The sequence below is a fragment of the Colletes latitarsis genome, chromosome 3, assembly GCF_051014445.1.
Source record: "Colletes latitarsis isolate SP2378_abdomen chromosome 3, iyColLati1, whole genome shotgun sequence".
NCBI classification, from domain to species: domain Eukaryota; kingdom Metazoa; phylum Arthropoda; class Insecta; order Hymenoptera; family Colletidae; genus Colletes; species Colletes latitarsis.
Genome location: NC_135136.1, coordinates 30,022,631 through 30,083,578, shown reverse-complemented (window position 1 = coordinate 30,083,578; position 60,948 = coordinate 30,022,631). Strand labels below are relative to the sequence as shown.

At 32.8% G+C, this 60,948-nt stretch overlaps 5 protein-coding genes and 1 long non-coding RNA gene across 8 annotated transcripts in view; 2 read left to right on the top strand and 4 right to left on the bottom strand.

Moving 5' to 3' along the window:
- Positions 1–1,375: 1,375 nt before the first annotated feature.
- On the top strand, positions 1,376–7,321 carry LOC143340555 (D-altritol 5-dehydrogenase). The gene is made up of 5 exons (XM_076762667.1): positions 1,376–1,564; positions 3,565–3,822; positions 5,826–6,063; positions 6,769–6,947; positions 7,071–7,321. The coding sequence occupies exons 1-5, from the start codon at positions 1,427–1,429 to the stop codon at positions 7,272–7,274; spliced, it is 1,017 nt and encodes a 338-aa protein (XP_076618782.1). The 5' UTR covers positions 1,376–1,426; the 3' UTR covers positions 7,275–7,321.
- A 125-nt stretch (positions 7,322–7,446) lies between these two features.
- Lac (septate junction protein lachesin) lies at positions 7,447–10,945 on the bottom strand. The gene is made up of 6 exons (XM_076762666.1): positions 10,644–10,945; positions 10,096–10,337; positions 9,754–10,010; positions 9,283–9,686; positions 8,852–8,969; positions 7,447–8,362 (listed from the first exon to the last, which is right to left on the bottom strand). Exons 1-6 carry the CDS (start codon positions 10,687–10,689, stop codon positions 8,341–8,343), a joined length of 1,089 nt encoding a protein of 362 aa, XP_076618781.1. The 5' UTR covers positions 10,690–10,945; the 3' UTR covers positions 7,447–8,340.
- A 3,830-nt stretch (positions 10,946–14,775) lies between these two features.
- On the top strand, positions 14,776–36,578 carry LOC143340183 (anoctamin-4). Its single transcript, XM_076761844.1, has 14 exons — positions 14,776–16,176; positions 18,656–18,977; positions 22,181–22,328; positions 23,006–23,288; positions 24,848–25,002; positions 25,811–26,056; positions 26,596–26,795; positions 26,897–27,034; positions 27,114–27,331; positions 28,977–29,285; positions 30,538–30,847; positions 31,120–31,325; positions 32,230–32,520; positions 33,672–36,578. Exons 1-14 carry the CDS (start codon positions 16,138–16,140, stop codon positions 33,981–33,983), a joined length of 3,177 nt encoding a protein of 1,058 aa, XP_076617959.1. The 5' UTR covers positions 14,776–16,137; the 3' UTR covers positions 33,984–36,578.
- LOC143340199 (uncharacterized) lies at positions 23,465–33,837 on the bottom strand. The gene is made up of 3 exons (XR_013079398.1): positions 33,709–33,837; positions 25,908–26,062; positions 23,465–24,332 (listed from the first exon to the last, which is right to left on the bottom strand). It is a non-coding gene; the product is annotated as an uncharacterized LOC143340199 (long non-coding RNA).
- Positions 36,579–36,693: 115 nt separating the features above from the next.
- Positions 36,694–49,458, bottom strand: Sos (Son of sevenless). 3 transcript variants are annotated; one of them, XM_076784465.1, is made up of 20 exons: positions 48,974–49,458; positions 47,204–47,467; positions 47,033–47,116; positions 46,554–46,634; positions 46,300–46,449; positions 46,018–46,226; positions 45,753–45,936; positions 45,421–45,667; positions 45,120–45,344; positions 44,677–45,040; positions 44,393–44,585; positions 44,072–44,308; positions 43,844–43,999; positions 43,574–43,756; positions 43,381–43,498; positions 43,014–43,303; positions 42,707–42,932; positions 42,090–42,415; positions 38,265–38,517; positions 36,694–38,183 (listed from the first exon to the last, which is right to left on the bottom strand). In XM_076784465.1, the coding sequence occupies exons 1-20, from the start codon at positions 49,079–49,081 to the stop codon at positions 38,092–38,094; spliced, it is 3,990 nt and encodes a 1,329-aa protein (XP_076640580.1). In that variant the 5' UTR covers positions 49,082–49,458; the 3' UTR covers positions 36,694–38,091. The 3 variants fall into 3 exon arrangements, with proteins under 3 accessions (XP_076640580.1, XP_076640581.1, XP_076640582.1); XM_076784466.1 differs by having other exon boundaries at positions 42,090–42,397; XM_076784467.1 differs by lacking the exons at positions 47,204–47,467; positions 48,974–49,458 and having other exon boundaries at positions 46,554–46,630; positions 47,033–47,097.
- A 4,115-nt stretch (positions 49,459–53,573) lies between these two features.
- Positions 53,574–60,948, bottom strand: part of LOC143340194 (putative fatty acyl-CoA reductase CG5065) — a 24,966-nt gene continuing 17,591 nt past the window's right edge. The window contains exons 3-8 of the mRNA XM_076761869.1: positions 60,452–60,768; positions 59,985–60,232; positions 57,211–57,400; positions 56,893–57,078; positions 56,571–56,831; positions 53,574–56,477 (exon numbers count right to left, since the gene is read on the bottom strand). Coding sequence (XP_076617984.1) covers positions 56,399–56,477; positions 56,571–56,831; positions 56,893–57,078; positions 57,211–57,400; positions 59,985–60,232; positions 60,452–60,768 — 1,281 coding nt within the window. The 3' untranslated portion in view covers positions 53,574–56,398. The remainder of the gene's footprint in view (positions 56,478–56,570; positions 56,832–56,892; positions 57,079–57,210; positions 57,401–59,984; positions 60,233–60,451; positions 60,769–60,948) is intronic.

Sequence of the window (60,948 nt, the reverse complement as noted above, 5' to 3'; positions counted from 1 at the left end):
GTAAAAAAACCGCCAGATGTTTAACGAAAAAAATTAGTAAAGCCCCCTTAACTTTTTTAGTACTCAAACCCCGAAATATCGACTTTTCGAACATTAATTTTACCTAATTCAAACCATTTTCTATAAGCTTTAATTTGTAGAAAATGCTGCTTTGTATATGAATCAATACACTTTACGAACAAAGTACACAAACAGTGGAAAGTTACAGTTATTTTTAGAAAAAAATGATTTCAATAAATGTCTTGAAAAGTGTATATTTCCCAAGGTATTTTTAAATGGTGCACAAAAAAGTTGTAAAGTACCATGAGAGTTAAGCGCTTACACAGATAACGTTAACGCTCAGGTTTTGTAGCGCTGTAAATTATCATCTTATTCTTCGCCTCGTACAAGTATGCATGCTTCAATTTGTAGAAAATAAATTTGCTGTTTTTTATATAATACACTTTGCAAACAAAATACAAAAATAGTGAAGATTTATGTTTATTTTTAGAAAAAATATTTTGATTTCAATAAATGTCGTGAAAAATATTATCCAAGTTATTTTTAAATAGTGCACAGATAACATTAACGCTCAGGTTTTGTAGCGCTGTAAATTGCCATTATGTACTTTGGCCCCTACAATTATGCACGCTTAAATTTGTAGAAAATAGATTTGCTGTTTTTTATATAATACACTTTGCAAACAAAATACAAAAATAGTGAAGATTTATGTTTATTCTTAGAAAAAATATTTTGATTTCAATAGATGTAAAAAATATTATTCCAAGTATTTTTAAATTATGCACAAGAATGTTGTAAAGTACCATGAGAGTTAAGTGCTTCCACAGATAACGTTAACTCAGGTTTTGTAGCTCTGTAAATTGCCATCATGTACTCTGGGGCGTCTTAAGATTCAAATTGCATTAATAAAAAAAAAAAAAAATGTACTCTGTCTCCTACAATTATGCACTCTTAAATTAGTAGAAAAGAAATTTGCTGTTTTTTATATAATACACTTTGCAAACAAAATACAAAAATAGTGGAAAATTATGTTTATATAAAAAAAAATATATTGATTTCAGTAAATGTCGTGAAACTTTGCAAACAAAATACAAAAATAGTGAAGATTTATGTTTATTCGTAGAAAAAATATTTTGATTTCAATAAATGTAAAAAATATTATTCCAAGTATTTTTAAGTTATGCACAAGAATGTTGTAAAGTACCATGAGAGTTAAGTGCTTCCACAGATAACGTTAACTCAGGTTTTGCAGAGTTGTAAATTGTCATCTTGTCCTTTGGCTCGAGCAAGTATGCTCGAGCATTTGGCGATTAATATCGGCGCACGACACCAACATATAAACATTAGTGTCGCAAGAGGGATATAAATGTTAGTCGGAAGCCTCGTGCGCTTTAGTGGAGCTGATTGCCGCAGCTCGAGCAGCACGATGGAATTTTTAAGTTTCGATGTGACGAAGAAAACGCTCGCGTTGAAGAAGGCCGCGGTCCCTGAACCGAAACCGGACGAAGTTCGAATTAGGGTAGCATACGCTGGAATCTGTGGAACCGATCTTCACATAATCGACGTACGTCTGCTACCGTAACGGTTTATATACCAAACGATATCACGATACAATTGTACAAATGTGCAAAATACATGTCACGCTCCACGCAATGGGAAACGTTGCTGTTGCATCTCAAACAAATCACCGTGTATATTAATTCTAAATCAGTGCTGCTGAAAACTGTTAAACTCGTGCGATATAATTGAAACTCACGGTGTTTACTTTGTATTTAGATTGTGGATTCCTAGCTAATTATTTTGTTCGCGTGAAATTCTAAAAACAATTAATTAACAGTTACTTATCGCGAAATAAATTCCAGTGTTTTTCAAACTGTGGTCCGTGAAAGCGTCGATGGAGAAGAAAACAAATTACAAAATAAACAAATTTCTATCGTCAGTAATAAAAATACCAAAAAATGGCACTGGAAGCTAAGAAGCTTGAAAATTTGAAGCTGTAATTTTTTGTACAATTTACTTTATCTTACTCTGCTTTTATTAAAAAAAGTAACAGCAAATTTTCGAAAAAAGGACTTTTCAATACTAATTAATAAAAGAAATTAATTGATCATCAAATGGGATTAATAAATCTCAAAAATACTCAGTATGGGCTAATCTTTTGCATATTATCTTTCCGCCACAGTTTTAATAAACAACGTATACAAATCTTAAATTAATAAATACGAAACCGTTGAATCAAATTTTAAAAAAATGTAAATGCATTGAAATATATTTAATGCATAATAAATAAATTCTATTTTGAGCGTTCGACGAAAAATTTCCATCGTCGATGGGGGTCGCGAGTAAGTGAACAAATGATAAATGATAAATTACGTATGTATCTCTGCGAAAGTGTAAAACTTTACGGCCCCTTAGCTGAGTTAAGGTATAAGCTCAGTTTCTCATGAATTTTTAAATCAAAGCCTACGTTCGCCTCGTGAACAGTGTTGACAGTTTTCGTAAGCATAGTTTCAAAATGGCTGAAGGTTAAAAGGTTTAGAAATGTTGTTCGATGTATTCAGTTACAATGTCGATAACGTTTGTGAACATTCTGCTGCAAAATAAAATTTTTTAAACTTTTAAAATGAAAAATTTTTTTCTTTTTACAGCACGGTCTTTTCTGATGTTTACCAACTGAATAATTTTCAAAGTTTTTCACTGCTAAGACGAATTTTTCGACGAGTTGACAATGTTAATTATTAAATTGCAGTTTTCATGTTTCTATTCTCATTCAATTTAACACGTGCTTCGCTTTTATCGTCGAATTTAAATATTCACGATTCTACTAATGGATATCCACGAACGATAAGAATATTTTCTTCTATGAACGTTCTACAAGAATAGTACCTTTTTATTCAATGTTTACGTGACTTTAAGTGTCGTTTATCAATTACATTTCACGATTATATCAGAGGCTATTGCGTAATTTCTCGCCGCGTTAAAGTATTTTAAGAGGCAAAAGTTACGGTTACATGATACATACATATATATATTGTCCATGTGATAAATATTGACCTAACACGATATGAATTGTACGCAATATAACTTATTGATCGCATACTGTTGTGTATATAATTAAAATAAATTGATTGGAATATTCCCACGAACGTAAAAATAATTTCCGTCCTTTGGAACGTTTAATTTTCATTGTTTTCTGTAAAATCATTGGAGTGGAAGACCAGTTTATTATTGAATAAAGCCCAGAATGTCCTCTACAGGTCCATTAATTTTTTCACCATATTTACATGAATGCATTGCTCCGATAATAAGGCACGTAAAATTTAGATTAAAAATATTGTAATTTGAGATTTAATTAAATTCTATTCTATAAAACTTTAGAAACCAAATGGGGGCAATTCAAATAGTAGATCGCGAATAAAACCAACGTACATCAATTTATTTTCAATTATTTGTCATTTTCATTTTTATCTAATTATTTTATTTTGCCTACCTCCGTAAAAAACAGTTGTTTCTTATGGTGCTTTTGTTTGTTGATTTGGTATTAATTGCAAGGAAATTTTTTAGGGATCGTTTCCATGCAAGAAGGAAGGTTTCTTGACTCTTGGCCATGAATTTTCGGGCGTGGTGGATGCCATCGGTTCGGATGTCAAAAGCTTGAAAGTTGGCCAAAATGTCGTTGTCGATCCCAATAGCGGTTGCAACACGTGCAATTACTGCCACAGCGGGAATTACCACTTTTGCAGCGCCGGTGGCATAAACCATACAGTGGGAATCTACAGGGATGGGGGATGGTCCACCCACGCAATTGTTCCTGAAACGCAGGTTCGTGCCTCTTTCAACGATTTTCAAACTCTCAAACCTCGATAGCTTTATTTCTTAACACATTAACGACGGGGCATTTTTATTAAAACTTTACTATAGGATGATTTTAATAACATAGAATTCCTTCAACATGTGTATACTAGACATATGATAAGTGTTTTTGTAATTAATATAGTTTATTAAAATTTTCAGAAGTTATACGTGGATAATAGAATGTTTTTCTTGTGTTATCGGAAGAATTACTAGAAAAACACACATTTGTCGTAAAACGAGAATACTCGTTTCTCGTCAGTAATGTGTTAATAAACCGTTCGAGTCACTACAATCCATTTTAAACTGAATATTCAAGTATGTTTGCAACGTATGTGTATTGATCATTTTCTCACTTTTTTACGTTTCTTGACAATACTAGACTGTGAATCTTTATGCAAATTCATATTTTTATTAATAGAATTAATGAAATGGGAACTTTGTCTAAACCCCTAAATACAAGATACTTAGCCACTTCTAGAAGAAATTTTAATGGGAGATTCTAGAGGCTAAAATAAGACGAAAATGAAGAATACCAATTTGTTGATGGAGGCTCCGTTAAAAAGTTATCAACAATTAAATTCAAAAATTTCAAATCGTTCTGAAAAAATTATTTTCGGTTACGGGGATCAATTACAATCATTTTTGGTCATTAGACATACCCTCGAAATCCTATCCACTTTCGAGAAAAAAATTCGAGTAGATACTGAAATTTTTAGACGAAATTAAAAAATTTCAAATCATACTAAAAAAATTATATTTAGTTGTAGGGGTGAATTACAAGCATTTTTGGTGAATAGACATACTCCCGAAATCCTACGCACTTTCGAGAAAAAAAATTCTTTACCGAAAATCTAATATGAGGCCAGAAATGCTTCCCTGAAACTTCTTGCGAATCTTTAAAATGTCATAACTCCTGAACGGATTGGACGATTTTAATGTTTAAAAAAGCAAACTACGCGTATTTTAGTGGAGAATACATAGAAATTCTAACAATATTGAAAAAGTTGTTCCTTGACCCCGTAAAGTGAGAAAACCCCCATAAAAATGGTCCAATTTTCAAACAACCATAACTCCTATAATAGTGAATATATTTCAATGAAACTTTTTTCTGAGGTAGAGCTCATGGATACCTACAAAAAAGTATTAGTCAACTTTTCTGTAAAGCGTCAAACAAAATTACTAAAAATCGAAAACTAATTGTTAAGAAAATTCGACAAGTAACAAAACTCGGGGTAACTGCCGAAATTTTTCGGCGAAAATAAAAAATTTCAAATTATTTTGAAAAAATTATTTTCTGTTTCGTGGATCAATTACAGTCATTTTTGGTCATTAGACATACACTTGAAATCCTACCCACTTTCGAGGAAAAAATTCAGTACGTGCGGAACTTTGAACGTTAATAACTTTTTAACGGAGCCTCAATCAACAAATTGGTACTCTTAATTTTCGTCTTATTTTGGTCTCTAGAATCTCCCATCAAAATTCTTCCCAGGGTTGGCTGTACACCCTGTATAATAATTCGTATCTTTAAATATTTCTTATATTTTTGCATATTAAATGCATTCTGTAGTTCTCTGTGAATTAAAATTTCCCATAAATACATAAACATTCGTAGTCTAGTCGTTACTAAAAAATTACGTTGTAAACAGTACCAAAATTGTGAACCGCACGACTACTATTTTTTTAAAATTGTATGATAAGACCAACCAACTAATAACAGCGGACGATAGTTAAACGTAAACGTACGTTTAGAAAATCTATTTACGTCCTGCCTCGGATAGTTTTAGTACGCAGTAAACGGCTTCGTAAACTTCACAGAGTTCGTTTTAATCTTGTTAGGTCAAAGGGATAAGGTGCGCCCTTTTATCGCGGGTCATCTAAACCCAGAACAGCAGAGTTCAATTTTCGTCGAAAAGAATGAATATGGGAATACGACGAGTTTATTTATTTTTTATTTTGGTGATTTTTAGGTCCATTTGGTACCCAAGGGCATTCAGATGCACGCTGCTGCTCTCACCGAGCCTTTATCGTGTTTAGCCCACGGATGGGACAAGATTAATCCTGTTCACGTCGGTGATAATGTGCTTGTAATTGGCGCTGGAATAATTGGCCTTCTATGGTCTTGCTTATTGCATTTGCACGGGCTCAGAAAATCCGTGACGATCAGCGAACCTCAAGAAAAACGACAGCAGATGGTATCTAAACTCAGTACGTAACGAGCACAAACACGACAGAGTTTTGTGGATGAGAGAACTATAGCCAAAATTAGGCAATTTATGTCCTTTGGTCATTTACGCATTACTACATGACTGTACTCCTGGTTTCTTTGTTCCTCATTATTTCTTCAGCGTCTGGTTCGTTACGAACAGCAAGAAGAATATTTAAACCGTTGACTCCTTAAACGGTATCAATCATCCGCATTTTCGTATTTATCCACATCTTTAACACTTTGACTGCTAGACCAAACTCCTCAAATTAAAAGGGAAATTAAATTTTGTTTATGGACAACTGAAAACTAGCATATCCATCATTTGTTATTGAATTTATTTTCATAGACTCGTTAAAATTCAAGGGCCCTAATTTTTTTAACTCCTTGGTGAAAAGTCGTGTTACCCATATGTGAGTGACGTGGCAGTCAATGTGTTAATAAGATGTAAAATTTCCTAATCTTAAACTTCATCGTACAAAACAATGAATTTCGCACGTGAAAGAGTAACATGAATCATAACGACTGCCATGGTTTTTTGTACACAGAACAATGAAAATCAAGATTTAACACTCACAGATTAAACGACCAAGATAAAAAGCATTATTTAGCTGTTAATAAATTATCCTCTCGAAACAACGCGTCATCCGCTAGACAAGTTATCAAATTACAATACTAAAATAATATAGTGTAAATCTGTTTTCCAGATCTAGATTACGATGTAAGAAGACCAGATCAACTGAAAGAAGGATTCGACTTGGTCGTCGATTGCAGTGGTTCAGGCCCAGCTATGGAAGCAGCTGTACCTTTGTTAGGTCGCGGCGGTCGTTTATGTGTGTTCGGTGTTGCCAGTCCTACGGCGAAATTGACCATCGAGCCTTTCCAGGTAATTACTGACTCATGATTGCGTCATTTTCCAGACACTCGAGTCATTAATTTCCTAGCATCGGTGAATTATGAAAGCGTTGCAAGATTAAACAGTTTTAATATTTACTTTGTTTCTCGACAGATTTACATGAAGGAGTTAAATATTGTAGGCGTAAATATAAATCCTTTCACATTCCCAAAGGGATTGGCTTTATTGAGTGCGATGGCCGATAGGTATCTCGATTACGATAAGCTAGGTATTAAGATATTCCCTTTGTCTGAATACCGCGAGGCCTTAGCAGCACTGAAACGAGGGGAGATCAGTAAAGCAGTTTTCAAATTATAAAAATGTTAAATAGCAAAACGAAATAAAAAAAATACATCACTTTTTAATTTATTCTTGGATCATTTTATCCTGAAGAGATTATACACGGACCTGGTGCTTTTCTCTGGTTCGATTCGGGTCGGGTTGGGAACTCGGAATTTTATTACAGACGCACACATTAAGAAGGCAAAAGTTTGACGCAAGTTTTGTTTATTAAAATCCGTATTAGTTAAAAAGTAAATATAAAATTGCAAACTCGTAAAAAGGTCATACAAAATCTTACTTATTGAGATTCTATGTTTCTGCCCTTACGATATCGCGCAGTTGTCTGAAAGAGACGAAAGAAGATCCCTAAATTGAGAGTATGCAGATTGTATGCATAGTAACACACGTATAAAATATCCTAGTGACAATTGTATAAATAATTTCGTCTACAATATACAATCATTAACCTAGCTCTAAAACGAATTACATGCTTTGCATCACGATCAAGGTACTAACATGTATATTAATTTCTCTTTTTTTCTCATTTGCCGAAATTTACATAACAAGGCAGCTATAGAGTATTGCTACTTTGAATTTTTCTAATAGAGCATTAACAAGTATCAAGTATTTAAATTGTATTGCTGCACTTTTGAGCTCCTACCAGAGCTATCTGGAAGGTTGTATTGATACATTCGTAACATTATTATCAATCACTTCCTTCGCGTCTATCAGTTGTACTGATATATGAAAGGACTATAGAATATACATATATATATATATCGAACTATTGGTACGCAGTAATATTACTTTTTTTCACTATGCATCACTGTACTTCGTCTGGAATGTTAGTTTGTACCTTGCCAACGTCTTTTATATGGCTGGCCCCTAATAATTTTATATTATATATTTTCTAGTAATAATTCAATTTCGGTTGTAAATAACTACAAAAATAATCATCTAAAAAATGTTAAAAACAAGTCAGGCCTCTAAAGTTATTCGTGATGATCCCTAATATCTATTAAGAATGATGAACCACAGTACTATCAGCAGCCACTTCGATAAGCTGCATTGACTTGCTGTTGCCCACCGAAGTCCAGGGTAATTAATATTTGGTGTAAAAATTTCTGCAAATTATGTTATTTTGTAAACAAAATGAAGCAACTTCGTTTAAAAACGCTTAATAAACAGTATGAAATATGGGCTGTTCTTTCGAATGGCACTCGCGGCCGATCGACATCGAATTTAGAATTAGGTATACCAAATATAAAATTTTAACTGCGGGAATTTAATAGTTTCCGAGGTTAGGTTTCGCTGTTTTCCATCTCGACGACGACACTATCAACGACATATTTAGGTTGGATCAGAATAGTATATTACAAACTAACATTTTCTAACCAACAAAATAACAATTTTTTTACATATATACTTCACATCATTTCTTTATCAATATCTTGGAAACTATTTAATTCCCAAAGCTAAAATTTTATATCTGACATCCATTCCCTCTCCGTTCTCCTTTCTAAATTTCATGTCGATCGACAGTGAGTGCTATTCGGAGGAATATCCGAAATATAACATACAAACGGGAAGAAAACATATTTAAGATAACATACCTCATAACAACTGTAATAAATAAAACTAAGACTACCATAGGTGCTGAAGAGACAGGCACTACTCCAGTCCCATAACGGGCTTGGCCACAAGCCGGTGGACACACAGGGACTGTAGTTTCTGCGCAAAGAAACAAGGAAAAATCTAGAACATGCTAGCTACTAAACTCAATAAATAAATACATCGAAAATAATATTGCGAAAGGAAATTTTCGTTCTTCAATATGCGAAGACAAGATAACAAAATATACTATACATAAAACTGAAGCAAACATGTATAAAAAAATAACAAATACCATTATTACATTATCATGCCAAATTAATAAATACACTTATATTTATCTACTCTACAATTTTATGTATCTAATATTACAATTGAGGAAGTGAATTTTATATATTATGTGTTCGCATTCATTTATGACATATATACGTACCAAACAATTCAACTTTTGTTTCTGCAGTTCCTAATTTATTAGCAGCTCTGCACACATATTCTCCATATTGTCTTTTCTCAATTGTAATCACTCTGATTGTTGTATCTGTATATTCGTCCGCAGTGGCAAAATGTGATATGCTATAATGTTGATTATTGGACAATGGAATATCATCCCTTAACCACATAATAGCCGGTGGAGGATAAGCTTCTACATGACATTCCAAATCCATATCATATTGTAAGGCTTGGCCAAGACGAGGTCTAGGCGCTGTGATCACAGGTGCAAATTCAACTTCGACGTTAATATTACGTCTAGCTCCACGTCCTACTCCATTTTCAGCAACGCAATAATACGTTCCACGATCTTCTTTACGAATTACAGGAATTTTCAATGTATTGCCGCTGTAATGTTTTTATTTTAGAAACAGTTTGTATAAATAGTTTTAATAATGAAAAACTAATTACCTACCGATAAATTGATCCACCAGTTGGCAAAATAGCATTATTTTCTCTGCGCCATGAAATTCTAGGTGAGGGAAATCCACCTGCGTAACATTCAAGTTGCACAGGTTGTCCCTCGCTAACAACTACAGATCTGGTTGAATTATCACTAATAATAGGTGGTCTGCGAACTTGTAGTTCAACGTTTGCAGTTACATAATTATTTACAGATATTAAAACTTTACATTGATAAAATCCAGCATCGGTTTCTTGTATGTCTTTTATCTAAAGTATTCATAACATTAATGCTTTTGTATATTGACATACACAGGTAGACAATAAGATTATCGTATAACATGTACTTAATTACCTGCAATAAAAAGCTAGATGTAGCTTCATCGTACCTAAGAGCAAATCTAGTGTCTCTTATAATTAAAGAGCTACCATGCGAAAGAGGTAGTTGGTCATTTGCGATATCTTTATTAATTTTTGTCCATATAACTGGATAATCTTGCGCATATTGAACAGAACAACTAAACTCTACAGTTCCACCGATATCTTTAATTTGTTCTGGAGTAATGTAAGATATTGTTGGTGTACGTTGACCCTTAACTGGTAAACAAAATAATATACTTTTTATCTACAAATATCACATCGCAATATGAATATAATATTTTCGACATAAAAACTCGGTATTCCAAGCGAATATAAAATGTAAATTATAATGTGGCCGCGTAAGTGTCGCATTACAAATTGAAATGTAAAAATGTTTTATAAACATTATGCGAATTACGCGATATTGGTTGTCGATAGTGCCGCTCTGTCAATGAGCTTCCGATTAAAATGTAAACATATCGAAACATTGGATTTGTATTACGTACAAAACAGTACGTGCAAATAAATCACTTAGCTCTTTACCTATGTGTAAAAAGGCGAACACCAAAATTGAATGAACAGTCTTCATTATGACACACCCAATGCTACTCAACACGCCCGAATAATCTTCACTTTTCTTTGTCTGTGTGGTGCAGTGTTATATACACTTATTTCACTGACGATATGTACTTATTAATCTATTTAACGCTTCGAACGAAATGGTTGTTGCGGAATGCAACAACCCACGTTAACGGTAAATTACCTATCGTCGCTGTTGTTGTCAAACAACGCAAATAGATAGGAATCAAATGGAGGTAATGCTCACAGGTGTCTGTTGACCGAAAATAAATATGGCGAATGACGCTACATCGCTGATCAAATGAAATATTAAAATATACCACATACATTATGAACTAAGAAAATTAATCGACTTACCTTATACCGTTGATTTAATTCCATTTTTCTATAAACTTTTATATCCTCGCGAATTCTAGTTCCGATCGATTGACAAAAGCGGTTGTGAAAATGATTCGTCAGTTCTTTTAAATTTGTAATTTAGTACCTACATGGTATCGCGTGTACAACGGAAAATTTCGTTAAATTATTTTCATGACTTTCCTACAGAAATAAGACTTTGTCTTCAACTGTTTTACATGCAATAATTCACTAAAGTAAGTCCTTCGGATATTATATGGATCATGAGATACGAACTTTCATTCTTTTTACGACAACAAATGATTTAAAATTAATAAGTTAGGGTAGAGATTCTTCGGGAACAGATTACTCGAAAATCAATAATGATGCGAGGGTACGTGACAGGTCATAATAAATGAAGTAAAGGCTTATAAAATTCTTATAAAATTTATGAAACATTGTAAGGCGATATTATAGAAAATCTGCGAATCGTTTATTTGTAATAGCAATTAATAGTGACATTTATGAGCATTATAAACGTACAAAGGTGAATCGTCAATTTATAGCGAAATGTCAAAGCAGTATATAATTGACAAACATTTTCCATCGATTATTTTAACTAACTATTATTGTACGTGACTTTCAGGTAGGCCTCGTTACGAAGGTTACGTTATTTAAGTTATGGATAATGCCAGGAATCTAGTTCTGTACTATTTCAGGAGAAGCGGGTGTTTGCATCTATCCACGTAACTAGTTCAAGATAAGCTCATTCCCATTAGTTTATACGTAATGACATATTGGTAATAGAGATATTGGAACGGTTTAAAAATAGGAATTGACCATTCAGGATATATCGCTACTATTATTTCCATTCAGAGTACCTACGGTATCAAAATAAGCAATGCCTATGTTTCTACAGGATGTTCGATCACCCATGGGAAAAATTTTAATGGGAGATTTTAGAGACCAAAATAAGATGAAAAACAAGAATACTAATTTGTTGATGGAGGCTTCGTTAAAAAGTTATTAACATTTAAACATTTAAAGTTCCCCCCGTTCTGAATTTTTTTTTAAAAAGTAGGTAGGATTTCGGAGGTAGATCTATTCACTAAAAATTATTGTAATTGACCCCCGCAACCGAAAATAATTTTTCCAGAACGATTTGAAACTTTTTAATTTTGCCGAAAAATTTAGGCACCACCCTCTGTCGATTTTTCTTAAAAATTCGTTTTTGATTTTTAGTAATTTCATTTGACGCCCTGCAGGAAAGTTGTCTAATACCTTTTTATAGGTACCCATGTGCTCTACTTCAGAAAAAAGTTTCATTGAAATATATTCACAATTATAGGAGTTATGGCTGTTTGAAAATTGGGCCATTTTTATGAGGTTTTTCTAACTTTACGTAGTCAAGGAACAATTTTTTCAATATTATTAGAATTTCTACATATTCTTGATTAAAATACGCGTCGTTTGCATTTTTGAAAATTAAAATTCTTCAATCCATTCAGAAGTTATGACGTTTTAAAGATACGCAAAAAATTTTCGAGTGACATTTGTCGCCCAAAATTATATTTTCGGCAAATAATTTTTTTCTCGAAACTGAGTAGGATTTCGGGAGTATGTCTATTCACCAAAAATGCTTGTAATTGACCCCTGTAACTAAATATAATTTTTTTAGTATGATTTGAAATTTTTTAATTTCGTCTAAAAATTTCAATACCTACTCAAATTTTTTTCTCGAAAGTGGGTAGGAATTCAGGGGTATGTGTATTCATAAAAAATGATTATAATTGAGCCCTGCAACCAAAAATAATTTTTTCAGAATGATTTGAAATTTTTTAATAACAGTCAAGAAATTAATATTTCTGATTTTCGTCTTATTTTGACCTCTAGAATCTACCATTAAAATTTTTCCCAGGCGTGGCCGAACACCCTGTATATATAGAAATCTATAAAAGTTTATGTATATTTTATTTATTACGATATGTTTATGTCGTACATTTTTTTTATTCGTAATTGTTGTGGACTTCGGTGAAAAAAGAGGACAAATCGATCGGAAAACAAGTGACTTAAATAGGATAAAAATTAAGTTTCGCTAAAAATGAAGAAATACTGATTAAACTAATTTTAATTATCATTGGATATTACTTTCAGCTGAAATGAATATTCTAATATGCTGGATTTTCGGCTACTAAATATCACAAATAGTCACATAATTTTTTAACAATTATAATACTGATATCTTTATCGATTGTCTTATATGCATCTAAATTTCGTAATAATTGCAGATCTTGACAAGCAGTAATTCCAGGTACTAAAGCCTTGAATTTACGTCTGGACATACATATAAATTATGTTCGATTTATCAAAAATGTCTCATCTTTATCTAAAGCAATCGTTTATAAAGCATTTGCTTATACTGTTAAGTTTTAACTGAATTTTATTAAACTCTTAATTATACAAAAAAACAAATTATATTTCTGATTGTACATATTATAATATAACGATAAATTAAACTTAAACATTTTCAACTCTTCTTTTCTGTAACTGCGCGCATTCTTCTTTTTTTAAACGTGTTGTTAGCGTCTCTTCTTCTTTTTTTTACCAGTGTTGCCAACCCACTTTTAATAACTACCAAATTTTAACATATACAATATGAAATAAATCGTCACTAAGTCTACTGAAATTGACTAAAACTAAAATTTTCTACTTAAACGTTAAGTTACTTAAATAAGTCGTACACGCTATTTATATTTGCATATAATTTAATAGAAACTATTTATCACAGTTTCCAGATCTTCGAGTGCAAGTATGCTTTTACGCTCAACGTGGAACAAAGAAATGGACCGAATCTCAAACTACAAACACATTTATTAAAATTTGTTTGTTATTAGAAAACAGAAGTAACAAATATTTAGTGAAAACGGTGATCGAAACATTTTCTATATTTCCATAACTTTATTAGATAAAACTTCAAGCCACTCGTGACATTGGTTTGTCTAATTGAGTTTTGCTTTTGTAAAAATTATTTTTTTACCAAACAGAACAAATCTATGGAGTTGCAGGCATTTGTACGATCAAAAAATAAGGTCCGACCCTACTCAACACGTTACGTTCGTTTCATCGTTGAGCGCACGAACTTATTCACCCCTCTGGTGGTATTTCAAGTTCATGAAAGAGCCTCTCCGTAACATGCTATACGGACACGATACGTAACACATGTTGTGCTCATTCGGTAACCATAGCGATTCGAAAACCTCGTTGCTCCGAGTATTCCACGATTGTGGTGGTCATCCTCACGCACACGCGAACGGAACTCACACGTGTACACGCGGAGAGTCCTGCACGTTAATAGTTGGCGAATATCGTGCATCTGCGTGTGTGTGTGTGAACGCGTGTAAGGTTGCACGAACAGGAAATCATGAATTGTGTATACGAACGAAAAGGTTGTTACTCTTGAGGCTTCGACACAAGCACGGTAACACGATGCATCGGTATTGCAAATGCTCCTGAAAAACATTCGTAATCGTCAGTTACGCGAACGAATGGAATTACGTATGTACGTATAGAAGAACTACGAGTGTAGAAGGATAACACGAGACATGCTTGCAATTACACGTGTGTCGATTCGTTCAACGGCGCGTATACATATAGTTGCTATTCGTAAATAACCACGCACGGCCATACGCGAAACATATAAGTATCGTCCTGCCACGAGGAGGTCAGTATGTGTCACAGTATCGCAGTGGAAGCGACCGGTGTCACCTGACGAGCACGAACACGTCGTTTGGGCGATCGAGGATGCTTCGTGAGACTTCGATAACGGCGATAGATCTTTAGATACTTTAACGGAAGAAATTGTTCGAAAGAAAACTAATCAGAATCTAAAGTATCTCTTCGAAAAGAGTACGAGAAAGGAACGAGCGAAGTCGAGTATTAAACGCTGTCGTCTTTCGGAACAATGCTGAATCGTGTGATCTATGTCTTGTCAATTGATGCGCGGCTTCGTCGTATTTATAGACATATTTCGCAATGCATGCATACGTACTCATAATAATACCAACGCGGATCATTTTCTCCGACGGCATCGTGCTCTTTGAGTCCACGAAGCATCATCGACGATGACGCGTAGGAGGATCCAAAAAAGATGAGATCAGTAAATAATCAGGGAATACAGTTACGCAACAGGAACGAGTAGTTGTTTCTAAATAAGAAGAAAAGTGGTAACGAGGAGTAAAAATATCGGGGAGCTCGTTGACGATAATGTTTCTAAAGGCCGTATCGCGGATGTCGTGATTGACCGTCGAAGACATTTCGTTCCGTACGAGGGATCTATAGATTTGGATCGAACAGGAAAGACTGGGCCGGAATGTCAGCACGTTTTTTCATTGGTCAAGGACACGTCAACCTCCCCAGGTCGTGGAAGGTGGTAACTATAGACCAGTCGGCCAGTATTCCATTCATAATTGAGAAAGAATCCAACCGGCCCGAGGTCGCAACACTCCGCAGCCTGAAACAGTGATCGATCCTCGTTTACTCAGCGACGAGCGATCAGCAGTGATTACCGCGTGTTTTACGTATGCATGCCGATCGAACCAGAATCTAACTTTTCCGAAAGACCCATCGCCGTTCTCCGGTAACGTACTATCGATCGATCGGTAGCCATGATAAAGTCGACAGAGACGACTATCTTCGCACGAGAGCGTGCCGTCACGTGGAATTTTTCAAACGCAAAGTGATCCCGTGATAAACATCGTTTTAAATACGACGATCGCCGAGCATCCTCGCTCGCGCCATTAGAATTGACGCGATTACCGATCGTCGATGTCCACACAGTTCTCACGCAAGAAGTCCTTCGGTTTACGTATAATTCGACGTGAAGCATAATTTAATTAGGATTATTGCGTTAGACGAGTGTATCGTTCGATACACGTTATTATCACGGAAATTGTTGGACTATACTGCGTTCTTCGTTAAAAGGGAGACCACGGTACTTTATTGCCGTATCTGATCTCAGAATGACAGCATCGATCAGGATCGTCGTGGAATTTGAATTTTCTCTGAGCGTCACCGGCGGCAGACCATTGTTCTCGACATTATCTATTAATTCTCGTTGATTACAATGGATAGCAGTGAACTTCGAGTGGAAAATGAGATGCAGGTACTTTCAGCTTTTCATTTTTTAGCTTCAAATTGTCGTAATAAATATTGTGTCATAGTGAAATTTAATGTTTAAATTGTTTCATATTTGTATGCTCACATTTCTCAAAATCAATCTTTTTGATACAAATTTTTTTTCAGAAATATATATGCCAAATTTTATTTGTAAATTTTTGTATTTAAATTCCTTGTTTGTTTCATATTTTTGTTATACTTTGAACGTGTTTTTTTAACTGGTTTCCATGATATCTGAAAATTTATTTAACCGATTGGTACGAAATTTGGTATACACCTTCAGTATGCATGTTACTATAGCTCGTACTAGGCTCAAAATTTATTATCTTGTATCTTTTATATTTGCTTAGTTTGCGAAAATGATAATCAAAATGTCGTTCATTTAATTATTGACTTCTCTTTTATTTTAGCATCTGCTATACTGAAACTCATTCTGATTGAAAACCTGTTTTCATTTTTCATTTCAAATGTGTAGAACATAACATAACATTTTTTTTTACTATGTTCTAGAACGTGCAGATACGTTATAATACTTTATAATAAATATCAATAAATATGTATTGATAACAAAAGGGTTATTTTCTACAAAAAATGATAAAAATGACCCAAAAATACGCGCTTTACAGTAGAATACACCCTTAGGCTATTATGAACTATTACTCGATGAATTTTATAGCGATAAAATTCCGTTTTTTCTATGAAAGTTATCAGATTATTGTAATGCGAAAGGAAGACAACATTACACCACCGCATTCACATTTTACTCGTAGCTCGGAATAAAACATATTTTTCGTGATATTATTTTCATTTGCAGTTTTACTACTTTAGCGTAAAAATATGCCATCGTGTCCAATTATAGCGTATACATAAAAAAACGATGAATATTTTAAAACTTGCATTGACCCTAGTTTAGTTTTATTTAATCGATGGATCTAGTCGGTACAACTATCCAAGTTACAAATCTAAACAGTCCATGGTACATCTAGATTATGTATGTAATTATAAGCTACGGTTCAAAAACGGAACATACGTCGCTGAATTATCCAGCAATTATAAAACATTTACGCGATGACGTCTGAACTAAAAGGTTGTACGGTGTATCGTTGTTTCGATCAATTTCAATAAAATATGTGCACGATAGAAAAGTGTAGACCATTTCTGTTTCTAAACAAATTCGTAAATAAAATTAATTTTCTTTTTACTGTTCGTTAGGATAGTTTATACACGACGTGCAATGTCTTATTGTCTCTTTTCGCAATACAATGAGTTACTATTTCATTTTCCCTTATTTATTCTTATACTAATTCCATTTCTAACTTAATTTATTCCTAATTTATTTCTATGCTAATTTCAACACTTGTTTATTTCAATACTGAATTATTTCTATATTACCTAATGGCTGCACTCATTTTTTCAAGAGCTATGTTATTTTTACACTAACTTAGTTAACCCTAATCTCATTCTCATCCATTTCCACCTCTGTTCCCCGTTACATCCCTAATTCTGTCCAGCCCACTCCCACCTTCGTTACTCGTTTAAATCCTAATTAGGGTGGTTCTTAGTTATAAAGTGTGAAAATTTAGTTTTGTGAATTTTTTATTACTCATCCCCTAGCATGAACTCAATTCACACCATGTGGTTCGATTAAAATATCACAAGAATCTAACGAAGATATCTATATAATTTCTTTTATAATAGTCCAAGGGGCTAATTTTGTACATGCAACGAATTCTTTTGAGGTAACTGTTAGGATAAAAGGGAACTATATTATTTAAATGGAAAGTGGTATTATTCTTTTATTATTTGAATATTTTCTATTAAACTGAACCAAATTTATTCGAATCATTTTTTAAAGTGATGTATAGTTACAGAGGTGAGACTAAAAAGATTCAGAAAACAAATTTCAACCGCCAATATTTTCGGAATATTTTGATATGTATTGAATCTGTCACGAGGTCACGGTGCATACATGGCACTGGTGGATTTCGATTGGTGGAATGACATTGGAAACCTTGCATTGTATCAATTGGAGTCACAAATGCCATTCCACCAAATCGGTGTGTACGTACGAGCAGGTGGCCTCTCGGAAAATAATGATAAAAACTATTGTAATCGAATGTACCCTTCGTCCAAATATCCACTGAAAAATTATTTTCATTAAACGCAAGAAAAACTAATAAAGGTAGACTTTGATACCACTTAGAACAGTGATGGATCCACATTTATGTAATTTTAAATATTAAAATTCTGAGATTCTGACTTTAAATTTAACGAGAAATACTTTTTTGTAATTGAAAACCATGAATAGTACTGATTTAGAGGATTGAGCAAAATAAACGTTTCCAGGACGAAAGATAAAGACCACCCTAGAACTCATATGTACCCATAACTTCTTCTCTATACTGCGCACCAGAACAGTGAATAGCATACTGGGATAAATATAATAAATATCGTTTATTTTACAGAACAGTTACAGTAGACGACAAAGTTTATTTTCTGTTGCTAATGCAAGCATTGGTAAACCTAGTCCAAGAACCTCTCTAACGAACGAAAATGTACCATCGAATGTGCCATCAGTGGCCTCAACGCCGCAAAGGAAGAAGTCCTCAGCAGAATCAAGTTCGTCGGACGTGAACAAAAGCAAACAGTTAATTGGAAATAACAAAGAAATGTTGTATGAAAAGGATAAAAATGGCATTCAACCTGGATCGCCGAAAGGCAATAGGACACTATCTAGGTCCAGCGTTTATCCCTCTGGAACGAATTTGACTGCTCGAGATGCTTTTGGTGGGTTTCAAATGGTGGGATTAACACATTTTAAGAAATATACAGAGTGTTTGACCACCCCTGGGAAAAATTTTAATGGGAGATTCTGGAAGCTCAAATAAGACGAAAATCAAGAATACTAATTTGTTGATGGAAGCTTCGTTAAAAAGTTATCAACGTTTAAAGTTCCGCCCGTACTGAATTTTTTTATAGAAAGTGGGTAGGATTTCAGGGGTAGGTCTATTCAACAAAAATTATTATAATTAACTCCCGCAGGCGAAAATAATTTTTCCAGAATGATTTGAAACTTTTTAATTTTGCCGAAAAATTTAGGCACCTATACCCTCTGTCGATTTTTCTTAAAAACTCGTTTTTGATTTTTAGTAATTTTGTTTGACGTTCTACAGAAAAGTTGTCTAATACTTTTTTGTAGGTACACATGAGCTCTACTTCAGAAAAAAGTTTCATTGAAATATATTTACAATTGTGGGAGTTATGGCTGTTTGAAAATTGGACCATTTTTATGGGGTTTTTCTCATTTTTCGAGGTCAAGGATCAACTTTTAGAATATTTTTGCGATTTCTACATATTCTACACCAAAATACGAGTAGTTTACTTTTTTAAACATTAAAATTGTCCAATCCGTTTAGGAGTTATGACATTTTAAAGATTCGCATGGAATTTCAGGGAAGCATTTCCGGCCTCACATTAGATTTTTTTTTTCTCGAAAGTGGGTAGTATTTCAGGGGTATGTCTATTCACCAAAAATACTTGTAATTGACCTCTGCAATTAAATATAATTTTTTTAGAATGATTTGAAATTTTTCAATTTCGTCTAAAAGTTTCAGTACCTACTCGAATTTTTTTCACAAAAATGGGTAGGAATTAAGGAATATGTGTATTCATCAAAAATGATTATAATTGAGCCCTGCAACCAAAAATAATTTTTTCAGAATGATTTGAAATTGTTTAATAACTTTTTAACGAAGCCTCAGTCAAGAAATTAATATTTCTGATTTTCGTCTTATTTTGACCTTTAGAATCTCACATTAAAATTTTTCCCAGGGGTGGTCGAACACCTTGTATATTAATATACCGACTATTATACCTACATGTAATTTTCAAATGTGTTTAATGGATATTGCTAGTAAATATTTCAGACAGTGATTCTGCAAGCAAATATAAAATAATTAAAATTAACAAAGTTTCGTTTGAAGTTTTGTGGCCGAATTATTAATTGCTTATAATACACGATGAAACTAAGAGTTGTTTCATTTTATTTTTTATAAGGAAAGATCAGTAAATATCCAGCTATTTTGCAATCTTTACAAAAACAAAACCATAAAATAAAATAAATAAAAAGAACCAAATGTCTGTGAATAAGTTTCGACTCTGATTAGAGTCAACTTCAATCTGAAAAAGAAATAAAAATCATATTATGTGGGAACATAATACATGCTCTAAAAACTAATTTACTCTGAGAATATAATTGTAAAAACATTTATGGTAGTAGTACATGTAGAACATGTGCATTTTTCTTAGAATAAATCAAATTCAATATTAGGATTTAATTTGAAAAACAATTTGTTTTTGCAATCTTATACATGTATATAAAATTAAATAAGTCTTGAAAATAGTTTTTCCGTCAAAAAATGGCTTATTTGGATGTCAGAAAGTGAGCAGCCTGCAACGTAATTTTATCGTTCTTAATTTTTGTCTTATTTTGACCTGCAGAAACTCATCTAAAATATTTACAACTAATTAGTAACCACCTTGTATAAGCAATTCCATTATCTTCCCTTACTCCTTTTCTTCTTATCCTTCATATCGCTGACCACTCCAATTCATATGCAAATTAAGTGATGCAAATGAGACATTAACGAAATTAAACGGTATAATGGAGTTTAATGGAAATGGTTTAAATTTGGAGATGGTGTATTCTTTTCACGGAAACTAATTTTTTTTATCATCGTCTGTATAAAAGTAATAAAGATTTAAAATGACCTTATTTTAACACATCACCGTTATTGTACTTTAATTGATTTTACAATAGTTGCAAAAACACTAATACTTACAGTCTGATATACTGTCTAAGTAAAAAGAAAATAGGAAAAATTCGATTTTCCAAATTTTCTATTCATCGTCGCTCTCATTTTCAAGAACTTACTTATTCATTGCTTGGTTATTTATGTTTCCGTGTAATTGTTTATAGTTTAAGAAATATTTTTCGGTACGCGTAAGGAACATAAATTAATTAAATGTTTGAATAATAGATACGTATAAATATATGGTCGCGTATTCATGATAATGTCATTGGTAATGGTAGAAGTAAGTCTAAGTCAATAAACTACGATCAATATGCATATGAATGTCAGTGTGTCACGAACTATACTTATCAACAATGCATGTACAACTTTAGCGTGGTCAGAAATGCTACAGTTTGTCGAACCATTGTCAGACAAATACGTGTCTTCTATTATTACCCCTTTTCTTTCTAACTTACAAAGTTATAACTTTCCTTTCAGCAGTAATGATACCTTTCCTATCGTAATTTTACTTTAAAAACATCAATATGGAATATATTTTTTCGTGCATGCTTTTAAAGAATCGTTTTGAGAAGTGTTACGTATAGTGTTTCTTATCTACGTAATGATTTCAGTTCAAGAATATTGGATTGTAAGAAATTTGTATGCAACAGGTGCGCAACTACGTATTTGCAGATACAGTATTGAATGAAGTGCATTATAATACAAATTATTCCTACGTAAATGTATACGCTCATTTATCTCTTTGATTATTAAAAAGATAGAGAAGCATTTATGCATAAGTTACGTGATATCTGAACGGTGGGCAAGTGAATTAGAATTTGTGTTCCAATTATTAATTGTGCAGATTTCATAGGAAATAAAAGTTAGACATTTTTATGAAATATTGTTATAAACATTGACGGTAAATTTTGCAGTCGTAGATTAGATATTTCTATGGACATTGTTCGATGGATCATCGTATAGTGTTCTACGATACATTAGTTTTCCAATCCACTCTGTTCTGTGAAATGACAAACGAGAATTCTAAATTGGAAGGGGTAGCTAATTTATCATCGATATTTATAATAATATTTCAAAAGGGGTTGGTAAAAAACGTTACCAACTTGTAGAATTCATCTTCGAACGCGCGATAATATTTGTTGGAGAAATAATTCGAAGTAATTAATTGTTTCGCAGGTCCAAAGCTTACGGCGCCGACTACACCAGATGATACTCCGCCATTGTTAGATACTCCAATATTCCCGGACGACATACCGAGGGATTCTTTGTTACAGAAAGATGCATCCACTGAGTCGGAAATAGATCCTGAAACTCTTTATTTTCGGTGCGTGGTAATAAATAAAGAATTCGCGATCATTTTCTACGATTCTTCTTTAACCATATATAAAATTAATCAATTTTTAACTACCAATGAGTTACAAACATCCAAAACATTATAATTTTATTAGTAAACTAAAATAAATTCAGTCTCACCTGTTGCATTCTAATATTTTATGTACGTTTCCTAAAACAGTAGCTGATTTTTAAAAAAATCTAACACCTAGGCTACTACCTTTTCACGTAGTCCTTTATCTAATACACTAACATAAATTATTATTTTCAACTACGACGTGAAATATTAATTCGAAGATTTTTCACAAAATGTAATCTGTAATTGCAGTAAATTAAAAAATCCTTTACCTAAGGAATACACTTGATTCGAACGATTCCACACTTTTTCATTGGTGTTTAAAATAAAAAACAATAAAGCAATTTCAGTATTTGATATTACTGCTACTTTTAAAATTTAAATACTCGTTATTTTAAACGATACAATGAAATAAATTACTCGATATTGTCATTACTTCGAGCAACGAAGTTATTTTAAATAATTATTTCTTATTTTGATTTCAAATAAAATTTACTCGAGCCTGACTGACGATGATGAAATTTATATAATGACTCCCACAATCGACAAAATTAGCGATCGATGTTATAGACGTTATTGTTTTCACTTTGTAGGGATGGTCGTAGACGTATCGACATGGTGTTGGTCTATCAAGAGGACACTAAGGGTGTGATGACTGAAATAGAAGCGCGTCGAAAAGAACAGAGACGCGTGTTCCAGCAGAATCTGCTGAAAGAGGGTTTGCAATTGGAGCTGGAACCGAAGGAGAACTCGTTCGACGGGAATACTTATTTCTTGAAGTTGCACATACCGTGGAAGATCAAGATTCAGTATGCCGAAGTGATGAACTTAAAGCTGCCCACCAAAAGATTCATCACCATTTCTGTCAAGGCATGGGTAGGCCAATTTTAATGCGAATAAAACGAAAAAAAGAGAGTGACTTACGAAATTCATCAAATACTTACTTTATTTCGCTAACTGTAACTTTGGAAACGTACTTGATATACAGTGTGTTCGGCCACACCTGGGAAAAATTTTAATGGGGGATTCTAGAGGCCAAAATAAGACGAAAATCAAGAATACTAATTTGTTGATTGAGGCTTTGTTAAAAAATTATTAACAATTAAATTCAAAACTTTCTAATCGTCCTGGAAAAATTATTTTCGTTTGCAGGGGTCAATTACAATCATTTCTGGTGAATACACATATCCCCGAAATCCTACCCATTTTCGAGAAAAAAATTCGAGTAGATACTGAAATTTTTAGACAAAATTAAAAAATTTCAAATCATACTAAAAAAATTACATTTAGTTACAGGGGTTAATTACAATCATTTTTGATCATTACACATACCCCCGAAATCCTACGCACTTTCTAGAAAAAAATTCGAGGTGTGAAATTTTTCAACGGAAAAAAAAGTTTCAAATCGTTTTGCAAAAATTATTTTCGATTACGGGCGTCAATTGCAATCATTTTTGGTGAATAGACATACCTCCGAAATCTTGCGCATTTTCAAGAAAAAAATTCAATACGGTTGGAACTTTAAACGTTAATAACTTTTTAACGAAGCCACCATCAAAAAATTTGTATTCTTGATTTTCGTCTTATTTTGGCCTCTAAAATCCCCCATTAAAATTTTTCCCAGGGATGGTCGAACACCCTGTATATTTCCAATTGTTACTTTAATATAAAAAATGTCCAAAATAATACATATTAAAAAAATAATGAAACTTATGGAAAGTTGGACTTGAAGAAGAATTTTAATATTTTATACATCCACCCTTTCATCAATGTACTCTTGTATTCTTTTTGGCATACTTTCTAGAAGCTTTTCACAATTGTTCGAGGTTTATTTCGTTGCATTGATTCGGTACATTTTCTTGTAATAAGGATAAATTTGCACTGGTGTTATTAACGCCTTTGGGGATTGTGAAGACCAATCTAAAACAATAAACTCTCAATGTAGTCTTTTGTATAAACCCTTGGTGCTGAAACGTGTTATTACTTAATTGTGTAATTATTGCATAGTGCAAAATTTGATCAATTTTATGAGTACAGATATTTGCATTATAAAAAAATGGTTTGTGGTTTGGTGGCCAATTTTCTTTTAAATTATTGTTCACAAGATTATTTAATTATCAGATAAAATGGTTTGTGGTTGGTGGTCAATTTTCTTTTAAATTGTTCACAAGATTATTTAATTATTAGTAAGTAACACATACACATGTATGTGAATAATTTAAAAGAAAATTGGTCACCAACCACAAACCATTTTTTCGTAATGCAAATATCTGAACTCACAAGATTGATCAAATTTTGCACTATGCAATAATTACACAATTAACTAATAACACGTTTCAGCTTCAAAAGTAGATGTAAACGAACAAACGAGTTTACTTTACGAATAGACAATGATAAGAATTGAAAGTGATTTACCGTGCAATTTGTGTTATTAGCAAGGTAACGAGGACGCGAAAGAGAGACCGAAGCTTTGGGAAAAATGGATAAGGTGGATAAAGTGGGTAAAAAAGATCCATACTTGGGACACCCAAAAATATCCTGAAGAGCCTACTTTCTACGGTAGCATCGATTCTAGCGACCGAGAGGAAAGGTAACATAGTATAAATATTCATATGCAGCGTGTTTCTGAAACAATAAGTTCCTTGAAACTTTCACGATCTACGTTCTTGCAAGTATTTACGAACACAACCGTGACATAAAAATAAAATTGTTACCAAGAATTTGTAACTAATGCAATTCTATTATAGCTTGACATAAATAAGTTCGATTGAAAGTATAAACATGTTCTATCTCTAAGAATTCTCACTAAGAATTCTACTACAATTGATTGAATGTAATTCCGTACTTTGTTAGTAATTAAAAAAAGATATTTAATGCAATCGAACTTATTTATGTTACAACCTAATGAATGATATAAAAATAATATTGTTTTAATAAGGGTCTCAAAATTGAATAACTTATAATAGGAAACAAGCGTAAAGAATTAATTTGAAAAGTTTAGGAAGAAGAAGAGTAAATAAATCACAATATACTTGTGAAGTAAAGTCTTTTTATCATGTTATTGAGAAAGAGAGGCATATTTAATTTGTCACAAATATAGTAAATAATGATTATAACGAAAAAATGTTGTCTTCTGTACTCTGTATAATCGAGTGAGGCTGCAATTAATTTATAAAATATAATAATACACAAAACATCGACATAATTTTTACGAATGAGCAACAGTAGAAGAATTAGGGCAAAGACAAGTTAAAATAATTTTTCTTTACAAAGAAAAATTGTATCAATCTCTTCGATAGTAATTTAAAAAATCAGTGAAGCTAACAAAAGACCTTGTTTAAAGTATACTTTTGGTAATTCTTTCTGTGTTTAATAATCAATTTGCATTTTTTTTGTAGATTCGTAGTGAAAGACAGGGACACAGCTTACACGCCTGCTCAAAGATCATTGATTGTAATGCAAATATTGTTGAGGGCAAGGTACGACGAGACTCACGAAAAAGCTGGAATCCGTAGACTTTTGGCGGATGGTACTTTCCTCGATTGCTTTTCTCTGCACGAGGGGCCTTATAATAAACCGGTGTTCAACGGAGAAATCCTCGATAGACATCTATTATATTTAATATGGGCCAGACCCTCGCAATGGTAATTCTGCACACAATTTCATGTCAATGTCACTTCAAAGGAACTAGAAATTTTTGTTAAATTATTAACGAATCTTCTATATACAATATTCTACTTCTATTTCTTCTCTATTATTATTAGACTGAAGATCTTTATGTAAATTCGTGTTTTTATTGATAGAATTAATGAAACAGGAGCTTTGTAGAGAGTTGTTTCAACCCCTAAATATAACAATTCGTATCTTGCTTTAAATATTTCATATAATTTTGTATATCAAATGTTCATATAGTTTTGTATACCAAGTACATTCTACATATAGTATTTTGAAAATTAAACTTTAATTAATTTCAACCTCTAAATATAACAATTCGTATCTTGCTTCAAATATTTCATATAGTTTTGTATATCGAGTGTATCTATAGTTTTTTGAAAATTAAAATTTTTCATGAATGTATAAACATCCACAGTCTAATTATTATACGAACATATAAGTATTTTGTTGTTCGATTTGTTAGTTCTATGCGAATACGTAAGATGAAAATTTAGTACTGTACTTCTAGGTACAAGAAGCAACCACTTTGGTTAATCAGACGATACTTCGGAGAGAAAGTGGCACTTTATTTCGCATGGCTGGGCTTTTACACGAAATGCTTGTATCCGCCAGCGATTGTCGGGCTTTTATGCTTCATGTATGGCGTTGGAAGCATGGAGGGGGCTGACAACGTACCTAGCAAAGAAATATGCGATCCAAATATAGGGGGTAATTTTGTTTCACAATTTAACTCATCTATTTTATTTAATCTCATATTTATATTTAGATATTATAAATGTGACTTTAATTTCGTCGATTTGTGCTTTTAGGAAATATTACGTTATGCCCCCTCTGTGATAAAGCGTGCAGCTACCAACAACTGGGCGAATCTTGCATTTTTTCCAAGTTAACTTATTTATTCGATAATCCCGCTACCGTCTTCTTCGCCCTTTTCATGTCATTTTGGGGTAAAGTATGCAAAACAGATGACTTATCTTACAAATAGTTACATATATTCTTAATAATACTGGTATTTATTTTATATAGCTACAACGTTCCTTGAACTGTGGAAACGGCGACAGGCTGTATTAATATGGGAATGGGACCTTCAAAATGTTGAAAGCGACGAGGAGCCAAGGCCTGAGTTTGAGACTACGGTGAAAACGTTTCGAATAAACCCTGTGACCAGAGAAAGAGAACCTTATTTACCTGCCTGGTCCAAAGTACTACGTCTCTGCGCTACAGGATCTATAGTATTTTTCATGGTAAGAAAAATATTCACCTACTTCACAGGCCACGAATAACATTATTCGGTCGCAAGTAGCAAACACTACAAATTACGTACATACAGGGTGTTCGGTCACCTCTGGGAAAAATTTTAATAGGGGATTCTAGAGGCCAAAATAAGATAAAAATCAAGAATACCAATATGTTGATGGAGGCTTCGTTAAAAAGTTATTAACGTTTAACGTTCCATCCATACTGAATTTTTTTCTAGAAAGTGGGTAGGATTTCGGGGGTAGGTCTATTCACCAAAAATTATTGTAATTCACTCCTGCAGCCAAAAATATTTTTTTTAGAACGATTTGAAATTTTTTTTTTCGTCGAAAAATTTAGGAACTACCCCCTGTCGATTTTTCTTAACAATTAGTTTTTGATTTTTAGTAATTTTGTTTGACGCTTTACAGAAAAGTTGACTAATACTTTTTTGTAGGTACCCATGAGCTCTACTTCAGAAAAAAGTTTCATTGAAATATATTCACTATTGTAGGAGTATTGACTGTTTGAAAATTGGACCATTTTTATGTGGTTTTTCTCATTTTACGGTATCAAAGAACAACTTTTTCATTGTTGTTAGAATTTCTACATATTCTACACCAAAATACGCGTTGTTTGCTTTTTTAAACATTAAAATCGTCCAATCCGTTCAGGAGTTATGGTGTTTTAAAGATACGCATGAAATTTCGGGGAACGATTTCTGGCCTGAAATTAGATTTTCGGTAAGGAATTTTTTTCTCGAAAATGCGTAGGATTTCGTGGGTATGTGTAATGACCAAAAATTATTGTAATTAACTCTTGCAATCGAAAATAATTTTTTTAGAACGATTTGATAAATTTTTTTTTGCCAAAAAATTTCAGCACCTACCCGAATTTTTTTCTCGAAAGTGGGTAGGAATTCGAGGGTATGTGTATTCAAAAAAGAATGCTTATAATTGACTCCTGCAACCAAAAATAATTTTTCCAGATCAATTTGAAGTTTTTTAATTTAATTTGTTAATAACTTTTTAACGAAACCTCTATCAATAAATTGATATTCTTGATTTTCGTCTTATTTTGGCCTCTAAAATCCCCCATTAAAATTTTCCCCAGGAATGGCGGTACACCCTGTATAATTCAGACGCGTCAAATACGCGGATAGATCGATTAGATTTTCGGTTCGCATGATTCTTTCATAGATAGACTGCGGATGTTTATGCGTTTATGGGAAATTTTAATTCACATAAAACTACAGAATGCATTTAATATATACAAATATAAGAAATACTTCAAGTAAGATACGAATTGTTATATTTAGGGATTGAGACAACCCTTTACAAAGCTCCTATTTCATTAATTTTATTAATAAAAACACGAATTTGCATAAAGATCCGCAGTCTAATAAAAATTGTATATTGCAATATGTAAAAATGTAAAAATATAAGAAATACTTAAAGTGAGATATAAATTATTATATTGAAGGGTGGAGACAAAGCTTCCTCTTCAAAGCTCCCGTTTCATTAATTCTATTAATACAAATGTGAATTTGCATTAAGATCCGCAGTCTATTCATGGACTCTTCAGCAATTAAATTAATAATTAAATAAATTCAAAGGGTCCTGGGACAGGTGAATAAATAACGTTTCTGTTTAGATATGCGTAGTTTTGGGCGCTGTGCTGGGTACCATCATTTATCGTATATCGCTGGTAGCCGTGTTCTATGGCGGTGGTGGACCATTTCTAAAGAAACACGCGAAGATTTTCACCTCCGTGACAGCTGCTCTTGTCAACTTGGTGATCATCATGATACTAACGAGAGTATATCATCGCCTGGCGCGGTGGATGGTCAACATGGAGAATCCAAGAACTCAAACCGAATACGAGTCCAGTTTTACCTTCAAGATATTTCTGTTCGAATTCGTCAACTTTTACTCGTCTCTGATTTATATTGCTTTCTTTAAGGTTCGTGTCAGAGTTCACCGATTAAAGTTAGTTACGATTATTTATTCATACATAGGTCTACCGTTTCTCAATTAGACGCGTAAAAACTCCCGTGATATCTAATAAATTGCTAAGGATACTAATTTGTCGATTGAGGCTTCGTTAAAAAGTTATAGAAACATTTCCGGCCACAAAATATATTTTTGGTAAAGAATTCTTTTCTCGAAAGTACGTAGGATTCCGGGGGTATGTGTATTCACCAAAAATCATTGTAATTGACCCCTGCAATCAAAACTAATTTTTCCAGAACGATTTGAAATTTTTTAATTTCGCCGAGAAATTTATCCCGCTTCCTGAATTTTTTTCTCGAAAGTACGTAAGAATTTGGGGGTATGTATATTCACCACAAATGATTGTAATTGATCCCCGCAAACGAAAATAATTTTTCCAGAACGATTTGAAATTTTTTTTTTTATCGAAAAATTTCAGCATCTACCCCCTGTCGATTTTTATTAAAAATTCGTTTTTCAGTTTTAATAACTTTGTTTGACGCTCTACAAAAAAGTTGTCTAACACTTTTTTGTAGGTACCCATGGGCTCTACTTCCATACTAAATTTCAATAAGATACATTCACTATTATGGGAGTTATGGTCGTCAGAAAATTAGACCATTTTTATAGGGTTTTTCTTATTTTATGGAGTCGAGGAACAAGTTTTCTAATGTTATTAGAATTTCTATATATTCTCCACCAAAATACGCGTTGTTTGCCTTTTGAAACATTAAAATCCTCCAATCCGTTCAGGAGTTATGACATTTTAAAGATTCGGATGAAATTTCAGGGAAGCATTTATGGCCCCACATTAGATTTTTTTTTTCTCGAAAGTGCGTAGGATTTTCGGGGTATGTCTATTCACCAAAAATGGTTGTAATTGACCCGTGTAAGTAAATATAATTTTTTAAGTATCATTTGAAATTTTTTAATTTCGTCTAAAAACAGTACCTACTCGAATTTTTTTCTCGAAAGTGGGTAGGAATTCAAGGATATGTGTATTCATAAAAAAATGATTATAATTGAGCCCTGCAACCAAAAATAATTTTTTCAGAATGATTTGAAATTTTTTAATAACTTTTTAACGAAGCCTCAGTCAAGAAATTAATATTCTTGATTTTCGTCTCATTTTAGTCTCCAGAGTCCCCCATTAAAATTTTTCCCAAGGATGGCCGAACACCCTGTATGTTAAATTGTAATTATTTAAGACGTTGATTTTGTAGGGAAGATTCTTCGTTCATCCGGGGGATGCGGAGGCAAGGTCTTCCGAGTTTGTACGCATAAAAACGGACGTGTGCGATCCAGCCGGTTGTCTGTCGGAAGTTTGCATACAGCTTGCTATTATAATGGTGGGCAAACAGTGCTTCAACAATTTTGTCGAAATACTGTCACCCAAATTGTGGAACTGGTGGCGCAAGAGAAATCACGTTGCCGCCACGAAGGACCACGCCAGACCTTACACTTGCTGGGAAAAAGATTACCAGTTGCAAGATCCTGGTAGACTTGCTCTGTTCGACGAGTACCTGGAAATGAGTACGTGCAATTTATTTCAGTTCTGACTTTTACGCAGAGTGACCCGTTTCGATCCATAAATGAATATTTCTAGTTTAAAAAATATTTATATAAAGATCGCTCAGTCGTATCGAACGTGAACAGGACTGTGTTTTTAATTTTACGAGTTAAGTTCATTTACATGTTGGAATCGGTCGTCCTGCGTACGTCAAGTATATGATGTACATGCAATACCATGAAAATTCGAAAAGTGAACATTAAAATTCAATTAAATCTCCCTTTCTTTTACGCAGTATTGCAATATGGATTTGTGACGTTGTTCGTCGCTGCGTTTCCATTAGCGCCGCTGTTCGCGTTGTTAAATAATATAGCGGAGATACGCTTGGACGCTTATAAAATGGTGAAAGAGGCGAGAAGACCATTAGCGGAGAGGGTGGAAGACATCGGTGCCTGGTACGGCATACTTAGGGGAGTAACTTACGTCGCGGTAGTATCAAATGTACGTAATAATGAAGCTTTAAATGTGCAACGAGATGAGAATGTTACTAAAACATAGGACTAGACTAAATAGATGGATTTTAACTGGTAGTATTAAAATCAATAGGTCACTCCGAATTTTTAAAAAATATTGTAAGAAATTATTTGACGGTTAAAACTTTATCCAAGATCCGCTCTTATCGGTTTTAAAACGATTCTAAAGTATTCTTATTTTAATTATTATTTTTACATTCTCGTACTGCAAAAACAATAATTAAAAATCACTTTTAAAAATATATCAATTTTTTCAAAGTTTTGCATCAGTATTAAATCAGTAGACTTAATATGCAAAAATGTAAGAAATACTTGAAGTAAGATATGAATTATTAGGTATATTTAGGGGTTGACCCTCTAGAAAGCTTCCATTTCATTAATTCTATTAATAAAAATATGAATTTGCATAAAGATCCGCAGTTTACATGTACAATATTTAATTCAGTATCATGCTACCAAATATTGACCACAGTAATGTGGTCATACTGACAGGGGCATTTAAACGAAGATGACGAATGCAATAAAGATAAAAATTTTTAAAAAAAGCGCTACGTCTCCGGATACACTTCGCTTCACTGATTCAAGGAGGATCCCCCTAGTGGGAATAAAAATTTATCATTTACGGAACAGCTTTTGAGGACATTTATCGAGTTTCCACCGCATAGAATACATTCATTTTCTTGATAGTATAATTTTTCATAAACTAGTCTTAAAATTTTGTATGTCTAGTATTTTGTCAACTTTAAAAAATTTTATCAACTTTTTATTAAAAGAGCTTCGCGTAGTCTAGTTCCCTATAGCAAACAAAAAGCGAAGGATTAACACGTGACGAGCTTAATCATGTTGCGGATGATAAATATATTCTGTGACAGGCGTTCGTTATTGCTTATACGTCGGATTTCATTCCTCGAAGCGTCTACGCTATCGTCTACTCTCCAACGAACGATCTGGTCGGTTACATCGACAGTTCCCTGTCGGAATTCAACACATCGGGTTATCAGGATATCATGAAGAGCGATATTGACAAAAAACATCCGGGAACATGTCAATACAGGGGATACAGAAACGGACCCGACCATCCGACCGATCCGTACGGACTCAGCCCGCAATATTGGCACGTCTTCGCGGCTCGTTTAGCATTCGTCGTCGTTTTTGAGCATATCGTGAGTTTTATAATCTTTTAGAGACACCAAAAACTGTCTGTGCCATTTTTAATTTTTGTTTATTATTGTATTTAGTCAAAACAAACGTCTCGATGATCGGAAAGTTAAGAAAAAATTAACTGTCCTCAGAAATTTGTTTGTAATTTTTTACTTTTATATCGTTTATATATTTTTTAACACATTGAATGCTGGTGGTCACCAGTGACCGACTGTGTCATACATACTGTCGTTTTATTATTTAATTTCATTGAGATACTGCAAAATAATAACTACATTAATGAAATATTAACACGTTGTCATGGCGGTCACTGGTGACCGGCGCCTCAAACTCTCAACGTGTTTTTAAAACGCTTATAATAAATAAATCTTAATAATTGTAAATGTTTTGATAATGTCATTGACATTAGAAATATTACAAAATAACAGAAACTTCAGTAAACTGTAGAATATTTCTATTTGTAATGCTATAATTTTTAAAAATATCGAGGATATCCCTAGGCAAGAAAAACTGGTGTAGCAGTCAAGATGTTTTTAGAACGCTTACAATAAATGAATCTTAATACTTGAAAACTGGTGTAGCAGTCAACGTGTTAAAAAAATATCGAGGATATCCCTAGACAAGGAAAACTAGTGTAGCAGTCAACGTGTTAAACATTTCTAATATTGATATAATAATTTGAACACAATTGAGGACAAGAAGAAGTAAATATTTTATAATTTAAATTAAATTATCAAAATAAAATATTCTATTTCATGCTCATAATTGTTAAACTAAAGTATTTTATTTCTAGCACATTTACTTCTTTTTTTATATTAGAAATGTTTAACACGTTGACTGTTACACTAGTTTTCCTTGTCTAGGGATATCCTCGATATTTTTTTAACACGTTGACTGCTACACCAGTTTTTCTTGCCTAGGGATATCCTCGATAATTTTTTAAATATTTTGATAATTTAAATTATCAATACTTTATATAATATAAAGTATTTTATTTTGATAATTTAAACTATAAAATAAAGTATTTTATTTTTATAACCCAAAGCCTGAAATAAAATTAAACTGCAAACTAGAAATCAAGATCGACGAAAAAATGATACTAAGAAAATAAAGATAATGAAACTGTACTATGTATTTTTTTGTTACTAATTAGGTTTTCGCTCTAACTGGAATAATGAGTTACGTGATACCAGCTGTGCCTCATTCACTGTCGACTCAACTGCAACGCGAACGATTGCTTGCTCAGGAGGCCAAATACGAGAAGGGTTTGAAGGGCAGAGAGGACGAAGATGATATCCTGTCGATGCTCAGAGAAGCCGGAAGTATTGGTAGAACCGGATGCGGCGGTAGAGGCAGCTGGGCGAGACGTTTCAGCAAATTAAGCGACGGCTTGGACGCTCACGTCGATGTCGGCTCCAGAGCCAACAGAAACAGCGATGGTTCGACCGTATGGGAAGTTACATAATTTTGAATTTGTCATATTTCCTTTTCTAACGAACGTACTTGATATTTTCAAAATACTGTCATCATTCATGGAACGATTTCTTAAATGTTTCGTACTCTAAGATGAAAGACCCAATTACTGCCATCTGAAGAATTAGCTCTAGTAATATTGCATTTCTTGTATTTATTTATCAAAATTATAAGTTTTTCTACTTATTTGATATTATTCAGTATCTTTAATTGGAGAAGAAAATACTGCTACTCTCGTCAAAACCTCTATTTTGATTTGCAAATTTAATAATTTAGAAAGACCATTTTTGGGACTATTATAGTCACCTCTAAAATGTGTTTGACAGAATTATTAATACCCCAATTACTATTAACTGACCAAACCCTCTCAGGCTGGAAAACCCAATTACTGTTCTCTTAAGAGGGTATATTTTTTGTCACATGTCATCAATTTGAAATTTCTTATCATTTTATAAAAACTTAAATGTTGCCTTTTTTATTATATTAAATGTACTTATAATGGGAGTTTCAGGGTGACAGTAACTGGATCATTTACCCTATAATTTTACAACTTTCAAGTCGATAATTGTTTACAAAACCAACGATCTCTTTCAAGATATGATTTCTATAATCCCTTACTGTTCTGTAAACAAAATCAATCCAATTCAGATAATTATTTTTCTTTCGACGAATAAACAATTCTAAGTTGAAAATAAATTATAATTAATCGTTCGTACTTTCGTTTGAATCTTAAAAGAAAATTTATGCTAAAATTGAAAATTTCTAATAATTATACCTCAAAAATTAATAACGAGCGACAATTATTTTTTACGTCGAAATATTCAAACGGCCCCTCTAATATATTTGAAAGTTGTTGAAATCGATGAGATTGTTGAATTTGTAAACAATTGCCAGTAAGTCTTACGAGTATCGAAATACCAAGTACAAATTTTAAATACGAACAAACGAAACAAATAATTGTGATATTTTAGAAATGTGTGCAACATACTACGTATTCAAGTAAGCCACGATTGAATTAAAGTAATTTATAATGAGGTGATAAATGCCAAACGTATTTCAAAACTATTTAAATAGTTGACACTTTCTCTACTCTATGACCTAGAAAGATATTAATAATTTAAAATATAAAATCAGTAACGTGTGAGTGATTCATGATACAAACAGTAACAGTATTATCTTAGTAGTAAGCTTCTTTTGTGATGTTTAAAGTCTGTAATTTATTTCCTAAAGTAAAAATTTATGTAAATAGTATTTAGATAGAAATGTTAATAATATAGGTGTAAATAGCGTTGATTGACGAAATAGTGATTTTTTGCTGTTCCTAGCTTTTGGATCTCATAGCTTTTAAATGTTAAGTGAAATGTAAACAAATTCAAACTTTGCTTTTTAAACAAAAATTATATGTTCATATAGTATTATAATTAGTATCAAATAATTTTTTAGTATTAAGGATTTTTTATATTAAAGAACATACCATACCAAAAAAGACACTTTCACGCATACGGACAATTAAGTGAATTTGTTTCACTTTATCAACGTGGTTTAAAAATCAAAACTACATTAGTTCCTTAACATCATTATGTTAAATATTTAGACATTGTAAATTCATAAGAATGCCTCAAGAGTGAAGAATGTGATAAATGTATGAAAATTATTAGTCTAATTTTGTATTACACTAAGAAGTGTGAAGTATAATTTTAAAAACATTGTATTGTCATTTCATGTCTTACCAAGTGAGCAAATGATTTCAGATTTATGAACAATTAATAACTTATACTCATACACATGTTAGATATAGACAGTTGTACATATTGTATTAGGAAAGTGAAATGAAAGCGTTACTGATATACTTGAGGCATTAATTGGAAAAAGGATGCATACAAAGTTCAACATACAATACAACACATACAAGGGATCAAAGTTTTCAATAAGACATTATTTAATGAAAAGTAATACAACAATAAAGATCGAATTTTGTATTATTGGTTTATGTGCTTCTTATTCATAAATGAGATAAAACCTATAAAAAGTCATAGTTTTTGTTCACAAAAGTTTACTAATTTATTACAAATTATTCGACCTATTACTTAGAAAATACAATAAAATTAAGTACAAAGATAAACAAAAATTTAATTACCTTAAATAATTTGCCCGTCAATTAATATTTTTCTTCCATGTTCGTTGACATAGTTTTTCCTGTTCGAAGAATATTTTCAATCCATATTCTGCTAACCTGATCTAAATATTGCAATAGACTTTCTACGTTCTTTTGTGATTCAATTCCCCTTAATTGAATATTTTTCGATTGTGTATCTTCATGTAATTTATATCTATATAACTTGTATTTAAGACAACATAGTGAACATTAATGATTTATCAAAGAGAAACACATACACGTATCGTCCTCCCACGAGAAGAAGGCACAGCGTGTTTCCATCCCCACTCTTGCTGCAGTCCGCTGATTGGCTGTCACAGATCTTCGTCACCGTTTTCGACCAATAGCTGTGAGTCAATAGCTGCAACAGGAGTGAGGATGTAAACACACTGTGTCTTCTTCTCGTGGAAGGACGATACATGCCCTTTTTCCATCCAATGCCTCAATTATTAGTTGCTCATTGGAAATATACTTTATGGTTTTTTTTCGGTTTTCTTCATTGATTGCAATATTTTCATACACAGAAAAGGTAATGAATTTTCCGAAATTTACACAATATACTCTTTATTGTACATAATTTCAATATTTCATTTTCCGTCTTACGCTTGACATTATTACAATAATTACTATAGAATATATTTATAATAATATACATGTACATATTTACTTTTTTGCTATTGATTCAATTTATATGTATAATTCTATATGTATATTGGCCTATGATTCATTCCATTCTGCACTTTCTTGCGTCTTCTGCTTCCTTTTAAAATCTAAAAGTGTATCACAGTTGTGTTGAGGGATAGACAGGGATTTTAAAGAAAAGGAGACCGTTCAGACGACCGAAATCGATACATAGTCCATTCAGTCAGATCTTTTCGGACCTCGTAGACGCCAAATTTCATACCTGTAATTCGGCAAATAGCTGCGATGAAATGTATTCTACATTCCTAGTCTGTAAATGATTTTTTATCTTACTAGAAAACAGCTTATATTGTCTTTAAAAATAAACTGTCGTATACATTAAAAAACAAATAATAAAAAATAATAATTTCGATCGTGTGCGACTTAAAAAATGAGGAAGAACTTCGCATACGTTCCTTTCGTCTTCTCTAATTTGTCTGCTAGTAATCTGCAACAGTCAATCCTGTTATAACACATACTCTCGTATGTAAGATTCTTGCTTTTGCATTAAAGTCGTGTAGATCATATTAAGGAATCTTCCTTAGTGAAATCACCTTTTCCATTTAATTCGTAAACATAGTAAAACTGTTGTGCATCATGCAGCAATATAGGAGATTCAAATACGTAAAATTGTGAAACAGATCTTGTTTATTGTACTAATTTATAAAAATATTTCACGGATTTGAACAACAGCTGTTAACACGCTGCTCTTTATGCGTTCTATACAAATTTCTTTCTTTAGATATCTTTCAGGATAAATAGTTCCAAGTTGTTCAATTGCATAGAATATAAGGCCTTATATCTATTATATATTCGCTTCGTAAAAAAATGTCTAAAAATATACTATATGCGTTAAAACATTCTATATCCTTTCGAAAAATAAATTTTCAATAAAAATAGAGTCACACGTGTTAAAAGACAAATTGTAAAAAGGAATGTAACAGCATCTCATCACACACGGACCGTGCTTCAAGAACGTTTTCGTTAAATATTCTGTATTAATATATTTACTGATTGTGCATGTTTCAAGTGACGAGTAACGAATCACAGTAAATACATTAACCAAAGCCTAAACAATAATTTGTTTATAAAAGAAGCGTTTTCTCCTGTGAATAAAAAAAAAATAACACAGTAGAGTAAATTTACATTGTCAGTCGTATCGAACAGGTATAACAGTTGAATCGACTAATCTTTCTGAGTGGACTAAATCTCGATTTCCAAAAGATGTATTTTAATTTAGGTAAGAGGTAGGAAGATGTAACACTTAACTAGGTCCAGGAGGAGCATTGAAATTAAACATGGTGGTTGGTGGACGTCCCGGTAATGGTTTCGGTGGTAATCGCGGTGTTACCGATCCTGAAACACAATACTCGATCAAAATAAGGGCAGGAATGCAACGACTTTCATTTGGAAGTTTAACTGCGTTGAAATGTTTACCATTAGGTTGCGTAGGTGGAAGTTTCGTAGGACTGGGCCCATTGAAAGACATGTGTCTCCGTGAATGAACGGTATTCGAACACGTGCTTTCCAACGTGGAATTTCGCCTTGCAAGCAGCGACGAGCTACTTGGATTCAATGTAGGAAGCCGAGGCGGTAACGTTACTGGGGGCAAGTCTCTTCGCGGCGGTAATGGCGGCGGAGACGTACCATCCCTCGGAGGAAGTATTGGCGCGTTTGGAGCTTGTCTTGCCTGTACAATAGGTTATGAATAGTATTTTTCACGTTACATGAAGATAAAATTACATAGAGGCAGTTCTCAACTTACGATCGACTTCAATTTACAACTACTCGTACGACTGTACAATAATAAATAAAAATACAGTACCGTCTGTTACACTGTCTATCGATCAATTGGTGTGTGTCGTTTGCACTAGATTGTTCGCTCGTATTGTAAATTCTTATAATATATTTAGAAACGAAATTAAAAGTAATAAAAGAATACGTAACTGTGAAAATAAAATTAGATAGAATATTTAAAAGACTTACAATTAGTACTATTGACTCGCTAATTAGAAGTTCAATTAATGAATCATATGCCCCATAATAAACACAGATGATAAAGAATTCTAAGACCCCATTGAAAATTAATCTTGCTCTGTTTGAATAATTATATGAGTACTTATACTAATTTATATACCGTGTAAAAAAGTATACAGGGTGTTCAGCCACCCCTGGGAAAAATTTTAATGGACCAAATTATAGATTAATGGATCAAAATAAGACGAAAGTCAAGAATACCAATTTGTTGATGGAGTCTTCGTTAAAAAGTTATAGAAACATTTCCGGCCACACAATATATTTTTGGTAAAGAATTTTTTTCTCGAAAGTACGTAGGAATTCGGGGGTATGTCTATTCACCAAAAATGATTATAATTGACCCCTACAACCGAAAATAATTTTTCCAGAACGATTTGAAATTTTTGTTTTTCGTTGAAAAATTTAGGCACCTGCCCCCTTGTCGATTTTTCTTTAAAATTCGTTTTTGATGTTTAATAATATTGTTTGACGCCCTGCAGGAAAGTTGTCTAATACCTTTTTATAGGTACCCATGTGCTCTACCTCAGAAAAAAGTTTCATTGAAATATATTCACTATTGTAGGAGTTATGGCTGTTTGAAAATTGGACTATTTTTATGGGGTTTTTCTCATTTTGCGGGTTTAAAGATCAACTTTTCGAAAATTTCTGCGATTTCTACATATTCTCCGCCAAAATATGCGTTGTTTGCCGTTTGAAACATTGAAATCCCCCAATCCGTTTAGAAGTTATGACATTTTAAAGATTCGCATAAAATTTGGAGGGTTCTTGACCTCACATTAGATTTTCGGTCAGGAATTTTTAGACGAAATTAAAAAATTTCAAATCGTTCTGGAACAATTATTTTCGGTTACGGGGATCAATTACAATCATTTTTGGTGAATAAATCTACCCTCAAAATCCTACCCACTTTCTAGAAAAAAATTCAGTATGGACGGAACTTTAAACGTTAATAACTTTTTAACAAAGCCTCCATCAACAAATTAGTATTCTTCATTTTCGTCTTATTTTGGCCTCTAGAACCTTCCATTAAAATTTCTTTCAGGGGTGGCCGAACACTCTATATAGAAACGAATAAACCTACAATTGTATGTTCTGTGTTAATTTTAAATTCTAAGGCTGGGCAATATGAGTTATTTCTATGAAATTGAATTTACATTGCTATTGAACAAAACTCGTCGTAAGTTGGGGACAACCTGTAAATATATAGGGCTTCTCAAAATAATCAAACCAGCTAAAATATGCTAATTCCTTCTGCAAAAAGAAATGAAAATGGTTTGTATCATTTTGTAATCTGAGTAGCTTTAAATTGAGAAATTGTCATAAATAATAATGAATATTCTATGATCGATTCAATATAATTCTGCATTTTGCTAATAAATTGTTAGATAGTTTAGGTTGGCAACGTTTTTTTATATTGTGTTGGCACCACGTATGATGCCCCCTTACTGGTTGCCCTCTCATTCCGTTTGATATGTTTGTTAAAACGTATCAATGTATTTACTAATCCAAATATATAATTGTAAGTTACATATTAAATTTATAATAAATGTTAAAACGCATCACGCTTAGAGTTAAAAGCTAATGCCCAATATAAATGAAAAAACTGTTGAATACAATCGAGCTTATTTATATTACAATTCAATACACGTGACAACATTATAGACAAGTGTTTCTCGTGCGTGAATATGTGCATATGCGGTCATGCTATTTATATCCCAATCAGCTGATCGCACTGCCACGCATGGACGCACTCACACACGAGAAACGCTTATCTATGACATTCTCGTATGTACAAACTTTAATTACTCGTATCTTGAAAACTAAGCTTCAGATTACAAAATGGTAAAGAACTTTTCCATATCTCGTCACACGAGTAATTTCCCCTTTTTTGCTTCTCCCAACATTTTGAAACACCCTATAAATATAAATTAAAAGATACAGAGCAACGTTTTTCAAACTTCTCACCTCATGATACATCAGTCTTTAAACTGGAATATATGTAATTTATACTCGAGTGCATTTAAATATAAAAATGTAAATGAAAATTAAAGCTGGAGTTCTACATAAAGAAAGTCATATGCATACATGTATACATATATTATGTAACGAACAAAGCAATGATTTTGATACAATAAAGTTAGTATACAGGGTGAGGCATTTAAGACCAGCCACCTGAATAACTTGACTGCTACTGGTGATAGAAAAAAATGCATCATGCAAAAATTATTTGGTATCATGGGGCTGATTATCCGATGTTACTAGTTTTTTGATAGGTGGAGGCATGAAGGAGATATGAAGGTCATCTCTGTTTTTTTACTTACATTCTGATAGAGTATTTCAAGACAAATATAATGACCTATTGGAAAGGTCATTCCTGGTCTGGGTTAAGCCATAATTGCGGTGGAAATTAATTTACTTTGAGTAACAGTAATACACCACTAATACAAGTGTTCAAAATGGTGACCTTGAACATTGATGCATGCGTTGCTTGACGGTATGTCGAATTTCAGTTGTGATTATCGCGGCACAAGCTCTTCTTATACGCTCTTTCATATCTTCTTTGGTTGTTGGTATTTCATTATACTCTTGCTGCTTCGTCCGTAAACAAAACTTTAGTCAAAAACAGCTCATTGCCCAAAATTAAAGCAGCAAGTGTATAATGAAATACCATCAACCAAAGAAGATATGAAAGAGCGTATAAGAAGAGCTTGAGCCGCGATAAACACAACTGAAATTCAACATACCGTATTATCCGTCAAGCAACGCTTCAGAGGTTCAAGATCACCATTTTGAACACTTGTATTAGACGTGTATTACTGTTAGATAAATAAATCAATGGTACTTGATCATTTCCTCAAAGTAAATTATTTTCCATCACAATTAGTGTAACCCAGACCAGGACCTTTCCATAGGTCATTGTATTCGTCTTGAAATACTCTATCAGAATGTAAGTAAGAAAACAGAGATGATCTTCATACGTCCTTAATGCCTTCACCTATCAAAAAACTAGTAACATCGGATGATCAGCCCCTCGATACCAAATAATTTTTGCCTGATGCATTTTTTCCTATCACTAATAGCAGCCAAGTTATTCAGGTGGTCGGTCTTAAGTACCTCGCCCTGTATTTGCAATTTATACAAATCATTATATCGTGTATTTAAAAAGTACCATGATCTAGTTTGAAAAACGCTGATATTGATTATCAACTCATAACAGTAACTCACCTGTTGCGGTGACTCGCTTATGGAACTCTCCCGTTTTCTATGAGATCTAGGTGGCAAAGGTGGCGGAGGTTGACTGGAAGGTACGTGGCTGGGAGACGGCGGTGGCGGCATCGCTGCACCAGGACTTCCACCCGACGATGACATACCAGTCAGAGCTCCCATAACACCGATCGTACCGGAATTAAAGCCGAAGTGACTATTTTGCGGCTGATGATGTGGAATAGGCAAATGACCAGGCGAACCCAATTGCGGACTGCTACCCGGCGAACTAATCGAAAGTCCTGACATGCTAAGCGGACCTGGTGAACCTGGAGGTGGACCTGTACCTGTATTAAGAGTAAAGTGCATCTACTACCCTATGCAAGCACATTCTGCAACGAAATAAAACTTCTCTGTCCATTTGTCCACGAAAGTAATAGTTTACAAAACGCGGCCTACTATTTTTATTAGCGTTATTGAAGTAGGCTTCGAATCTCGAGCTCTCAAAGCCCTCAAGCTTTGTATGCAAGTTTTATAGCCTTAGGTTTTAATCATTTGCGGTCTTAACATTGAGCTTTAAAGATTCGAAGACTCGAGCTTTGAGCTATTGAGTATAACTAACATTGTCCGATACGAACCTCCCAATAAAACAGGTGCAAAAACACTGTGGTCTCCTATATGAGAAACTGTGATGTGTGAAGCGTGCGGAGGAGTTTCTGGTAATTCCGGCGGCGGTGCTTCCGGTGGAGGATCGTGTAACCTTACACTGGAGGCTACAGCTTGCAATGGAGCTGGTAACTTGCCGCTCAAACTTCTAGCTTTAATGCCCGGCGACTTTAAATTTAAGTCTGGCCATTTACGGGGCTACACGGATAAATAGTTTCAGATAGTAAGGATAATGTTGCTATATTTATATAGCTTGTGATACTTCTAAGTGCAACTTACGACTCTAGGTGGTTGTCTACATCCCCTCGGTTCTACTTCTAAGCTTTTATTGTACAAATAATTGCTTATATCTGCATCTTTCATATTAGGATCAAAGGGTGACAAATTCTCTATGAAATGCCTTATCCTAGGCTCCACTGAAAGACAATACGGTTGATTTTGATACTGCTGAATTTCACCAGTTATTTCTGCTACTTTCCGTCGCTTGCTAAAATTTATAAGTTCTGGACTCCCCGGCAAATAATCCGGATTTCCTTCTTCAATGTGCAGAATATTGGTCAGGTACATACCTAGAAACAGAAGCCATCGGTAAAAATCAATTAAATCAATTTAAACTACCAAACAATGTTCCATTTTCATTACTTACCAAAGAATGGTACACAAGGTGGATTAATAGATCGTAATTTTTCTTGATATTTTCGAAAGTGACCATTATTCAGTTCTCGCGCTTCTTCGAGGGCTTTTTCCAATCGTGCCGGTATTTGCTGTAAATATAACAAAATGTACATTATTAATAGCAAATTATTAGGAACATATGAAATAACGTTAAGGAAACGTACTTGGAAAGTGAATTTTAACCTAAATACAGATGCAGATCCCATAGCACTAACAATTGCTAATACACCATTAAAGTTATTAAGATCTTGAAACACCATCATAATTTCGATTGCACGCGACACAATCGCTACTCGTTCCTCTAGGTTTTCAGCTTCCACTATCGTTTTTTCAAGCCACCGAGTAAACTGTACAATAAAAAAGAAATAACTGTGTTTTCATTTAATAAACTGCATCGAATACAAATTTTGTTAAAGTGTGAAATATATACTTACGTTTGTCGTATGCTTTATCATTTTTAGTAGGTTCGGAGATGACTTTTCTTTATCTTTCTTAGTCCATACTGACCCTACCAGTTCTGAAGGTTTTACAGTTCTATTCAATTCAAACTCTAAGAGGGTTAGTTGTCTTGCTAGTTCAATTGGATGTAACTGAAATTTGTAATAAATTAGTTATTAAATTATCTTTACAACGCAAATATTAATTGTGCTCATAAATATTACCGTTAGTATTCCCCATTCTTCTTCAGGAACTTTTAGGTGCCACTCGATAGGTGGTGGAGATCGTTCGAAGCTAAAAGTTATAGGTCGTTGTTCCGAAGGTTCACATTTTCTCTGTACAATTTTTATCACTGAATCCACCCATTTTCTCATTGACTTTCCGCTTACAGTGTCTAGAAATAATTGTAACCTTTCCAAAAGATTCCTATCACGTTCAAAATCATAAAAATGGTGATCGACCTAATAATCGAATAAGATGTAAATAAATATTAAAATGTTTAGAGTCAAAATATTTGAAAATAAAAGTACTAAAATATCACTAACCCAGTGTCTTAAAACATTTAAAACTCTGAATTGCACAGGTTGACAAAATTCTTTTCTATATCGCTTCCAATCTTCCCTTGCAGTTGTTTTACAACCAGAAGGTTTTTCTTCGTCACCATAAACTAATGAAGGATCTGGTATGTCAAATCTTTCGGTTAACAAAGTCAATAGTTCCTGAGGTGAGCAAAAACTCCTAGAGAACGAAGTATAATCAGATGTCACAAAACATTAACAAAATTCAGCTTTAAATAAAAAATAAATGTCTAGCACATAAATTCAAATACCTATAAGTAGTAAGGAATGTTCGTACAAAAGCTGGGTCAGCATATATATGATAAGTTAATCTTTCTACCAATTTAATCAAAGTTGCACCCTTAATTAATGGGACACCTCCATTTTCTCTGGCCTCCAAAACAATATTTTCTGGACCATCCTGTTCGGTAAATTTATATAAATGTGGTGGAGGTAATCTTAAAGGATGCTTTCTTTCTTCGTCCAAAAGTATACTGTCCAAAGTTCTTTCTAACATACTCTTTGTATTCAACATTACAAGATCCGCCATCCAACTATTTTTATCTTCGACGGATTTGGCAACAAGAATAACATTAGGGTGGTCCCTTGGTGCAATTTCAAAGGCATTTTTTAATTCTAGGAAAATAATTACATATATTTATTCGAATAACGCGAATGTTTTCAATTTCAACGTTACAATTTCCTCTGAACTTACCTTCAGTATCCTCCCTATCAATAATATAAACTTTTCTAATAAAAAATCGTTCTTTTAAACGCAATTCACCTTGGTGAGGTGGATGGCCCACCACACCAACTGCTGCCACGGTAACGCTAACTCTTTTGCCGCCACTGGGTTTACAAAGAACTAATAAGCCATCAAAAAGAAGAGCCTTTCGTTCTGTTAATCTCCTTCCGTTACTCACTTTTCCCAACATATCCTCTGTACATGATAAAAAATATAATAATAATTTATGTAACAAAACAAATGTTAAAAAAAAAACATTCATTTTTTATACCGCGTATAAATTCGTTGCAACATTGTCCAACATCCCGCTGATCCCACCCATCAACTGTTTTTTGTAATTCGCTAGTTTTCTCTAATGCTGCTTGCCTTCTTGCTCTACTCTGCATTCGCAGGCCTGTATCTTTTTTTGGAAGACTCGCCTTAGATTTTGACAGTTCCATATGTAGTGGTCTCAAAAGACCTTCTACTTGTTCCAATGTTTCACCATCTTCTGTATTTGGTGTACGTTTGTGTAATACCTGTGTAAAGTGCCATTGAACTGTCGGACTGACGTACATCCATCATTTAAAACGATATTCGTGTATAAAATTATTTCAAAAATACCTTTATATAGTCAAAGTACAAAAAACAATGCCATATCGGTTGTAGTAAAAGTTTTGGCAAATAATATTTGACAGCTTCTTTAAATCCATGTCCTGCCGCTCGTAATGCATTACTAGCTTCGGGTCTCGACAATAAATTTGTTAAAACTTCTCGACTAGCTGGACCATTAATGTCTTTTGCATACCTAACGTTATGATTACAATAACTTATATTTTTAGAAAACAACACAAATACATGTATAATAATTTAACAGTTTCATATATACTTTATATAAACATCAAATTCTGCTGCTTCTGCCAGTTCTTCAAAACAGGAGCCAACCGTGGGCGTTTGTTTTTCTTCTGTAATTTCCATTATATCTTCTAAACTACCAAGTAATGTTACAGTAACTTCATAAATATCCATTATATTACTGAAGAGTGTTTCAAGTTCAGTTCTATCTTGCGCTAACTTTGCGATTTCTTCCCGAAATACCTATTTGAATAACAAAAGAATTTTACCTTATTTAAAGTAATGGCACACTTCATCAACTTTATAAATTACCCACCTTAATGATCATATGAAGATCACGCAAATAGTGACGTTCATCGTGTATGAGATCCCGGACAGATTCTTCGTAAGTCTGAGAAACGACTGAGCCCAAACCACTTTGTGGACCCTCTGCATAATCGTCTTGATAAAACAAGTCCATTAATACCTGTTAATAAGTTGCTAATTAAAAGTAAACTTTACTTTATGAATTAAGAACTAAATATGTGACCAAAAGATATAATTATAAGATTTCTGAAATTAATATGTTACCATATCTGCACACATCGCAACTCTTATGTCTTCGCACGATATTTCCACATGGCGTATATTCTTGACATAGTTTCCAGCTAGCTGAAAAGAAAATGACCTTAAACATTTTTGGAAGTTAGTAGTAATAAACATGAAATAATAGTAAATAAAATACAACATTATTTAAAGTTTGTTAATTTTAAACTATAGCATAGATTGCTTATTATATTAACACTCGGACGGCGGACATCGGTGCCGAATCCATTTGGACTACAATTCATAATTTAAATAATAGTAATCGTTAATAAGAATCAAAAATGACATAAATGCAGATAAACAATGTTTATTTTGATTTGGCACAACACGTATATTTATTATTTTTCGCATTTAGAGTGGGTCCAAACGTGCCCAGACGACGCCATCCAAGCGTTACTTAAGATACTTTTTCTTTAGATAATAGTTATCATTCGAAAATTTTGACCATAATAGCTTTTACCAACCTTCAAAATATCTGCAGAAATATATTCCAAGACTCCTACCACAAAAAGACTAACTTGTAAATCAATTTTCTGCTGTAATACTTCCTGTTAATACAACAATATATAAAATTATATTATACGTTGTTAAATACATAAAAACACGCATAATTAGAATCAATTCAATATAATTACTTTTTGTAGTAGTTGATGAATTTTATCAACTGGAAGAACTAGCGGTGATTTCTTTTTTCCTTTTTCCAAGGCATCTCTTGCGTCTCGAAGTGCCCATCTATCGATGGGGGTAGGAAACGTACGTCTGACTCTTTCTTCCACATCTTGAGGCGTATGTGGCGGAGGGTGACCGCAAAGCATACCCAACAGCCTTAAGATCAAACTCTCGACATAGTCTAAGGCATCTTGTCGTGCTTCTAGACTAGGATGTACTTGCTCCAGTACCTATTTTGTATTAATTGTTAATTAAACTATATGACAACTATTATTGAAAAGAAAAACTTTGGTACAAATTGAACATTACAAATATAATCTCTTATTTGCAAAGATATTATAATAGATAAAGATTATTGATCCTTAACAGGTATGTGGAACTCATTTTGGACCTATAATTATTTTAGAATGTTCAGAAATATTATAAAAACTATCTTTCATTTGTATCAATGCCACTTAGTTTACTGTCACATTAGAATTAAACATATGTAGGATAGAAAAGAAAACAATAAAAATAATTCATCAAAATAAACAAAGGGATACATTTATTTATAATAGAGCAATGATACATTACTAAAATTTTTTACCTTCAACAACATTACTTTATTTTTTTGATCGATATAGTTGTACATGTTTTCGATAAATTTATCTTTTGTTCCTTTTGTGTTTATGAAATAAACTATATTTGTTGAATTTTCTTTGTAACTTCATTACTATTATTTATGGAATATTCATTGTTCTTTCAAAATATACTTTAATGATTAAATTATGATGAATTAAACATCACAAACAAATGAATACATATGCAATATACTGTCATTATTGTACAGTACTCTAAGCAAATAATAATGCTCATAATAAAAAGGTCAAGCAGGCCATCGATGACCATGTATTTGATATGCCTGCTCTGTAATATTAAAAAAGGAATATACTGCTCCATAACATTTTGTTACATAAGATAATCTTCTACATAACAACATTCTTTATAAGTAAAAGTTTTTTCACATATAAAATACTTATTCAACAAAGTTCGCTAATAAAACTAAATGTAACTTGAGAAGATAAATTGCATGTAGTCAAAATATTGTAAAATATTTTATTGTCTCAATATTTGGGATATTTTATCAACTACATTGTTTTTAACTAAAAATCGTTACAATTCTCAATCACAATATCATTATATTGAATATGGATACAATGCTTTTAACAAAGTAACAAAATAATCTTTTATTCATTTAAAGTTCCAAATAAAATATATTGGAATACAAACACAGTACATCTTTCTGCTAACTCGAATTAAGCCATGCATTTGAAAGTATAATATAAAAAACTATCAAAAAGAAAACTAAATATTGTATCGTTAAGTATTTTTAAAGATCAACCTCAAAAAAAAGTGAACATTAAATGGTTAAGGAGGCAACATATTATTGTTAATTTTTAGAATATTTATCATGTTCTTCGTACGATGTGCCATCGGATACCGTCAAGTTCTATGCACCGATTAGAAAGATCTCGTGCAACCGTTGCGACGTTTATTTATGTCAATCGGTTTCGTGATACGATAAAATTTCGTGGTTCCTGAAGGGCATATACAAGAGATCGGTGCACGCGTATCGTGCGACAATGACAATGTACGATATATCGGCGAAAACCCAGATCGATGGCATTGGGGGATGCTCGATGAAACGGGACCTCGTGGAAATTCGGTGGAAAGGAATTACTCGAAGAAGAAGATACCTTGCGGAGGGAGTTGACAAACACTCCCTTCCACTTGGCGGCGTTCTCCTCTTTCTGAAAGTCGTAGCCTGACGGCTCGCCCACCACTGACGCTGCCGACGAAAACATCTCAATGCACTGGTACAAGGTATCACGCACCCGACAGAATAACGCGCACTAGCTAGAGAACACGCTCCGGAGAGTTCCCGATATTTACAATGACCATTTCGTCGGTAGTCACAAAAACTTGACAGAGACGTCTGTCTGTCCGTCAGTCCGTTTCTTAGGGCGCAGACATCTCTGTATGTAATGCGACGGCTAAGCTACTCGGTTGTATTCTCTCTGTATCCTAGCGCCTCTAACACTTATTATTCTTGGAAGCATTTCCGAGGCCAACCCGAGAGTCCCCGAGTTATGCCGTTTGTGCATTTTACACGCCCTTTTACTCGAATTTTTGTCAGAACCCAGCGCGAGCACTACTACTATCAAAGGATACCATTGCGCGACTCGCATCGATCGATAACTGCGATAGTACCATCGCGGCAAGATATTCGCGAGTTTCGACATATCTCGCAGCGCAACTATCGATCGATCTTTTCGAGAATTTCAAATAATTATTTAACGTTCTTTGGGAAAAGGTACAGTAACCTATAGAAAGTATTCGTACGCAAAAACGAAATTCGTTTAAATTAATTTTTTACATTGAATCGATAAACTGTTGTAAGGTTAAAATGTCATGAAGCTGGTAATAGTTTTTATTTCGTAGCATATACATAGATTGTTTACGTTACGCGTATTGATATTTATTTTTGGAACGTGATGCTGCAGATTGAAGAAATAATCCTGCAATCTTTAGATAATTTATTTATAAAAAAGATGGCCATATGAGTGCATGTGGTAATTACGGACTATCGTGGCTAAACTAACTTCAAAGTAGCGCGGTGTTGCTAAAAGTTCCTTTGATTCAACAAAAGTTAAACAAATCACATTGTGACTCTATAGGAAGGAATTTGACATTTACAGAAATTTGTAATAGATTATTAATAGACTAATTCTTTTCCAAGTTTAACGAAATTATATTTCACAGTACGATAAAGGCGTCTATTCTCTACAAGTCTACCATAGAATAAAAACTAACGAGAACGAGTAAACATTCTCAGCGTCCCAGATGGAGTCCATGGCGTTTTTATGCATGCCTAGGGATTTTCTTCGTAACTCAACGTTTCCCCTAGGAAAAGTGAAGCCTAGTTAAAATGATTCTTATTGCTCTAGCAGAAAGTCACCAATCAAGATACTTGTTTGAAAGAAATGGAATCTTGATTAATGACGAAGCTGGTGACTTTCTCCTAAAGATAAAATAACACTATTACCGACAAGAATTAAAACGAAATATAATAAAACTTACGTATTCAGAAACTATTGAAATCTAGATTGATCTAATAGATTTTAAAACTGATTGAAGCATATATATTCAATATACAATATATTCAAAGATTCATAACATAGAGAAAACATAGATTAATGTATTTAGAGCTTGGAGTATATTCTTAAATGTTTAAGATACTTTCTTATCGTTATAACATATATATTTTTACGCCATCTCTTAATAGTTTAGAAATTTGACAATTACAACAAATAATGAAAATAATTTTATTAGAGAAACAATGAAACGAAATTAATTTAAAATACAAAGTTTTTCAAAATATATTTATTTCTTACTTTTATAGCTGGTCTCTTAGTACACTCTATTAAGAAATACCCATCAATATATTAATGTATTCTTTTGGGGAATACCCGTCATTGTTCGATCTCTATTTGCTTTCATATCCTGCCACATTAATTGCGTTAAATTATAGTAGGTGATAGAAAAACAGTAAAGTTCATGCGTTATTACCGTAGATAGTTACACATTAAATCCTGTCTTATTAATAATTAATAATAAAAATTATCATGCTGCTATTGATAAAATATTGCACTCGACATTTTATTGATAGATTTTTTAATTTCTTATATACAGGGTATTCGGCTACCTCTGGGAAAAATTTTAATGGGGGTTTCTAGAGGCCAGAATACAAAGAAAATTAAGGATACCAATTTGTTGATGGAGGCTTCATTAAACAGTTATTAACGTTTAAAGTTCCCTCTGTACTGAATTTTTTTTTCGAAAATGCGCAAGATTTCAGGGGTATGTCTATTCACCAAAAATGATTGTAATTGACCCCTGCAACCAGAAATAATTATTTTAGAACGATTTGAAATTGTTTAATTTCGCCGAAAAATTTCTGCACTTACCCCCTTGTCGATTTTTCTTAAAAACTCGTTTTTGATTTTTAGTAATTTTGTTTGACGCCCTATAGAAAAGTTGTCTAATACTTTTTTGTAGGTACCTATGGGCTCTACTTTGAAAAAAAGTTTCATTGAAATATATTCATTATTGCAGAAGTTATGACTGTTTGAAAATTGGATCATCTTTATGGAGTTTTCCTAACTTTCCGAGGTTAAGGGACAACTTTTTCAATATTTTTAGAATTTCTACATATTCTTCGCCTAAATACGCGTTGATTGCTTTTTGAAACATTAAAATCGTCCAATTCGTTCAGAAGTTATGACGTTTTAAAGATTCGCATGAAATTTCGAGGGTGCATTTCTAGCCTCATATTAGATTTTCAGTAAAGAATTTTTTTCTCAAAAATGTGTAGGATTTCGGGGGTATGTGTATTCACCAAAAATGATTGTAATCGACTCCTGTAACCGAAAATAATTTTTTTAGTACAATTTGAAAATTTTTAATTTCGTCGAAAAATTTCAGCACTTACCCGATTTTTTTCTCGAAAGTGGATAGGATTTTGGAGGTATGTGTAATTACCAAAAATAATTGTAATTGATCCCCGCAATCGAAAATAATTTTTCCAGAATGATTTGAAAGTTTTGAATTTAATTGTTAATAATTTTTTAACGAAGACTCCATCAACAAATTGGTATTCTTGATTTTCGTCTTATTTTGGCCTCTAGAATGCCTCATTAAAATTTTTCCTAAGGGTGGCCGAACACCCTGTATGTATATCACCATGTATCGGTAAAAAAACGTAATATTAACACAACAATAATAGCCACCCATTTGATTGTAATTGTAAACTGTCTCAAATTTCAAAACCATTCAAAGTAATTCATGAATATAAAATAATTATTTTCGCTACAAATAACAGACACTAATGCAAACTGAAAACTTTAAATTTCTCATTTATCTTTGCAAAGGTATTGTCAACGTGTTGGTGAAGCTTTTATTTAAAATGAAACTAAACGCGACTAAATAGTTATAAAAAAGTCAAAGAAAATATAAGTTAATGGGCTAAATCTGTATGTTAAGTTTAAATAGCCACACAAGTTTGCTTATTGCTATTTTTGTAACAGATTGCATATTGTATATTTAGAATTCAATAAAAAAAAAAGAATCTTGTATAGCGGGTGGTCGAACTGCAACAAATAATGGCAGAAATGACGATAAGCAAACTCTATCGCTCTTCGATACGTCACCATCTTCTTCAAGTGGCTGGCAGATGTTGCAACAAAAACACACAAGGACAGGACTCGGTTTTAAGGATTTTTCCTCGTGGGAATCAAGGAGGGTAGAAGTCAATCCTAGAGCATCGATCCTCCTTTAAAAGAAGATGATCAAATCACACTTATTGTCGTACTGTTTGACTCATGTTCCAATGCAATCATAAAACGATACTTGGTCGTGCAAGTACCGATATTAGACGTGTCGATTCTAAAAATTGGCTTTTTTAGGCCAGGTGCAAACAAGTGCCAAAAAGATGGACGTTCGTATGTCTTTATTTTTTGTCTACTAGTAAGAATAGATAAATACATATGAACATCTTTCATTTCGACGTTCGTCTGACTCCTTGTCTTGAAAGAAACGTCGATCTTCTTTCTCCAGAAATTCGAAGAGTTAATTACGTTAACGAACCCCAGGTAGTTGTCACCAAACCTTGCGGTTTGATCGTTGCAAAGCACTCAAAAGGACGTAAAACAGACAAGAATTAATAATTATTTTTGTCAGATTGGAAAGCAATTGGTTGCTCCAAGCCACTGAGAGATTATCTCCATCATACCGTTTGACTACATTCACTGTTATTAAACACTAGTATTTTTAAGGTCAAAATCAATTATCTGTAATAAATACGTAGTTTAGTTTTAAATTAACGATACTTTAATTAATGTATTAACTTAAGAAGATGAATTATAATAGAACAATAAAATATATTGGACTTTCGAATTTCTTTCGAAATTGGCTTTCATTTCGCGTAGAAAAACATAAACGATTAAGTCTAAAATATATCGTCAACCAAAATAGTATAAAGCGTTTTTTTCGTATTCTTGATGTCAAAAATAATGGAGCGTTTTTTTTTTTTTTTTTTAAATAGTATATAATATATCAAATATATTATCGTGAATTAGCTTCTCGTTATTACAATAAGGATAGATACATAAGTCATAGGGTATAATATATTAAACATTCCTTGGACCACAAAGGGTTAAAACCCAGTTAAAAATTTTTATATCCCCCAGTGTGATGAGTCTCCTGGTGAAGATAAAAGCTAATACGACAGTATTCGGATTGTTTTTGTTTGTATATTATAGAAATTACGTTCAACCCATTCATAATATTCTCACGAAGATACAATAAGAAATATAAAAGTTTTTAGATTTTAATGTATTGGACCTCAGCTGACCTAACCCAGACCTAATATTTTAGATACATTCTTCAAAAAAAAAAAAAATTAATGAAAATCTCCATAAGTTTATAAATGAATTTATTTATTTCGTAAAATGTTTAAGGTTTATTAAAAGTTTCAAAAATAAGAAATTTAAAAATGACTACGACATCAAGACCGATTAAAACCAATTAATATTTTGAAGACGGTCTGAATTCAAACAATGTTTAAAGTTTGAAAGTTTCATTATCCAGCATCCACTACTATTTATGCGACTTTGTCACACCATACACGCCATAATATTCCTACAAGGGTCGTACATCCATAATACGCTATCAATCACGTTCTTTAATATTAAATTTGGATATGTTAGCCATCAATAATTCAGTTAATAATAATACGAATGATTATTTCCTATCAAATATCTATTAATCAGTACAGACAATAAATATGGAAAAGTGAAAAAGATGTTGGGAGTTTCGTTTTGTTTTCTGTATTGACTAATTTTCGGCAAGAAGAATTACGTTGTACAAGAAATATTCGTTATAGTAAAATAAAATTTGAAGGGTAATCTCACCCTCTGAATATGAACATCCACCTTTAAGATAAAATAGAGTTTCATCAAAATCGTCTGGTCAGTAAAAAAATCTCCGTACACGATAGTAAAGATTTCATAGTAGGGTCAGTTGCCCTAATATGGAATACTTTTCTTTATGCACACGTTTCACTTGCTTGCAGAATTTTTATAAAAACTTCAATTTTATGAATTTATAGGAAATTTTATGCTCCCTTGACTGGTAACAAATTTAAAATATAATAACGGTTTAGGAAATGTTTACTTTTTTTTACTGAGGTCCTCAGTTTCTATATTAGGCTCATAGTGCTCGAAATATGGAATACTATATTTATATAATTATACAGAGTGTTCGGCCAAACCCTGAAAAAATTTGAATGGGAGATTCTAGAGGCCAAAATAAGACGGAAATCAAGAATACCAATTTGTTGACGGAGGCTTCGTTAAAAAGTTATTAATGTTTAAAGTTCCGCCTGTAGAACGGCAATCTGCGAACACAGACGAATTTTTTTCTCGAAAATGGGTAGGATTTACGGGATATATCTATTGACCAAAAATGGTTGAAATTACCCCCGCAACCGAAAATAATTTTTCCAGAACGATTTGAAATTTTTTTTTCACCGAAAAAGTCTACCTACTGAATTTTTTTTCTCTAAAGTGGATAGGATTTCGGGGGTATGTGTGTTCATCAAAAATAATTGTAATTGACCCCTGCAACAGAAAATAATTTTTCCAGAACGATTTGAAATTTTTTTTTTCGCCGAAAAATTTAGGCACCTACCCGCTGTCGATTTTTCTTAAAAATTCGTTTTTCATTTTTAATAAATTTGTTTGACGCTCCACAGAAAAGTTGTCTAATACTTTTTTGTAGGTACCCATGTGCTCTACTTCCATACTAAATTTCAATGAGATACCTTTACTATTCTAGGAGTTATGGCCGTTTGAAAATTGGATCACTTTTATGGGGTTTTTTTCACTTTACGGTGTCAAGGACCAACTTTTCGAATATTTTTGCAATTTGTACATATTCTCCACCAAAATACGCGTAGTTTGCTTTTTTAAACATTAAAATCGTCCAATCCGTTCAGAAGTTATGACGTTTTAAAGATTCGCATGAAATTTCGAGGGTGCATTTCTGGCCTCACATTAGATTTTCGGTCAGGAATTTTTTTCTTGAAAATGGTTAGGATTTCGAGGGTATGTCTATTGAACAAAAATTATTGTAATTGATCTCTGCAACAGAAAATAATTTTTTCAGAACGATTTGAAATTTTTTTTTCGCCGATAAATTGCAAAACCGACTCAAATTTTTTCTCGAAAATGCGTAGGATTTTGGCAGTAAGTTTATTTACCAAAAATCATTGTAATTGACCCCCGAAATTGAAAATAATTTTTCCAGGCTGATTAGATATTTTTTAATTTAATTTTTTAATAACTTTTTAACGAAACCTCAATTAAGAATTTGCTATTCTTGATTTTCGTTCTATTTTGGCCTCTAGAATCTCCCACTAAAATTTTTCCCAAGGGTGGTCGAACACGCTGTATATTTAATATATATAATAATATATACAATTATATTAAATATATTTATATTTATATTTGAAGAAATAATCGAGCTAACACAAAGCTGTGATATTTTCTTAAATATTTTTTTACAAAGACGTGTTGCTTTGATATTCAGGCATATAATGACAATCCTAATCGACTGCATCCATCGCTAATAGATGTGCAAAGTCATAATTCTTTAATATTGCGGTGTTCCAAATTATGAACGTATTCCATATTAGGGCAACTGACCCTACGTAGGTCAAAATGAACAACTGGTATTAAAATGTTTTAATTGTAGGCAAATATACAAAAATAAAGTCTGCTCGTGAAGAATTAAATCGAAATGTTGATCTATTACAGCAGCTCGCATAAAGTGTACGGAGACTTTTCGACTAAGTGTAGAGTATCGATAGGCAAGTTACGGCAATGTATTTATATTAATAATATTAATTAGCTTCTTATAATTAGCAACATTAGCTATTAGAGATAATACAAAACAGTACACATAAATTACCAGGACGAAACGGCCGGCAATTCTCTGTTCCGTGAATTATTAACACCTTTGTTTAGTCTAATGGAGGAAATAAAATTACCGAATGGTCGTGGTCAGTAGCTGATACACTTTATCATTGCTACTAACGTGACTATGCTCGATACTTGAGTGAGTCGATGTATCCAGTACAATCTGAAATCACCAAAGTTCTCATTAAATCAACAAGCATAACTTATTTTCTTTTGTTCGTTAATTGCAACAACGACGCAGAGTCACTGTACGTACATTAATAATCGTTTTCGAAATGTACTCGAACTTTCGACATTCTCGTTCAAAATATACTTTCTGACTCCTAGCACGTAGGTATGAATATACGTGTTCCAGTCAAGATTATCCGTATCTGTAATGAAATTACTGGAGTCTTTCAACGTTTTCACTTTCTTCGTCAAATCGTCCATGTTGTTTCTATGGAATTTCCATTCGTTCATGCCGAAATATTGAGCGGCTGATATTGTCCGGTCGAAACGTTTAGCTGCTTTCATCATTCTGGAACGACGCTTGTTATTAAAGTTGTTCGATGCATTTATCGCGCGGTTTCGATACTTACAAGGGTTTGTTGCCCACAAGCCTCGAAACAAAATCTACGACAATCGCCGGAAAGAAATGCAGAGTAATCGTTATAAATTTGTACATAAAAGCGTTTGTACTCGTCATTACGCCTGGATACCATACTATATATTTCGATGGCGACTCTATGGCGTATTTCTCAACAAGCTGTGCGAGGAATCCCCATCTACAGATTAGCAATGTTTACAAAATCATGACAATTTCATTTTAAATGATGCTTATGTACACTACGGTCAAAAATCAAAAGCAATCGTCTGTAAAATTTCAGTGTTAGAAATATTATTCCCTGCGTGTTTACCTCAAACAGTCCGCACTACTGGTACAATTGTAAACTTTAATGGACTTATTATTATTCTGTTGTATTGTACTATGCCACGATGCACATATTATCGTGTCGATTACATAATCGACTGGCACTATATCAATAGCACGTTTCGCGTTACACTTAATTAATCTGACAGTACCTCTGGCAACTTCCAATATTACACCTGCAATATTCGAATGGATTTGATTTAAAAGGCATTCTTAAGTAAACGCTAAATTACACAGTATAGATTTATGCATTTAGTAATATTCCAATTAACTAATCTTAGTTCCAAGTAATTTTCTCGTATTTCCTAATGTTGAGTCTTTTTACGTTAGACTTACGAAACCCGTCAATTTGACAGGTTTCACATTCCATACATACAGTGGCTAAAATAATGATAGGTTCATCCTATTAACATCAGATTTATTGGAATTTTATAATATAAAGGCGCCTTTTAATCAACATTTTTTATTTTATTTATTATAATTATACATTTTTGAGATAAGTAACGATATAATATAGTTTAGTTTAACGTATAAACTCTTACTGATATTAATAACAAACTTTGTGTTATAAATAACTGATATTTCTCTATAACTCTATATATTTTCCATAAATAATGAAGAAATATTTGAGAAAGTAACAAAAGAATAACGCTAATACACAAAAAAAAATAGAACTTAATATTTAGTAGATCCTCCTTTATTTTGTGTTACTTTAAATATTCATTTAGACATCGACTCTATTAATTTTGCGTAAAGTTTCCATTTTGATTTGAGACCACGCGTGAGAGATGCCATTTTTTAGTTTATTCACGTTCGACTACTGTTTTCTATTGGCCTTTCTAGCTAAAATTCTTCAAAAATTTTCAATTGGATTCAGATTATCCTTGAAGGCCAATATAAAATTTTAACATTTATGCTTTCAAATCACTTTTTAACAAACTTTGCACGATGAATTATCGCATTATCGCGTTGAAAAATGAAATTTTCCCCTTCAATGTAGTCGCCATATTCATCTAACACAAAGTTTAATATTTCTTGATATTTTTGACCAAAAAATAACCAAAATTATTATAGTTGTACCGTTATAACCAAACGCAGAAGTCTTGTTAGAGGCTTTTTTACTCATTTTTTATAACAAACAGTTCCACTCGAGTTTAAAACTTATTGAAAGAATTTATTTTGAAAGATTTTTCTTCGATCTCTCCTAGAAAGCTTTCCTAAAGGATCCGTAAAGCTTTTACTGCTATATTTGTCGCCTAATCTCACGAAATTATTGATAACATTCAAAGATATTTGAAGTTTTATTTCAATTTTTCGGTGCGAAGGGCCCATATCTTTTAAAACAATAACTTGACCCTTTTCAAAGTCAGTTAAACGTTTCTTGCAGCCCATTATGGTTTAACTTAATTTAAAATTCAATACAAAGTATTTGGAAATTATATAATTTCAAGAAAAATACTCCAAAATTAACAGCATTCTTTGAAAGTAATATCTTGAACCTAAAGTTGTTTAGCTTTACTAATACTATGATTTTTTACAAATTGTTGAAGAAATTGTTCATAGAAATAGAAACAAAACAGATACGATAGCAAATAGTGAATCTATAATTATTTCGACCACTGTATAATTACACAGCTCATAAATATTATATGTTAGCAATTTACGTTGAATTCTATTAATATGAAGACATTAATATACATATCTGTATATCCTAATTAAAAGAAAACTATAGAATAACTTCATAACTCATTTACTATATTAAAGTCTTTACTTTAATACATACAGGGTGTTCGGTTACTCCTGGGAAAAATTTTAATGGGAGATTCTAGAGGCCAAAATAAGACAAAAATCAACAATATCAATTTCTTGACTGAGGCTTCATTAAAAAGTTATTAAAAAATTAAATTAAACAATTTCAAATCATTCTGAAAAAATTATTTTTGGTTGTGGGACACAATTACAATCATTTTTTGTAAATACACATACCCTTGAAATCCAACCCACTTTCGAGAAAAAAATTCGAGTATGTATTGAAATTTTTAGACGAAATTAAAAAATTTCAAATCATATTAAAAAAATTATATTTAGTTACAGGGGTCAATTACAAGTATTTTTGGTGAATAAATGTACCCTGGAAATCCTACCCACTTTCGAGAAAAAAATTCGAGTAGCTATTGAAATTTTTAGACGAAATTAAAAAATTTCAAATCATACTAAAAAAATTATATTTAGTTACAGGGATCAATTACAAGTATTTTTGGTGAATAAACGTACCCTCTAAATCCTATCCACTTTTTAGAAAAAAATTTAATACGGGCGGAACTTTAAACGTTAATAACTTTTTAACGAAGCTTCGATCAACAAATTAGTATTCTTGATTTTCGTCTTATTTTGGCCTCTAGTATCTCCCATTAAAATTGTTCTCAGGGGTGGCCGAACACCCTGTATAATAATTTCCTTATTGTTAGTAAAAAAAAGTCGTTGTTTTCACTCTCCTAATCAAATTAAAATATGTATTATTCAAAAACAAAATTAAGTGCTGCCTTTTCATTATATTAATTGCACTTATAATTGTACGGTAGATTTTTGTTGTGTATAACTTTGTAAAGGGTAGGTATTTAAAATAAAACAGTTTAGGGTGACAGAACTGGGTCCTTCACCCTGATCACCCATATTTAAATATTTGTTAATAATTTTACTAGCTTAATACATTATCAGAAATAAATTATTTATATCGTGAGATTTTGAAATGTAATGTACCTGATATTCCAGTACAATTGTCCAACCAGCCTGGAAATGGTTCTTTCTGCGCGGCGCCAACTATACTAGGTCTTACTATCGATATTGGTAAGTTCACTGCCTTTGTCCATATTACTTGTTCTGCTAAATTCTTTGTAAACGTGTACGTGTTTGGATGGCCCTCTAAAATACTTTTCTCGAGTGTGTTCAACGTCTTATCGTCGAGATTATCGCACATATCGATTACCGTGGATGGTTTCAACCTTGTGCTGCGATATCATTAATATTATATGAGAATTTCTATGAGAATGTAATCGCAATATGAATCAATAACGCAAACTTTGATCCGGTATAACGTAACAAAAACGAGCAGAAATTCACGAGAAGCGCAATGCGAACGTAGCAATAAAATGTTAGTTGATAATTTATAGAAATTCTAACGATGCCTGATCGTAGGTATAGATCCATGAAAAGAAACATATGCTTACGTATAAATTGATTCATTGATCTCATGTCGATTCGCGTTACTGTAAGCTGTGCTAACGTAGACGATGCTAACTAGATTTGTCATATCTTTGCACAGATCTATGACATGGTCCGTGCCCTTTGTATTTAAATTAACGGCCACTTTCAACGGTTCGTCGAATCTCACGGTGGCTGCGCTATGAAATACTATGTTGACCCTCTGTGTTAACATAATTCTGTCCTCTGGCGAGAGACCCAAGTACGGTAATGATACATCGCCCTTCACAGGACGCACTTTATTGATTGCGTTAGGGTTCACCACTCGGAGTCTGCCGAAAACCTGCAAACACGCGGGTTGTCTCAGATTTGACCACGGAATTTCAAAACATGGATTAAAAACTGTCATGATATCGGTTCCAGTTCTTAAATATGAACGAAATTAATACAGAAGGCGATGGTACAGATGAGAACCCTGAACCCTAAAAAGCATACGCGAAGGCACACACTTAACCGAACAATT

Bases quoted from the DNA above. Each gene is read 5' to 3' on its own strand.
- LOC143340183 (XM_076761844.1), top strand. From the start codon at position 16,138: ATGGATAGCAGTGAACTTCGAGTGGAAAATGAGATGCAG. The intron at 16,177-18,655 runs GTACTTTCAGCT...TTTATTTTACAG, and splicing joins GAGTGGAAAATGAGATGCAG to AACAGTTACAGTAGACGACA. The intron at 22,329-23,005 runs GTGCGTGGTAAT...TTCACTTTGTAG, and splicing joins CCTGAAACTCTTTATTTTCG to GGATGGTCGTAGACGTATCG.
- Sos (XM_076784465.1), bottom strand. From the start codon at position 49,081: ATGTTTTCGTCGGCAGCGTCAGTGGTGGGCGAGCCGTCAGGCTACGAC. The intron at 47,117-47,203 runs GTAATTATATTG...TTGTATTAACAG, and splicing joins TTCATCAACTACTACAAAAA to GAAGTATTACAGCAGAAAAT. The intron at 45,937-46,017 runs GTATATATGAAA...TCATAACGTTAG, and splicing joins GAATTTGATGTTTATATAAA to GTATGCAAAAGACATTAATG.
- Lac (XM_076762666.1), bottom strand. From the start codon at position 10,689: ATGAAGACTGTTCATTCAATTTTGGTGTTCGCCTTTTTACACATAG. The intron at 10,011-10,095 runs GTAATTAAGTAC...TGAATACTTTAG, and splicing joins CATCTAGCTTTTTATTGCAG to ATAAAAGACATACAAGAAAC. The intron at 8,970-9,282 runs GTACGTATATAT...TTCTTTGCGCAG, and splicing joins AACAAAAGTTGAATTGTTTG to AAACTACAGTCCCTGTGTGT.
- LOC143340555 (XM_076762667.1), top strand. From the start codon at position 1,427: ATGGAATTTTTAAGTTTCGATGTGACGAAGAAAACGCTCGCGTTGAAG. The intron at 1,565-3,564 runs GTACGTCTGCTA...GAAATTTTTTAG, and splicing joins CCGATCTTCACATAATCGAC to GGATCGTTTCCATGCAAGAA. The intron at 6,064-6,768 runs GTACGTAACGAG...TCTGTTTTCCAG, and splicing joins GCAGATGGTATCTAAACTCA to ATCTAGATTACGATGTAAGA.